The sequence below is a fragment of the Telmatherina bonti genome (genome assembly GCF_933228915.1).
Source record: "Telmatherina bonti genome assembly, chromosome: 2".
NCBI classification, from domain to species: Eukaryota; Metazoa; Chordata; class Actinopteri; order Atheriniformes; family Telmatherinidae; genus Telmatherina; species Telmatherina bonti.
This window is the reverse complement of record NC_136620.1, coordinates 33,892,771-33,964,859: the sequence shown is the minus strand read 5'-3', so window position 1 is coordinate 33,964,859 and position 72,089 is coordinate 33,892,771. Positions and strand designations below refer to the sequence as shown.

The following is a 72,089-nucleotide window of genomic DNA, read 5'->3' as shown; positions in this document are numbered from 1 at the left end:
GTTTCTGCTTTCTCACAACATGCATGAATGATGTTGTATAAAATAATTTCTAAAACTTAAATAAATATGATCAGAGATGTAAACACATAGATATTTAAGTCTCTAAAAACGCAAAAAGTTTTTAAAAAAAGTAAGAAAATACGTGGAAGTGTTTTTTGTTTTTGTTTTTTTAAATCTTGATTGGGTCTATACAGTTTTTCTTTATTTAACCTGTTTTAAACAGGTTCGATTATTTGTTCTTCAGGCAGCTTTTGCTCATGGATCATAATGAGTAAATTACCAGATGACTGCATGATGCTCTGACACCAAGATTGTAATGATCTAATGAAATATTCATGGCTTCGTGGCCACGCTACGTCTTTCTGCGCATATTCTGGTGTCCAGTTGCAACATCAGTTTAATTTGGCTGGTCGGCAGCTCACTAACGCTTATTATGCTTTTAGCATGTGTAATTATGTGCGTGAGTCAGTTTACATTAAAAAGAAGTGGTTATAAAGCTTACCAGCCTTTTTCATCATCATCATCAGTTCTGTTGTCTCAAATCTGATTTCAAGTTTAAAATGGTTTAATATTAGAATATTTTGCAGAGTATAAGAAGTTTAATTTATTATTAAACAGATGCATAAAAACAGCTGAAATGAAAGTAAAGTTATTCCGGAGTAACTGGAGCTGCAGGAGACGCGGAGGGCGCGGAGAGCGATGAGACTGCTGGCCGGCTGCGCCTCCTTCATAATGTATGGAGTGGACAAAGGGAGCGCGGGTGGATTTCACTTTGAAACTTTGAAAGAACCGTAACCCAAACCTCTCCTATCCGACTCCGCTGGATTCACATGAACTGAAAGGATGATGCGTCTTTTTCCACCTGCAATCTGTCTAATAATCACCGACAGCAGGTAAATGAGCTGTGCAGAGATGCTGGTATAAAACAAGGCGCAGAGGAGGCCTGAGCTCGGAGAAACTTCTAAACCTGGGACGAGGATCATGAGGACTGGCCGCACCCGATGGATGCTGGTAGGTCTAACTGGAATCACTGGTGGAAAAAAATTACAGAAGAGCGTTTAGTGAAACGAAGTTTCCAGTTAGAATTTACTTATTTCCTTAACTTACATAACCTAAGTTTTTTTTTCTTTTTTGTCATAAATGTGAAATAATATACTTTTGTTTATCTGTTATTCACGATTTTGCTCGACGCCGACCAAAGTAATGTGGGCAGAATTCAATTACCAATCCTGTGAAGTCATCCTCCACCTTGGTGTGCGTCCTGTGCGCAAAAGGCGCACCGGAAATGTGTTCCAGGCCTGCGTTCGGAGGCGGCAGATAGAGAGGGGGGAGGGCGGCGTGGATTACTATACTGATAGTGGGTTAAGATGCTTACCAAGTAATTACCTGTCCACTAGAAAATCCTCTGCTCTACAGCCCAAACAAGCAGGGAGCCGCGGGAAACGGACAACTGGAGCTATGGAGAGTAAACTGCTTCCCTGTGGACTGAAGAAGCACCAAAAACAGTTTCTACATCCTTGATGTGATTTAAAGGCTGCTTTCTAATGAAGATATTCTCAGCAAGATATGGAGGCTTCTGAAAGTTTGGGTCAGTTAAAAAGCTTCTTGTCTTTTTTTTGTAAAGAGTTGATGAGCCTATGATGATATGGTATCTGGTGGTATGGTATCTATGTAAGGTAGGAAGCTCTACATCTGAGTAAAGAGATATTGGAAACATCCCGCATAAGGTTAAACATGCAGAAAAATAATCAACTGACTTTAAATCAAGACATCATGTTGTGTTCTTAGCTGCACAGATTGTAATAAGGTAAAAAAGGAAACGTAATTATTTTTTCAAAACGCAAATATCTATGAAAATGGCACGATGGAAACTGATTATACAAGGTGCAGTGGTATTAACCTTCACTGCTTTCGGATCAGGATATATTTTCCTCTGATCATAAGTTCCAACTTTCATCAGATTTACTGGAAATGTTTGGCCGAATGATCATCATACAACTTCATGATCAGAAATGAGAGCATCTGAGATATTAGGAGAGACTAAAAACATCCTGATTCCACCAAGCAACTTCAGGGGGTTTTCAATTTATGCTCTCCAACTCTCTCTCACACACACACACGCACACACTCACATGCTTTTTATTCTATTGATCTATCCCGGAAACGGAAAGATGAGCCTTGCTTTGGGACCCATTTGGAGCATCTCAAAAATCACTTAGCGCATCATTCCCTACAGCCAGAATCAATCTGAGCTGCAGACATGCTCCATTGCAGAGCTCAAGACGGCTTGTAATGTTCCAAAATACTCTGAATGGGGACTTTTAGAGCTGAGAGCCTGGTGAGGATTCACTTTAAGACAGGTAAACTGAGATAAGCAGAGCTGCAAGCTTTTCCAGCCAGCAGCAGATAACAGAGCTGGATTTACTCACTTTCCTGTAGAGACGATATGGTAGAGAATAGAGGATATCTGCATTTCCATTTCATACTGCAAAGATTTCTGACCCTACAACTGAAAGCTCCCCAACCCCAAAGGAGGTCATCGGAGGTTTGGACCTTTTCAAGTTCAGTGGAATTGAGAATTGTGGGAAATGATGTTCAGGTTTTACTCCGTTGCAGTAATTCTGGACTACACTTACATCTCCTCCTGTTCTGTGTATGGCACTGGTAGAATTCACTGTCACAACACACAATCAGTGAATTACCATAGGGCCATAAACAGAGCAGAGATAGAACCACGCTGTGTGAGCATAAAATCAGCAGATGAATCCACGTTCAGCGCTTTCTAAAGCATCTCTTATGCTCTTTGCGCATTTTGGCACTAGCACATTTTTGCTTCGTTTCTTGTTATTTGAGCAATCATGTGTAGTGCCAATATGGGACGAGAGAAACACTCAGCTGTGTGTTTTCAGCACAAGGACCTGAGACCCGAGAGTTAATCCACTGCTGTCAGTTATGTGAAACAAACAGAGAAGAGAGAATGGGACGGAGAGGATGAACCACAGATCTTATTGATCATGCTGTCCCTATCAGATGTCAGTAGGAGGCACGCGCTCCATCGTTGAGATGCCGCTCCATGTAACCTGAACTTCAGCCATCAGACATATCAGGTGGCGTTGACCGATAAACTCTCCAACAGTGTTTGGCAATGGTAGAACTCACTCTGGTGGGCTGGAAGGATCCGGTGGTTCTAGACTTGCCAACAACTGACTGAGAGCTTTTACACATGAACCTCCCAATAACACAGGACCCTTCACAAGAAGAGGATTATTGCTTATTTAGAAATTTCCATTTAACCCGCCACCATCTCTGTCTCATTCTGAAGGTGGTGTTTGGAGGTTTGGGAGGGTTTTGGTTGTGTGTGAGTGGCTGCAGGCGGAGCAGTGAGGGGTCAACACTTAGTAATCCCCCCTGAGCGTTCTTGCAGTCTCAAAACACCTCAGAAGTCTTCAAAGAATAACAAGAGAGCAAGTCAAAGACAGAAATGCATCAGCAGTCCAGTCAGTTTGCAGCTGGGGAAAAGAATCCTCCTGTCCAGCGTCCTCCTCTTGGGATTGTCTCAGCTGCAGCTAGCTGATCATGGCATCAAACTCTTGTGTAATCTTAGACTTCAAACAGTAAAGGTTGGAACGAAAGGAGGCTTTGATTATTGGTCCAAAACACGTAAATCCATGTACACGCCATTAAGTGCTAAGTTGATCTTCCCTCATCAATAAATCAATTATGTTTATGTTAGACTGATAGAGGAACAGGCTAAGGTCTGTGCTGGCGTCAGCAGCGGCTACCTGGACTCACCTTAAAGTGCAGCCTGATCGTGTTCAGTCATGATTTATCTGAATGGAAGGAAAATTACATTAATGCTGCGTACAACCTTTAGAGCTCAGACACGTTGAGTCTTTCTTTTAGTATAGTTTATCAAATCAAACATAAGGTCCTACTTCTGCCTTTTACGGGAAAGTTAACAACACACACACACACACACACACACACACACACACACACACACACACACACAGTGATTTTTAATGTAATTTGTTTGTTTCAACTTTGTAAAAATGAAACAATTATTGTGTAGTTTTTGACAGAGTTTTAATGAGAGGTGGAGGAAAGAAGAACATTATTATTTAAAGAGTTATTTACTCATTTATCTGTTGCTAGCTCATCTTTTTATATGGGATCTACTATATATGTTGAGATGCTTTTATCTTCATTAAACATCTAATTTTCCTCATACAACACCTAGATAAAACAGGGGTGTCCAGCTCCAGTTCTCAAGGACCACAATGCTGCAGGTTTTTTATGTATTCCTGCTCAATCACACCTGACTTAAATTAATGAGTCATTGTGCAGTACTTTAACGGCTGTTGGATTTATTTCATCTGTGTCAGGTGTGTTGAAGCAGAACTGTATTGAAAGCCTGCAGGATAGCGGCCCCCAAGGACCCACTTTGGAGACCCCTGATGTAAAAGGGCTTATTTACTTTCTTAAAATGCTGTTTTACTGGACATGCCCCGAATAAAAAGTCCAGCATAATCTTTCCAAATAGAGATTCATAATTTTCTCAGCATCACTTTCATTCAGTCAGCTGCTGTTCTTGTCTGCTCCTCTTCATCCTGATCTTGTTTTCTTGTTTGCTGTTGATTACTAAGTTTTTCCTTCAACTAATTTCTAACATTTCAGTCACAAACATTATTATGGCCTATTTGTTTTTCATGTCCTTGTTATGCATGTTTTATCAAGTCATTTTGCTAAAAGTGGCCCATCCTGGCATTTTGATGTCTTACTTGGTGTTTCGCCTTTCATTGCCATTTTGTTTGTATTTCCTTTAAGTTTTAGACGTTCCTGAAAACAACTATAATATGTTGCAACACTGTGAGGTGATTTACTTTGAAGGAAATTCAAACTTCTTTCCATTGTTTCCACAGGTAGTCATGGGCAGGACCAAATGGAAGGCATATTCGTGTTCAGCTGGTTTACATTTGATGAAGATGCAAATGCCACAATAATCATGATCACATGTGATGACTGTTTAAGTTAAGTTGCCAAGAACGCTGATGACACACTAATAAAACAAAGCGAGTGTTTCTGGTTATGAATAAAAACATTTTTTGTAAAAGTTACACAGTGCAGTAAATGGTAAACAAGTAAACAACTGTTGATAGAAATTATATTATATTAATATATATTATTATATTAAATTATCTTTTGCTTTGCTTTTTACATAAACTAATCCCTTTAGCTGCAATACTGTTAATCTTTTTCTAAAATCCAGACATGTTTTAGTTTAAAAGCTTCATCTACATGCGCTGCCCTTTTCCCCGGTCTGTGGCGGGCCACCAGAAAAAGTTTCCTTAGTTTAGTTTTGGGTCATTTGGGTCATTTGTGAGAATGTTTCTTATTTAATAAAATAGCTGAATTAACATCCCCAGTGAGTGGTTATTTAATATACTTTGCCAGGATATGTATAAAATTTATCCATCTGTGAGCTCATATTGAGTCATTCTGTGTTTGGGGCGAGCTAGTTTATGCCATAGAGCCAGTGTTGAGAAGACAGGCTTCATAATGTAACAGGAACAGAACAAAAAGAGAAAAACTTGTACTACAAACCTCTGTCTTATTTGTGTAGTTTGTTGTTTTGAAGACTTTTAAACTAAATCTAGAACACATTGAAGGAAAAGCAACAACTCAAAAAGCACAATTTGACTTATTTACCATAAAACAGCATCACGCCCCACAGTACTTTAAAAAAAAAAAAAAAAAAAAGGACTAAACGTATTTGTAGGAGCACTGTGAGCAGTCAGAGCAATCAGCAACCATGCCTGTTCATCATATTTCAGTAAGGATGCTGTGAGAGTCCATTATGTCCAAATGCAGAGGATGCGAGGTTAAGTGGTGCCAGTCAAGAGAAGGAGGAGGGAGGCCAACATGCTGACAGCTGGTATGAGTGATTAGACCCTGTAGTGATGCAGAGAAGGCATCAAAGCTCTTTAGGGAGAATCCCTAACTGGGAGGGAAGACAAGGACAAGCACACACAGACCAAATCCTGATACTTCCTGGTTGCTAAAAGTGCGCACAAACTGGGCTTACAGATCCAGAAGCATAGGCTGCACTGACCATCTGTCTTCCTGAGAGGCATCACCAACCAATGGATTATCAGCTGCTGTGCTCATACATACACATACACACCGACCCTCGCTAAATATGGGATACTGGTGATACAAGAGAATGAGTGGTGTCATTTGATTAGATTGGGTGTGGAAGTTAATGCTTCTCCTCATTAATCTCGAGCCCTAATGACCATTTAGTTGCTGTTGTCTCAACCATTTCTATTTAATATCTTTGTGACTGTAAAATAAAGGTATATAACAATGAAGGTGAACAGGATAGAGAGTTTCAGTTCTTTTTGGAGCCTTCTTTAGAACAAGTCAAATAAAGGGGATTTTATCTTTTAAAGAAAAGTGTGGGCAGATTTGGAATAGGGCGTGTGAGTAAATTGGTAAAATAATTCATTATTAGTACAACAAAATAGGAAGAGAAGAAAGACATTCATTTAATTGAGGTGAACTCACTATGTTCCTCTGCTGCATGCATCACTTAGCTGCAGTCTGCTGTGCCCAAGGAACAAATGAACTAGACTCTACTGGGGTCATGCTTTGGTGCAAACACACACACACATGCATCCAGTCCATGGATTACAGTAATCCAGGGGGGTATTTTTAGGACTTCATGACCAGACATAGGCAATCGAGGAAAACAGATAACGGCTCTCATATGACCAGCTGGATTTTCTTGGAACAGTTAATTATATAGCTTCTAACAGGAACTAATGCTGAAGTAATTCCTCATAAAGCAACGTAACGAACGCGTTAGTGTTTTTTTTTTATTTTTATGAATGGATGTAAGTAAATTATGACACACAGTCATGATACAAATATATAAATATGTACATCAACCATTTAATCTGAAGTGGGGAACACTAAGGAGTAAAAGACCAACAATAAACAGTATGCAAGAAATATTTAAAAAAAAGAAAATCATCAAAATAAAGAAAATAAAAATAGAAAAAAAATTGTGCAACAGGTTATGTCGACAATTGTAGCTCAAGGATCCTACATTCTGTTTTGTTTTGATAATGAGGTTAAAGATGGAGGTGGAGAAATACAGATTAATCTTGTGTATAAAAATAAATTTTTAAGCATTAGGTGCATATTTTTAATTGTTCACCAACCAGTTTATCTGATGTTAGTATTGCCAAAAGGACTTCACTGTTGTGCTTTATTTCTGCTCAAAATCAGGCAAATCTGCAGGCTAGAATGTCTTCAGTAATATCAGTGTCATTAAATTATTGTTATGAGGCTGCTATTCACTCTATAATTTACCACTCTGTGTAGGTGGAAGTAATTTTTCCACATCACATACTATGATAAAACAGAGACTTCCTGTATTTCAGTCTTTCTGATGCATTTGGTTTGGCCAAACATCCTGACCTTACAGAGCACATCTTAAATCAAAGCAAAGAAAAAATATTAGAGTTCAATCATATTCAATAGATTACAGAAGTTTATGATGAAATGTATCTCTAAATTTTAACAGTGAACAATTAAAATGTTACCTAGAAACAGATTACACTTACACAAAAACAACTGAAGACAGATGTGGTCAACATACTAAATAAAAACATCTTGATCACATATCATATAATCCTATATAATTTGACCCTCTTACATCACAACAGTAACAGATTTGATTTGGGCCTTGGGATCTCTATTGTGATTTTGGTGCATCTTGTATTTCAGAACATAACCCCACTGAAATGCTTGGACCCAGGAGTGTGTAATGTCATTTGTGTTCATGCAACAGTTTGCCTTTGTTTCAGCACTATTTCTGCAATGTGCATAGTGATTTTTTAATTTACAAAATAATGCTTGTACACAATGCACAGTAACAGAAACAACCACATCTCTGCATCCATGCAGCAGATACATGCCTATCAGCCAGGAAGCTGAGGTCACATGACCCAGTCACCCCATACATAAAGTAAGACACACGCACACAGTTTTTCACTTCAGAGGACATTTTTGACTTGTATTGATTTTCAGAACGCATTTTTAACAGTATTGGTGAAATAATAATTAAAATCACTAATCCTGAACTTTATCCTAAAATGAGTCAGTGGTGCCAAAACAGAAAGCTGGGTGGGTTGAGGGTTGCGATAAAAAGGGGACCTTGCAGAAAAAGTATTGGAGCCACTGTCTCAGGATTGAATTTAAGGATTCTTTCGTTCTTAAAAGGAGTCATATCCACACAGAGGGATTTTGTGAAGAAGTTTATGTCCCAGTGTTATAAACACAGATGCACAAACACACAAATGATAATTACTGCTGTTGTATTCTTACAGTAAGATAGAAAGACTAATGCCTTTAGTAGGGAAAGGATAAGTATTCGGACCAATACTAATATCTTCCAAAGATGATAGTCTCATGCCCTCTAGTGGGTAAAAGTAGTGAGGCTCAGGTATTTACTGAGGTTCAGACCGAGCTGCTTCCAGTTTTTTCTTTATTTAAAACCTTTCATATCTCATTTAAAACTCAAGATGTGATCTATTTGTGACATTAATAATAATCATAACTTGTAACAGAGATAAAACAAAAGATGCAACGACTCATAAAAGCAGAAAAGTAAAACGGACGTGCTCATCAGACTGACAGTAGAGGGCATCGGAGCTCCATCTCCAGGACTGATGGGTTTTCAGTCGCATCAGCTCATCTAGGCAGCTTAGTACCTGTTTTAAAATGATTTTTTTGTTACATACACCAAATTAACATCTGTATGTGTCATCAGTGTTTGTGAAAAGTTCCGTTTTTACCTGTAGTAATTATGTTTGAAGGGTCCGTGTTTGCTGATGCCCAGGTACTTTGCCTGATCATTAGTCAGCTCGGTGAGGTGAGCATCAAATATTGGCAGATGAAGACTTGCAACATATTCATCTAAAAATACAAATGCACACATTTAAATTGTTTTTGTTATTATATTGGCTATGAGTTATATAGATGTGTTTTAGTGTATTTAAGGTGAGAACTTGCCCATCTTCTTCGGCAGCAGGTAGACATCCTGTTTGTAACGCCCCTGTGGAGCGCTGTGCAGCTCTATTAGAGCCAAGGCCTGAAACACATCAGTGAGAATGCTCTCCAGCCAGACTATCCACAGTGACGTCCGCAGTGATTTTAAAGTCAGATGAAAATAACTTTTTTACCTGAGTTGTGGCTGTGATTGAGACGACAAATGAAGGCACGGTGGAACAGCTCAGATTCAGCAAACGACCCTAATCATAAATAAATAGGTTAAAAAAAAAAAACTCAAAACAATATATTTTCACATTGCTGTTAGTATCCTCTTCACACGACCTCTCATAAACAACTGGAGGGAATTTCTTGACCTTACAAAATCTTTTTTAGCTAATATTACAAGAACAACTTTTTGCTAAATGTGACCTTTAACCTTTAAAGGATAACAAGGGCTACAGTGATGTTTCAAAGCCAAAAAGCTAAAAATCAGTTAACAGTGACATAACAATGTCACCCCCCACTGTGTGAAGATAGAAACAAGTGTCCCAGCAAGTCATTTCTTTTTTAATTTTATCTATGGTTTTCTGTTTTGACACATCAACATGCTTCCAGCAGAAATGCTCTATTAAACGTAACCCTGGCCCGATTTTTCAAGACATTTTGACATTGTGATTAAGGATATTTGCATGAATCTAATTACTCATGTAGATTTTCTGGAAACAAAAGCAGGATCTTGCTTGCATTTTTTTTTACTGGAAGGGAATAAAGAACTCAGTCTTCACTTGAAATCCCTGTGAATTTATTTCTGCTACCAAATGAAATGTGGTGTTTAAGAGTTTTTGTCAGGAAGCCCGTTAGTGTTTGATCGCAGTGTACAATAATGTTCTTCCCATGGTTGTTAATGTTGTTTTAGATTCATACCTGGCCATTATAATGTAATTGCTAACTTTCCTTCCTGAATTTTTTTGCTGTCTATTTTCCTGCTGCATGAACCGTCAGCTCAAACCCAATTATATTTAGCATTCTAAGTTCACTTTCATCACTGTCTTACCTTTTGCCATCATTGCATTTCAGATTTTCATATTATTTCAGGACAGCTTTGTTGTCTTGCAGAGAAATCTGCTTCGAGGTTATTTCAAGTGCTAACAAGCATCTCACAGACCGTACAAAACTCCCAAAGTGCACCCTCATGATCGAGCCAGAGTTTTGTCACATGGACTGCAGGTCTGGTTACCATCTCACTGCAGCAGGTCACTGATCAAATCAAATCTGATCTGCCTGTCAAGGCCTGTGTAATGGCTATTTGTCTCTGTAAATTCAAGAAGGCTTCTGTCCGAACGGCAGACTCACAATGACACCATCTTTACATACAAAACTACTCATGTTACATTCTTAAAAAAATACCATACCAAAAAACAACATATAGTTATCATGTGAGTGATAATCAATTATTAATTGGCATGTGATACACAGGTATCATTACCTCAGCCAGCAGGACAACTCTCTTGCCATCCGGCCAGCTGACCTGATCTACGTGAGGCCTCACTTGCTCCCACTTCAGCTCTGCAGTCCGCAGACTCGCCTGAAAATAGGAGTTTGTTGTTAAAACACCCAGGCATACCCAAACACAAACGTCGACATGAAGACACACCAAGTCTTTACCAAGTCCATCTCAGTGTTTGAGTGTCCCATGTTGCAGACTAAACAACCACTTTTCATTCTGTCAAAATGTTCCCTCATGACCACATTCTTATTTCCTGCACAGAAACAGAGATCATCTAAAATCAGATCAAAACAGCCAACGTTGTGGGATCTATTCTTAATCTGAGGGCATCAGTTGCAGTACCTGTGCAGGTGATGACAATGTCTACCTGTCTGATGACTTCACTGAGTGTTGCCACTCTGAAGCCATCCATGCTGAAAGGAGGAGGGGACGAGAGAATTGGGTTAAAACAGCAGTTCTCATCATGCTTTGTTACACTGTGGCTTTGAAAAGAAGGAACACTTTACATCTGAGCTGATAAAAGCTTCCTCTTTTCATACCAGGCCTGAAGGGCACAAATAGGATCCACTTCTGTGACGTATACGACGGCACACAGCGCTTTCAGGGCAGCACAGCAGCCTTTACCAACCTGCAAGGGAAAAGAAAGGAGAATGGTCCACTTGCTCAAAAATGAGCGACTTTTAAAACATGTTATGTTTTTTGCTGCACTGACCTCACCATATCCACACACCACCACCTGTTTTCCTCCAAACATGATGTCAGTAGTTCGCTTTAACCTGGGAAAGGAGTTCAACACAGTCAGGCTATTGTTGGAAAAATATTCTTACCTGTTTGTGGTCTCAACATGAGTCATTACCCATCTAATATGGACTCCTTGCAGCAGTAGAGGTTGTCAAATTTCTGCTTGGTCACGGAGTCGTTAACATTCATGGCAGGAACCCACAGTTTGCCAACCTGTGACAGCTGGTACAACCTGAAACATAAAGGTACATACAGTCAGCAAGACAATGATTTATGACATGATGTGAAGCTCTGTGACAAACTTACCGATAAACACCTGTCACGCTTTCCTCCACAATGCCTCTGATCTCTGTGAACAAGCTTGGATATTTCTTAGAGATCCAATGTGTCATGTCACCACCATCATCCAGAATCTTAATAAAAAAAACCAAAAAAAACCAAACCAAAGCCCTGTTTGGTACAACTGAGGCTGATAAACAAACTGAACTGTAGGTAAGCCTAAGTTGACATTAAACTCAAAAAATGGAAATACAGCAATCTTAATAATGCCTCTCCTGAAGGAATAACAGATAATTATCACAGCTATAATCTGGACACAACAATATTTAACTTAAATCTAATATTATTATCAGACATCTAAATCAAGTTGCTTTATTGTTGATTATGTTGTTGCTGTTGTTTGTACTCACGTGAAAGCTCCACATTAGTGTTTTTCTGATATACGTTTCAAAACTTTGTTTGCAGTTGTGTAACTTATGTCAGAGTTCAACCACTGAAAATGAGTCAGTTGGCTTAAGGGTTATATTGTGTGAGTAGACACATTTTCCTGTGTTGCTTTAGAAAAAAACCACCTGGCATGGTGGGTGGTCAACTTTTCCAACTCATTCAGTTGTTAGTCACACCTGAGCTCTGAGTGTTGCTCATTCATTTCAATAAATAGGCAGGCTGAACGAAAAGACTTTTGGCTATATATCTCAGTTTCACAAATTATTTAAGCTTGATTTGCTGATGTCTTAGTAAAATGTTACTGACAATTTAACTTAATTTTAGTCATTGAAAGCTTTTCTTAGAACTTCAGGCCTCTATTTACAATATAGGAGAGAAAAGCTGAAGATTTCAAGAAAATAATTTTAATAATTCATTTCGTCTGGTGCATTTGATCTTATCCTCACATGGCAGACTTAGACAGGTTTATCTGTTTTGCAGGCTGCTGTGTTGGGAAGGAACAAGACTTCTTTTTTGCTAGTCTAAGCTGAACCTCTGTGGAAACACCGAGACTAAGCGCTGGACAATCTTTCAGATCTTTGAAAAAAGCCGCAGGCTGTTTAGGTGTGATTGATGTTTTTCAAAATGCGGCATATTTATGAAAAAATATAAACTGAAAAATCATAAGAACACAGTTAGTGTGTTACACACACACAATGAAAGAAACATTTGGGCCTAATTTGGACCATTTTAGTCCATGACTTGGCTAAGGCATCACCAAGCTTCATAAACCAATATGCTGAACTCATGATTTGCCTGGCTTATAACATGTGAACAATATGTCATAAGCTGTTGAAATAATGGGTTATGGCAAATTTTGTGAGGCCAAACATGGCCAAGAACTAAAGATCATGCAGCCAGCTGTCATCTCCTGTTAAGAAAACAGCTGATTAGGACCATATTTAGACCAATATTCTTTGAAGAACCATTCTACCAAATGACCATATTTTCATATTTCAAGTTTCCTCGAGCTACCAAGCAACACAATCAAAGGCCAATAAACTAGTTTAAATAATTTATATCATATATTTAATCAGCATACCAAGTTGGGCTGCCAAGAATCAGCAGCAACACATCTGTCAATACACCACCAGAAATCATCCTCTGATTCTCCTCCCCATGCAAACACTGGGATCCCTGGAAGACAATGTGGCATAATGTGTGAATGGTGTTCAAATGAAAAAGTGGAAGAGCGTGCCCTCTTGTCAGTCACATGGTGGCACTGGTACAGGGATGTACCTCCTTCAGCCAGCGCAGCAGCCACGGGGTTCTGGGTGGAGAAGATGTTACAGGCTGCCCATCGACATTGTGCTCCCAGTGCAACTAGAGTCTCAATCAGCACCTGCAAAAGCCCCCAAAACTCACATCAAATAAATTAAAATATCTAATTGTCTAAATTAGGGATAGGCAACGCCGGTCCTCGAGTGCCACGATCCAGCAAATGTTAGGAGTTTCTCTGCTGCAACACACCTGAAACACAATAGACCTAATTAGCAGACTAGTGAAGAGTTTAATGTTGAGCTCTGCACTAGTCTGCTAATTAGTCATTGTTTTGAATCAGGTGTGTTGCAGCAGGGAAACTCCTAACATTTGCAGGACCGTGGCATTCGAGGACCGGAGTTGCCTACCCCTGGTCTAAATATAATTGAAAAACAACAGTGTAGTAATAATATAAATGATATGACATTGCTTAAAGATCACAAATGTTAGACTAAAGGACCTTTTCACTTCATCTAAGCATGGCAAGCAAACATATGTAGGTGCAGAGGAGGAAGGAAGCCATTCATATAAAACAGGAAAATGCAATTTTATGTATTTCTCATAAATTAATGTTTTCTTCACAGCAGAACAGGATAGAACAAGTGCTGCTCGAAATATTTTAGTTTCATCAAAAAAAAGTAGTTACTATATCTTTAATTTGAAGGCAGCAGCCTGTCTCAAGATAGTTAGCATGTTTAGCATTAGCTGGTTTAGCATCGGCTTGCTGAAATACTGTATGAAAGGCCATTCCTGAACGATTCTCCCAAGACAGGAGCATGAATTGCTCTAGTTTACACATTTATACATTTATTATTGTGTTTTCTGTCAACACTTGACTCTTGTGTTCTGTTTAGTTCTGCTCCATTTGCTGTTTGGTTGGGTTAAGTTAAATCAGATAATTTGTAAGATTTAAGTACAGAAGGAGTAAACTGATCAGCCAGATTAAATTTTGGAGAATGTGTGTGTGTGTGTGTGTGTGTGTGTGTGTGTGTGTGTGTGTGTGCTGAACTGACCGCTGTCTGAGCAGTGATGTGTGTACAGCCCACAATTTTGGCTCCAACCAGAGGTTTCTCCCCTCCTGCTCTTTTCCTCAGAATCATCAGTGCAGGCATTTCTAAATATAATGAACAATGACCAGAAAACATGACTGAACGTATTCCAGATTTTACTGCGTTTCTTTCTCTTCCCCTTGTGCAGATGCTACATTCATATAATGATTCTGTCATTAACAAACCCTGGTTGAAACTGTGTGTCAGACCTTGCTGTGCAATCTCTATTTCTCTGCGTCCAAAATCAGCCTGTTTGATGTTTTTGACGCAGAAGTCAGACAAGCCTTTAGATGTCTTCTGTAGCTTGTCCTGGGGAGATGACTCATCCTCAGAGCTCTTGCTGCTCACCGCTATGTAGAAATAAGATCAAGTTGTGTAAGAATATTCAGCCTGTGCTTAATAGAGCAATACAATTTAGATGTTTTTGGAAGCTTAAGACATTTTCCAGCCTCCATCGTAGATTCTAACTCAGATCCCACTGAGGTGAAGACTTTGAAGTCTCTATAAACTCTGACAGTGACTGGCATGTTTAAGAAAGGCGATTAGCACCAAACTTCAGAAGCTCAATTCTTTAGAGGACTTTTCCTTTTAATTAAGGTTTAGCAGAAGAAGAAAGCTCAGGATCTCAAGGGCTCGGGGTCAGTTTGTGTATCAAAGACATGTGATCAGACTGACTAACATGTTTTTAGGTTTCCATACCTGAACTGATGCTATCTGTAGATGAATGTGACATGGATTGAGACAGAGAGTGAGGACTGGCCTTGGTGAGACGTTTGTTGAATTCTTGTTTCTGGTCATTTAACTGTATTTTCTAGGGAAAAAGGAAGAGAAAAGACATAAACAGAGAGAAATAAACTTGCTTAATAAAAGAAAAGTGCTAAATTCATCCATTTGAAGATCAAAAATATAAAAAATGTTTTGAATAAAACAGAAATAATAAAAATGTTAATTGTTAGATTTTCTTTTACTTTTCCTGCACATAGTCCATGAGAGATTTATTTCTCTCTTTTCTCTCTCATTCGTTGCTGGCTCACCATCCAGTGCGGCTGCTGGAAGGCCGAGCTGTTGCTGCAGGAATGCTGCTTGGCCATATCTGGGATGCTTACCCTGCTGCTCAGGCTTCCAGAGATCTGACCGACTCCGACTCCGTTCCCCAGCTTGGTCTGATTAGCTTTTACTTTTCTCCCCCACTTATATTCACACCCCAAACACAGACACACCCACAAGCTGACATCACCTCCAAATCTGAAGCCAGGGTACCATGTTCGAGAGGATTATTGCAAAGCTGAGCTGGAAGCTCTGCTGTCTCAAAGTATTTGCATAGTTTGCAGCTGACATGAAAACACATTCAGGTTTGCTAAAATATGAAGCTCAGTTTGCATGACAGAGACTATGATAACAAGGTGGTATTGATCAAATATTAGCAAGATGTGAATTAAAAATCACATGGAGAGTGAAATATTGAAATGATTTCATTCTCCCTGGAGGTGATTGAGTTGCAGATGCTCTGAGAGGTCATCCCAGCAACAGAAAGCAAAACAAACAACAACGTTGAGTTTCTGATGGTTTTGGATTTTGTTTTTCCTGTTTTGTGTTATCCTCATACACCTTGTGTTTGTTTTCCTTCACACCCGTTCTCCTCGATCATCATTCATCTCACATGTTAACTTTTTGTTACTATTTGTTCTTTGTTTCAGTGTTTGGAAAATGTTTTCACTTTTTGGATTCCCTTCATGGCGTTTTCCAGCTCAGAGTTGTCTGCTTTGCTCTGTTTCCTCGAAATCTTTGTAGTGTTCCTCACATAAGGTTTTTGCCTCAAGCTTATTCCTTGTCTGCTTCTCTGGCTGCCTCTCTGTACTCAGTCTCTGACATTTTAAAATCTGGATTTAAAAAAAAAAAAAAATTTTGGATGAACTTTTTGGATTACAGTCTGCTTGTATCCTCCACTGGCAACTTTGCAAAATAGATTTAGCAGAAAATCTTACTTTTATTTTGTTATAATGTTTAAGTTTGTATTGTTGAAAATAATTTCATAAAGTTTTACAAAAAGGCGTCGAAGATAAGATTCTCATCTATTACACAGCCCATCTCAATGTTGTTTCTTTATATTCCAACAGAAGACATCATACTGACGACATCGCAGAAACATGGCTTCATACAGATCTCACAAGTGGAAGACATGACATCACATGACATCACATGACATCACATGACATCACAAATGCAAACCTGAGAATTTTCTCAAACATTTCTGTCGATACACTCCTGAAAAAAATCTGCTGGCTCTGTGTGCATTGTGAAATATTTTGTTGATTACAGAAATAATAGTAACCTTGGATGTAATGGATTTTAGTGTATACTCATGGCATCTTACCACACACACACACACACACACACACACACACACACACACACACACACACACACACACACACACATACACACACACACATACACACACACAAACACACGCACACACAAAGTGATATTGAAACAAAACAAAGCACCTGTTTCACCCGCAAAAGTCTGTAGCTTGAGTTTCACTATTGTTTGTTTTTATTGTAAACATCTGCAAATGCTTTATTCTACATTTTATAAACAATTTTATTTATTTAATGGCACCTGACAGAATTTGTGCTGCCAGCTCTCTTATTGTTCCCAAATAACTATAATTAAATTGTGGACATTAACTTTTATATTTTAGAAATTTATTTAAATGTATACTAAATTTTCTTGCATGACAAGTTCAAATGCTTACTATTGAAAAAGACATGTTTCTGAAAGCTTTTCTCTGATCTGTATATGCATATTTTCTAAATCATATAAGGTCAAAATAGGACGTCTAGTTAAAGGGTTCAAAACACTCACTGTGTAATCATTAGGATCCCTGTATGGTCAATGGATCCCTGTCTCGTTTAATCTTTATCTTTTTCACAGCTAGTTTGTCTTTAAATGATCAGTCTCTTCCCTGTAAAATAGTTTAACCAGCCGTTATGGCTAAAAACCTATGTTAAATGTCAACCCAGCATTGTTGTCTTATTATATCCTGTTTTAAAGTAGAATATATTCATATATCTGGAGATTAATTAAAGCAGCTTTGTGAGGCATTGCTGCCTGTTCAAATACCTACTACTGCAAAAGATTTGTTCCAGTGAATGACAACTTGAATTCAATCTTTTGAAAATGAAGGGCACTTACTCAAGCAGCAGCTTAATCTTTAGCACAGAAAGACCATAAGCAGCGGCTTGGAGAAGTCTGAAAGTTAACTTCATGATCGCTCAGAAAAAAAAAAAAGTAGAATCCAAGCCAACAGCTGTGAACATGGTGTGACAAAATCTCATATTTATTTTAGTCAAAATGGCTGTGTGTCCTAATGTATAAAACAAAGTTGACTTGGTAGATTCTTTTACTAATTTTCCCCTCAAAAATATTCATACTTTGTTTGCATTTTTTAGTTTTCCGTAAAGGTTAAGAAAATTCAAAAGTGTACTGATTTAAAAAAAGACCTATTTAAACAGCTTACTCATACAAGCTCTACAGGAAATAGAGTTGCCCCATATAAGAAAAGAAAAGATCTAATACCTTCAAAGTGATGGACTGCACTGTCTCCTGGTCCTTAGATTTGGAAATATTCACTAGACTGTAAATTTTCTTCATCCTGGTAGCGCAGTCCTGTAACAACCCTGCAGAGTTGCAAACTGCTGCAGTTCCACTGCTGACACGCCTTCGCCCCACAGGTGTCAGAGGTGAGTGGGAATAAATAAAGGAGTCTTTGTTGGGCTTAGCTGAGAACTTCAAATGGGTTTGCAAGATGACACACAAGGAAGTTCATATTCAGCAAGGGGGACTTTGCTTTTAGACTGTATTTAAAGAAACAAGAACGTACATTAATGACAGGGTGTGTTTGTGAGAGAGAAATTGCATTCAGGGACACAGATGGCAGCTTAAGTTTCTTCAGGACATCAGAGAGTATAGCTTGAATTCATTGATTTCTCTCCACTATGACTAACATGGATATATGGGCGTGTCTTTAATTTACTTAACTCTGACGGTTTGTGTTGTGCGCATGCACAGAAGTCATAGGTAGGGTTAAAGGTTAGAACACTTGTATTAAAAAAAATCTGGGATTTTGCTCTACTCAGCCTCGAAATTAGTTACATGAACCAGCGTTATTTCATTTCCCATACTCGCTTTGTGTTCGCTCTATCCCCACATACACGTAAACAGGACAATAACTGGGTATTTGTGCAAAACTGCTTATAAGGTGTGGTGTATTTATACAGCAGCCATCTGTGTTCTAGCTGACCTTACTGACTTGCTGTATACTCAGTTACTGGAGCCTCTGCACATGTTCCCAGAGAAACCCCAAAAGAAAGGAAGTGACTGTCTTCTGTTCTGTGGTTATGCTGTCTTATCCCTCTGTGATATATATATAAAGTGGTGAAACGTGTGCATTGCCTCGTTATTCAAGTACACCACATAAAGAGTGAGTGACTCTCCCTTCATGTGAAAAATGTGGGAGGGTTCAGCATCTTAATGAGCCGAGAATAGGATGGGTAGGCTGTACGTTTAACTTAAACACTATGTTACAACTAAATTCAGGTGTGAAGTCAAGTTATCAGACTTAACCATGGCTTAATTTTCATTAAATTAAAAAAAAAACAAAAAAAAAACAAAAAACACAACAAGACATTGTGAAGGGTTAATGTGATATTTAAAATTTCCCAGTGAAAGAATAAAAATGGCTTTACAAAGTGGAGTTGCCTTAAATATTTCTGAAGTTATTTAAATGATCAAAATAACACAAGTGTTTCTTTAAAAAAAAAAAAAAAAAAAAAAAAATCATGATTTTTGTCTGACGGAGGAAGCGACACATTTTCCCGCATTCGTTTCCGGGTGTAGCGTGCCTTTCCGCGTGTGTACAGAATGTGTACGCCATGTAGAGAAATCAGGTGTTTTGGTGTAAATACGATAAATGACATTAAACTTTAGTTTTCACAACAAGGATGAAATATTAACTTTGAGGAAATGAAATGTAACTAAGGGTTAAGCAACCTGTCGTAAAAACCACAAAAATAAAATAAAACTTAAATAAATAAGACAGAGGTCAGCTTTTTTACTTTAAAGCCAGAAAGCGCCAAGGTTTCATTCCCATAAATAGGGCTGCAGTGAGACTAAGCTGGTTATTTATCCTTTTTTTTTAATGTTTAGAATGATGTTGCACCCATGACTTTAAGACTGGAGTCAAATCAACAGAATCAAGTCAGATCATGAGGGTGCAGCGTGTTTTTAGTTGTCCTCATGTCACCTTTTGAACGTGTATAATTAGTCCTTTTCATTCAGAGATACACAGACTGCAGCGTTTGGTCGAACATTTATGGAGGCTTTGCTGCTTGTCTCTAAAATCATTAACAGCTTAAGCAGATGCAGATTCATGCCTCCTGTGAATGTCAAGAGTGTGTGCCATCTATAACGCTGTAATCTATGCAGGCTCACCATGTTAGTCTTCAGAGCCTCAGTAATCAGCTCTCTTGTCCCAGACTCTGATGCTTCTGACTTGTCTCTGCCTTGACCGTGAGGTGGCCACCTGCTCTCCGCTGCTTTCAGCATCTGCAGCAGTTTTGGGCTGCATTTCACTGACTTATCTTTGTGGTTTTCCTCCATGGCTGTGGCAATATCCTTTCCTGTACTCCCATTCAGCTCAGCTTTGTCATCTGCATAAGGCTCTGCATACTCATCAGGTATAGTCAGGTCCTCCCAGGATGCTCCTATTGGCTTCTTTTCCTCTGCCATTACGCCGTTGTTTGTCTGCAATGAAATGAATTAGATCCCCGTCTAGGTGTGTCTGCCCTCCATCCTTTACCCACATACATGTGATATTTCCTCCTGCAAGGTGTGTGTTAACTCCAAACAGCAGCAGTTTGAGGTTACTTTGACTAAATGTAAAACAGATAATTACCTCCGGATGCAGTGTGTACAGGGTAAATACTGATATGAGCACTGCTTTTAGTCACATAGTGTAACTTGTAAAGGTGTAATTTTATTTTATTTGCAGTGAAACTAAACAGAAATATGTATGTACATGTTCACTACAAAGGATCACGTTCATGTAATGAACAATGTAAATGAATAAGTAATGTTCTATTGCCTCATGAAGCTTTTTTTTTTTTATATCTGTTTTGTGTTGTTATTGATAACAACAAAAACAGAAGAGCAACACATAATAAACAACCTTGACAAGTTGCTTACATTAAACCCCACCAGTATCAGTAGTGGCCCCCTGTTTACTGTCTGAACAATTTAATCTGAAACCCTGATCTGAATGTGTGCTAATAAATCATTACCAGGTTGACTGGAAGGACTGGGATTTCTCAATTAGTTTATGTCAGTTGTCGACTTTTGCAACTTTGCTGAAAGTTTACTTTTTCTGTTAAACTGCAAACAAAGTATAGTTGCACAAAAAGTTAATGTAACGTTTACACTCAAGCAGTTTCTAATCCCCTAAATCAGGGAAGTTAAACTCCAGTCCTCTACTTCAAATTTGTTGTCAAAATATTTTTGACAATTTCTGTCCAATGATCGTTAATTTGAGTCAGGTGTGTTGAAGCAGGGATTCATCTAAAACCTGCAAGACTGCAGTTTTCAAGGACTCGAGTTTCACACTTCTGCCCTAAAATACTCACCTGTGTTCCTCAAGACATCAAATGATCTGTGCGTGACTCTGGATGCTGCAGCTATATTAGCACTTTCAATCCTTCATTTGTTTTTAACCCTATCAACAAGAGATGCAAGATATTATTGGCATGGTATCGTCCAATATTGGCTTTAAAAGGAAATATTGGACATCAGCCATTCCACTGATATGATTAACCAATAAAATAATAGCAGCTGTTTTATGACGAACTTGTGGGAACATCATCATGTCATACAGCAGGTGCATTACCTTCAACTACCTGATAAAATGTCAGCAGTGTGGAAGTTTTTAAGAGTCAGGCAGGGATAACAAAAATCTGTTTTTTTTTCTTCTTTTTTGTTACATCTGCATTTGCTAAAATGCTATCATGACAAAGAGAACACAGACTAATACTGTATTTTAATGCAGATAAACTTTGAAATTATGGTGTGTGTGTGTATTGGAGGGATAATGGTTATTGACCAAATGAGTTGTAAAATATCAGCTATTGCATATTATGCATTCCTAATTTGAACCCTAATGCTAATTTGGCATTTTTAATTGATGATAAGAAGACATTATGGATGTTTAAGGAAGTTTTTTGTTTTTCTTACATCGCCATGAATTTAATGTGTCACTGTGGTTTGGATAAATAAGATCCTTTGTGCAGTAAAGCAAACCTTATGAAAGAACATCAATCGGTTCAGCGTTTCACAAACCAGCCCGCTGTTGTAGAGTGACCACAAAGAAGACCCTACTCAGGCACTTTACTGCCTGGTTGGCAAAAATGCCGCTGGAGGACTCAGACAATGAAAACCTTCATGATCAACCAAACAAAGAGAATTAGTTTGTTTATATTGTCAAGTGTCATTGTTTTCTGTCTATTCTCCTTTCTATTTATATTTTACTCAGGGCCAGATTTCCATTTGGGGTATCAAATTAGGGGGTAGTGTCTGTTTTAGAGGCATGTAAGCTGTTTTAGGTTTCTCTGTTGTCTGTAGCTTAATCATTTTCTTTTTCACAGCCAAGATGGCCTTTAAATGATCAGTCTCTTCACTGTAAAATGGTTTAATAGCATGTCCCTCACTTGTTCTTACTTTGTCCAAACTCATTCGTGGCAGTGGGTATTTCATATCAGAGCTTATGCAAACAAAACTGAAGACAAACAATGCATCCAGTCAACTTTTTATTTACAGAAAACACGTAGAAACAGGAGACAGTTTGGACAAATGTCACATTTAGATTCATTTCACAAAATCACAGATTACAGATGGCGTTAATGTCTGATATCAGTTGAATATGACTAAGTAAATCTAGCTAGGAAACATGCCCACACACAAACAGTCACAACACAGAGTTATCAGTTTACATCTGCTAATCCACTTTCCTCCTCTTAATTCAGTTTGAAAACAAGGTTTCATTCAGACGGGCATAGCAAATTTGTCCTCTTACAGCTTGGTGTTGGCTCTAATGCTGCAGTAATTTGTTACTCATTATACAGTGTACTTTTCTGAAGCATTTCACCTCATTTTCATTGTAGAGTTAAACTTTTACAATATATTTACAGTCTTAAACAACACACTGCACAAGTTTGCATGTTGTAGCAGGGGCAAAAATAAAAAAGGAAAACATCCCAAATAAGCAAAAAATCCAAACAACACTCTTTGAAATACACTTATTCCACAATAAACAGCAATGCTCAATTTATGTGTTGAGATTTATGATACAGTGCAAGGTCTTTATTCATCACAGATTAATATTATGGTACAAATATGAAACAAAGCATCTTTCAGTGGAAGAGAGAATAAGTTCTTACATTGTCAAAGAAATGGAATAAGTCCACAACAAGAACACACCTAGTCTACTTTTTCACGTTTTCAATATTTGTCATCTCTCTTCACAAGATATATCACTTTTTTTTTTTAACTCTGTCACAAGAGTAAGTGCATATTTGCTCTCTCATCGTGGCCGAATGTTCTTGTACTGGCACAGAAGCAAGTGCTTGAAGGTGTTCTTGAAGGTGGTGTTGCAGAGGGCGTAGCAGGCAGGGTTAACGGTGCTGTTGATGTAGCAGAGCCAGTAGCCGATGGTCCAAAGCGTGTTGGGAATGCAGATGGAGCAGAAGGTGTTGATCAGAACCATCACATTGTAGGGCGTCCACGTAGCAACGAAGGCAACGAGGATGGCCATGATAGTGCGCGTCACCTTTCTCTCCCTGGAAGAATTGCCTTTTCGTCTCCATTTCGCCACAACGTTCTCACTGACCGCTCGCTTTGTCACCTGGAAAATGATGGAAGAAGGAGAGGAAAGCTTCTACCATTGTTTTAAACTGCACTTTGAAAAAAATTCATAGCTGGTTTCCAGTTTAGTGTTGGAAAACCTGATGGCTGAAGTTATTACAAGAAAAAAGGAATAGAATAAAAGATTTATGTGTGAAATAAATGAATAACAATAAAATGAAAATATATATTAAACAATTAAAATAAATACATATTTGTCTGAATAGAAGCACAGAAAAGAAATCAGCTGGGCATCAAGGATTTAAGTCCATAATAATAGAAATGCAATGACATTACCCTCAAATACCCTCAGTGTTTATTGGAATAAAAACATGAACTTGTATTTTCATCTTCTTAGACAAGCTGTGAAGTACTCTACCTTTTTCACCAGTCAGCACACTGCTGCACCAAAACAACTAGCTTGGTTCATATTTACTTTGTTCAAGTTTTTTTTTCTTATTTCTGAGGATCAGGGCCGGATTAAAAGTGCACAGGCCCCTGGGCCCAGAGTGTCCCAGGAGCTCCCTTCCCCACCGCAACTTTGTGAAAATTGTGAATACTCTCACTCAACCAGTGGTACTGATAGCAATACATTAGACACTGTTGTACAACTATGTGGTTTTCATGTGCATTTTGTTTCATGTCCAAACTGCTGCTGTATGCCCTACGTTGGCCCCACATGGGCCCCACATAGGCAGGCCCCTGGGCCTGCACCCATAATGCCCATTGGATAATCCAGCCTTGCTGAGGATGCTTCCTAGTCTATTAGTTTATTCAATACACACACACACACACACACACTCACACACACACACACACACACACACACACACACACATATATATATATATATATATATATATATATATATATATATATATATATATATATATATATATATATATATATATATATATATATATATATATATATATATATATATATATGTCTGTATAGACAGACAGATAGACAGACAGAAAGATAGATAGATAGATAGATAGATAGATAGATAGATAGATAGATAGATAGATAGATAGATAGATAGATAGATAGATAGATAGATAGATAGATAGATAGAGAGATAGATAGATAGAGAGATAGATAGATAGATATGTTTTATGGAAACATGATATTTTATGGAGTACAGATATGATGGCAATTTAGAAATTTTTGCTTTATAGCTTTAAAGTTAAAAGGTATTGCGTTAAACATCTAAGCTCTTCTCATTCTCCATAGTGCTCTTAATTAGCAGATATGTTGTTGAAAAAACAGTCAGACTAATTTAACTCTTTTTTAAATAGGAATTAGAGTTAATATTGTGATGACTGCAACTGTTATAAAAATTAGAGTTTTGAGATGGACATATGTGACGTATTTTCGAGCACTTATTGGCTTACCTGTGGTAGACAAGGGTCAGAGTGCTATGAGTTTGAAAAAAAGGGAGGAAATTTGAACTAATGTGAACAGAAGCACAATTTAGCCATAAAAAAGCTTTGTGAAGATGGAAGTGAGATGCCACATGTGGTGAATTTTTCAACTAACTAATTTTGCATTGAAAAGTTGCAAAAAGTTGTTTTTGTTGTCATTTAATTTTATCTTTTGCAAACTGGTGATACAGGAGCTCTGCACTACAGATGCAACACAAGCATTCAGATTGAGCCAGTGGAACCCCTTTCTGAGACCAGGAGAAAATGGAGTTATTCTTCCCACTTCAATCCAGCTTAAAAAAAAACCCTCAAATTGCTCTCATAGTTCAAAGGAGGTCACACATGTCTCTTCCAAGTTTCTCATCAGTGCCCCAATGGTGAATATATTAATTCAAAATAGAGACACTCATTGTGTGGATGGAGCGATACAGGTCATTAAAAATTGGGATTTTTGTCTTGGAGATAATATCACACAAAACGTCAGGGTGGTTGTTCCCACAGTGGGTGAATTATTTTTTCTCTCTACGGTGGTCCCACTGAAAGACTGGCATCTTCACACCTTCATCACTGCAGCTTAAAATACTTGAAGCTTAAATTTGATCTGTGTAAATGTTTGATAGCTATATGTTTATTTGTCCTCTCCACCAATCAGAGACTTTTTAGAAGATATTGAAGGGATTTTTGTGTTGAGTCGAGTTAAATTTATTACATCTTTTTATTTGTGTTAGTATATCTTGGAACATGCTACTCTGCTGCAGTCTCCTCTCCCATGGATACTGTGATCGGTGAGTAGAAATATTTTTTTCAAACAGTGAATTAGAGCTTTTTGTACATGAGGAATACTATAAATAGAATCCCTAATGGGTCTATGTGCTAATCATCATACACTGAATGGTACTGCTTAGGTCAGGAAGTAAGGTGTGACTTCAATATGATCATTCCCAAAACATCTGATCGTGACCTCAATGCACATGAAATCATGTTGGAATCCTAAGATGTAAAATAAAATGTGTCTTTTTTATTTTTTAATTTTTTTTTAACAATAATCAAACTTACCATCAACAGCGTCCTTGCAACCATACTTTGTCGGTCAACTGCGGAGGCCTGTGGAGAGGGTGGCTGTGTTGGATCTTTTCCATTTGAGCTCTTCCTTGATGAAGCAGGAGCTGTGGTGTCTTTAGACGTTGATGCATGTACAATGTCTGCTGTGGAGTTCACTTGCTCCTCTTGCTCTTCCTTGCAGGGACCACTTCCATTTTGCTGCTGAGGCGGTTTTTTCTTCTTCCCACCTCTAGCCTCTGCTTGGGCTTGTTTTGATGGGATGCAGTTGTTCTCGCATCCTTCTTCCTGGCTGTTAGAGGGAGCTTCTGCCAGACTGGTACCTGAGGTCTTCCTGCTGTCCCTCCTCACACGGCTGCGGCTGGCCTTGGAGATGCGCCAGTACAGGTGGATCATGATGGCCACTGGTAGGTAAAAAGCTGCAATGGCTGTCCCAAAGGTCACCACTGGGTTGGAGAAGAACTGGATGTAGCATTCATTTGGTGGTACGGTTCTCCCACCCACAATGAATTGCCAGAACAGAATGGCAGGAGCCCACAGGATGAAGGATAAGACCCAGGCGGCTGCGATCATCAGGCCAGCCATCTTGGTGCTGCGGTGTGCTGGGTAGCTGAGTGGCTTGGTGACACAGAAGTAACGGTCAAAACTAATGATGAGTAGGTTCATGACCGAGGCGTTGCTGACAACATAATCGACGGCTAACCATAGGTCACACACCACTGCTCCCAAGGGCCAGTAGCCAATCACAATGTAGACGGTGTAGAGGTTCATGGAGCAGATGCCAATAATAAGGTCTGCACACGCGAGGCTGAACAGGAAGTAGTTGTTGACCGTCTGAAGGTTCCGGTTTACCTTTGGAGAAACCAAACAGCAAAATGTCAGATCCCAAACTTTTTGTGATATGTGTGCTCTCATCTCTATCAGATTACATTTCTGTGTGTGTCGGAGTGTGCATGTTCTTTCTTTGCGTTTTTAAGTGTGGATGTGCTTTGGAAGGTGCCCAAAGATGGACACTTGGATTACACTTGTTCATGATGAATGATTAAAAAGAAAACCCAAACCTTAATGGAGAGCATGACCAGAATGTTCCCAATGACAGTGATCAGACTCAAAGATCCAGCCACCACGATGATTATAACAATCTCCACTGTTGTGTAGGGGCTTCCAGAGAAGAGGCCAGTGGTAGCGTTATCGCTGATGTTGGTGGTGTGGGATGAGTTTAGAGAATCCATACTGTCTGATGTTCCTCTCACACAGGCCTTAGGCTTGAGTCACATCTGCACAACCTTTGGTGACAATAAACATTGAGAAAACATTAGTGTCTTTATGCCTGGTTTTTTCTTTCTGTCTTTAATGACATGTTTGAGTTCCCAGGTGAATGAATGGACAGGTGTGAAGGCTGCAGCAGGTGTGTTTACTGCAGCATAACATACACACACAGAAATAACTCGTTTTAAAGTGAGTTATAAAACAGTGACATTCATTACTTAAAATAAAAAGTTTCATTAGATGCTTTGTTGGAATGATTAAACCAAAACTAGCAGACATTTTATTGCTGGTGCTAAATGGTATCTTAAGAAAGCTGCTGTATTTTCTATTCACCTGATTAACCAGGTTTATATTACCTCAGGTGTTAAATAAGACTATTATGAAGATTTCTAAAATCTATCAAAATGTCACAAAATGGTCTTTAAGAGCTCAGACAAGCCAGTTAAAAAAAAAAAAAAAGAACAAAAACAGATTTTTATTTGGCAGCCTATTTAATATGATGCTTTTGTGTATGGTCTAAACAAACCTTAATAGAATTTATGGTTTTAATGTTAAGTCAGGACACGTTCTCTGAGGCTACATGAGAGCCATCCACAGAATAAGGTCTGTGATGAAAAAAAAAAAAAAGAAACGCGAGTGGGTTTTTTTTTCTTTGGCACTAGAACTGCTTGTTCTGTGGACTATGAAAGACTATTTCATATAAAGGACAAACAGATTTCCACTGGGGCCACCCACACTCAAAATCCAGGCACTTATGATGCCGTTAGGTGCTATGGGTAAAAGCATTTGCTAAACAACATATGGCCATACCTGCTCTTTCTAATAGCTTGTGTGTTCAAAATGACCCCAACCCATCAAACTAACAGCAATAAGCTGTTTTCTGTATTGTAAAGTGTCATTACAGCTTCTATTTTAGTAAAAAAACAAAACATCGAGACTAGAGTTGGAGCATAACAATGTGATTTTTTGATGCATTCTGATCAGAAAATCAATGTTAGTTGAGATCATGTGGGTTGTTGCTTACTGCTAAAACCCTGTAAGTGACTCCATTAGGCCACATGATAATATCATTCTGTACCTGAGAGATGGTTGCTTCCTGCTCTTGCAGTCATATGAAACTTCATTACAGCATCTCTTTCTCTAATTACTCACTCACTCCGCAAATATCCATTCTGGGCCTTTTCTGTCACAGATGTTTTTTTTTTTTTTTTTTAAGAGCTGTGTGTGTAATGCTTAAGCTCAATGTCCCAAAAACTTCAACAAAATATGGTAACAGTAGGACTTGTTGAAATATAGCAATATAGGTTAGGTTAAATATTGATAATGCATGGGGTTTTCTTATAATTCATTAGAGACACATTAAAGGGACACATTTTCTATCTTTGGACCAAAATCAAGTCATGTCAGATAGAAAATTTCAGCCGTTCCTCTTAAGGGTCACAGTAAGACATACATTAATACTGGTTAATATCAGATGAGGCTTTAGGAAATTATCGTTTGTATCAGCAAAAACAAAGAAATGTCCCATAAAGTTAAGGGAGCAATATCACAAAAAAGACTAATTCACAGGAAAACATTTGCCAAAAATAATCCCGGAATTGATCTTAAAATGTAGGTAGCTGTGCTCGTTCTGGCCTTTGCAGAACATGTTATGTTTTTGTTGATGATAGTTGAGGCAAACCTGAAATAAATAAATTTTAAATGTAACATTATGTAAATTGATTATTTGTAATTACATAAAGATACTTTATTGATTTAATTGATATGCATATGTGTAAAAGGTCAAATATAAAGCCAACATGAAATGATTGAGGAAGACTTGGATCCCAGTAAATGACCATTTTCACTTTTAAAGACTCTTAATAGACAGAAACATTTGTTTGATGCTTTGTTTGTAGGAAGCAGACATAAAAACAGCTGATCAAATTCTTTAAATGCCTATGAAAGATGCTACAGAAGTCGCCATCCCCCCCCCCCCCTTTTTTAAACTCTTTTAGTATATGATCACTAGACTGTCCCTTACAAAAGAAATGAGATAAATCCATTTCACACTTAATTGTAGCAGCAACACAGAAAACAACATTTTATGGGTTTTAATAAGATTAGAATAAACATACCAGCCATAAAACACCAGTTTTTTAAAAACGTTACAGAAAATATAAATGTGACACGTGCAAAAATGTATGTGGATCATATAGTGCTTGCAGAATTAAAGTCTGAATATTCAGGTTTTCTGAGAAAAAGTGGTACTGGACACGTCGGTGAGTCAAGTAAGGTTGGAGGAGCACTTGAAGTCCCTCAATACAGTGATCATTGGTGCCCAAGAGCTTATTTATTCCACCTCATGTCATGATTTCAGCTAATAATACTTTTAATTATGTTTCTTAAACTTCCAGCTCTAACCACACTCCAGTAACTCCACCCTGAGTCTATACCCAAAACCTTGATCTCTAACTAATCTTAAAAATGTCTATAATTTGAAATATAATGATGTACACACATAGTTTGTGTCATGTTTGTACTGTGTTGGACTTGTTGCACATATAGACTTACAGTACTTCAAATAAACTAAAACTGGGTTATGTTTCTGACCATTTTAGACAAGAATGCCTAACAAGTGCTAGAACTTGTTTTAAAGAGTTATCAGGACAGACATTTAAATTCTGATCTAGTTTGATTTTAGTGTAGTGTCCCAGTATGCACCACACACAGTCTAGCTGTCCAACAGGCACGTGTGATGTAGCATATAGATGAGAAACACACCATGAGATTGATGCCCACTCACAAGCTTGTCCTCACTTTTTCTCTCCATTCACACTAATAGGATCTACATTACTGGACCTCCCTAATTGATATGCAGGGCTACTGGAGAGAGTCACGCAAGCAAAACAGTATTTCTTTGACAGGCGCAGAAACATAGTAATTAGATCCAGCAGATGCTGTCTGCAACAGCTGTACCAGTAATATGCCTCTAGGATATAAGGGGACTCGCCTGGCTGGGTGAGCTTGGCTTTAAAAAGTCGGTATTGACTATATTATGGTGAATGACACAGCAGTCAGTGGTAACAAGCAGATGGGAAGGCTTGTTTGCAGAGACAGCAGCAGGTGTGGAAACACATCCATGACTGCAGATGTTACACAGAGCAGACAGCTCCATCAAATCGAGGATTTAACAAGAACACAGATCAAAGTGTGGCAGTTTCTAATTCAACAATCTTTACCTCATATAAAAGGCTTTTACCGGGTACCTTATTTCTGCAGAACAAACATCCTGACAATCTGGAACATCATTTCAGATGTTTGAACAGATGAGCTGTAACTGCAGTACATGTAAATGTACTATAAACTCCTTAATTACACACATGCAGCTTTAACTGTGGAGAGATGGTTCATCATGGCAGCATTTTGTGGCAGAGGCTCTTGATATTATTGAGCTGGTTACTGGCATCAGATATGCTGTCATTTCAGAGAAGTGTGTCCTGACTGTGAAGAGTGGGAAATTTCGCATCAGCCTGAGCTTTGGCTTCACACAGCAATGTAACAAATAGAGAGAAATAAGGGCTTAATAACCAATGCTGCGCTGCAGAGGAGTCACACAGGAAAAGTACAGATTAATAGCGGCACATTGCTGCAAATGACTATAAGATAAAGCCAAAAAATGATAAGTTACATTATAAACTGAAAATAAAATATAAAGAATGCCTCATTTGTACAAGATTTCTGAAAAGAGCCAAATGTTTGCCATTTTTCTGGTGATGACACACTGTGTTTTACATTATGAGGGGGATTCCTTATGAGCAGGGAAACTGGGAAATCCGGGGTCAGTATCTGGTGCTGGAGGTTTACTCACCCATTCAGCTCAGGACAGAAATGAAGATTTACATCTGCAGAACAGCCTCATGGGAACAATAAAACTCAGCTTTAGCTCATAATGAATCTAAACGTCTTCAGGAAGTTCAGCGAGCATGTGGAAGGTAAAATTTCAGTCAATATATTGATGTTTCTCATTCTCCTTCATTCTTTCCCTTGGTGCATAAGTTAATGCTCCAATGTTCCTTGGTCTTTTCTAATGTATCATATTGACCCACATTTAGTTGACTTTTGTTTGTTATTCAAGTTGCTTAGTTCACAGAATTATTATGAGAATCAAATAATAAGTCTCACAGTACGTCAAAGAAAGTCTTCAGTGTGTTGAGATCTAATTGACTATCTAAGCAAGCAGACAACCCGTTAATACAGTTGTTCTATTAGTTTGGGCAAATATAAAAGTGCTCTTACCTGCATCAGTTCGGCAGGAATCCATAGAGAAATGATATTTTACTTTGTCCCCAGGGAATGACAGTGATAAGCTGTTTTAGTCGTGTCCATGTTTCTCTCACCTCACATTGGTGAGGAGAGAAAAGCAGAAACTAACCAGACGTTGATGCCGCTCCTTCTCTGACAAGAACCAGTGTGTGTGTTTGTGTTTTAGAGAGACTGACAGGCAAAGCAGGGAGGGGTTGTGGGGGCTATTAGGGACTCATGTGCTGAATCCCTTAAGCTAAGGTTGCAGGTTTGAATAAAGAGACTAAAACAGACACAGACAGTGCGAGATAGATGTTTGTTTCAGGACGCTGGAGAGCACTGGTCTCTGTAGCATAAATATGCCATATTCTTTTGCATTGCAAAGCTGCAGGCAATCGAGGGAAGAAAAGTATGAATGGCTATTGGATGAAAAAAATGGTAAAACACTAAAAAAGAGGACAAAAGTAAATGGTCGCTCTGTTTCTATGTTGCTGCAGGACATTAACCTTTAAGAGTCTGTTGTTTTGACCTTTTAACCAAACTGGTGACGCAGACTGCCCCAGTTGGTGAATGACCTTACTTTGATGGAGTTACTACTGAGGATAACCTCTCACAAAACAGTATAGGAAAGGATGTAAAAGGCCTGAGATGGCAATGTAGGTAACATGAATGCAATGAGAACTTCTGAAATTTTTCTTTTTTTCTTTTTGCTTGTCTTGGCACGGATCTGAAGTAGAACAAATTTATCACGTTTGCTCGTTGGCTTCTCTGTGTTTTAAATTCAGTCTAATCACCATGTTTCAACATCATGGAAGTACTACTTCACTGTGTTTTTAATTTTCTATCGTCAAAGTTTTGAGAAAAATGCACAGCTGCCTCTGCAGCCTTCACAACCAGCTTTTCATAATTTGTCATGCAGACAAATCGATGTGATATTGATCTGTATATGTACATGACTTTGTAAACCCTCTTCAACGGCTTTGATGTTGCTGAAGGAGATCTGCTTTGCCCAGATCACTATCCACACTTTAGCCTGGAGTTTAAACACTACTGTCATAAAAACAAACATAATACATTAAATAAATGATAGATTGTGTGGAAGAATTAGAGAATGGAGATATTTTTCTGCGGATGACATAAAATCCAGGTTGTAAAAACGCCAAGAATTACAATCAAATGCAGTCACATAGTTCTGCTTCAGAGAAAATACCTCTCATCAATTTTCACACAGTCTGCACTCACAAAACTGAAAAACAGCATTTCTCCTTGTAGGTTTAAGATCGCTCCCCTTTAATACACATCCAAAATATATCACAATACCATGCACCATCAGCTAAAAGTTGATTACAATGTATTGTAGTTTTGTTCTTAGATTAGAGCTTTTCTAAAGGTAAATAATTTAAGAACTATTGTAAATGTTACTAACAGATTAATATGACATAAATCCAATATGGATTTGTGTCTGGCAAATTCTTAATTAAAATGCACTTTTTTGGGAAATAATTTAGTTTCTGACTGTTGGATTGTGTGACTTTAACATAAACATGATAATAATAATAATAATAATAATAATAATAATAATAATAATAATAATAATAATAATAATAATAATAATAATAATAATAATAATACTGCGATGGACTGGCGAGCTGTCCAGGGTGTACCCTGCCTGTCGCCCAAAGCCAGCTGGGATAGGCTCCAGCTTCCCCGCGACCCTGAATTGGAATAAGCGGTTTGGAAAATGAATGAATGAATGAATAATAATAATAATAATAATAATAATAATAATAATAATAATAATAATAATAATAATAATAATAATCATCATCATCATCATCATCATCATCATAATAATAATAATAATAATAATAATAATAATAATAAAGAAGTGGAAGTACTTCATGGCTTTTGTGTAATGCTGTGTAACATGCACACTATGTTGTAGTTAATGTATTTTTTAGCATCTTTAATGACATGTCATCTTTTGTATCACATGTGAAAACAGGTAGACGTGTTAAGACATGTTTACTTAACATGATTTCTTGTATATTTAATTGTAAATACTGACAAGCTAACATGGTAAGGCTGTAGTTTCTACAGACACTTCACAAACAGCAGCTCAGAAAACTGTTGTGGTGATGCTTCCCATGGCCGGTGGCCCAGCACTGACTGCAAAAAGTACTTCATTATATCTATGTTGAGGTCAGGCCTACTGTTGGTGATTTCTCTTCATGGTAACATATAAATGGTGAATCTGCATATGAGAATTAACCGATTAAAGTTTGATTTTTCCTTTTTGGTTATTATGTGTCAGATGGAAAATATTTTTTCATGCATGTTACCTCTAAGCTGAGCATCATTCAAAAGCCCAACACTAGACCACCATGCATTCATGAAAGTGTTCAGATTAAAAAGATGACAGAAAGAAACCATGGAAGATGTGCTGCTTGAGGGCTTATTGCACAACACCATGGCTGAAAAGCGCTGTGTTGCACATGCAAACTCTCCCTATACATAATGTTTATTTTTACTCATAAAAATCATGTTTGTGATGTCACTGTTCTCGCTGCATTGCTTCAAATTTGATTTATGTCCCTTGTTTTAACATAAAAAGTAACCTTTTTAGGAGGTCACTCGCTGCCATTCACATGGGGAATGAAAACACAGCAAACAATGACGCTTTCTCCTCTGCACTATATGAGGAAAAGACCCAATGGTTGCAAGAAAAATGGGTCATCTCATTGGAGCCCCTGCAGCGGTTTGAATAAAGAAGGGTCACACACACAATACCAACATTTCAGACCAGACAGCCACGCTTTCTTTGCTTTAATTTACTGTTTCATTCAGTTAATGAAGAGGATGCGTGATTTGTAAAACCAAATGTAGATGGATTAGAGAAAAAGTTATTTACCTGCAGACTGTATCGTGTGCTGATAACTTAATGTTATCATACCAAGAGGGTTTACTGTAAGTCTCCCATGAGCCTGAAGCAAATCGTGACATTCTAATCTCTTCTAAAGTCTTATCAAAGACTTGCTATAATTCATCAACGTGTCCAGGCGCAGTTGGAATTTGGGCCAGATGGACTGTGGTAAAGTAGCTGTAAGCAGTAAACAGACTAGACCTAGTTTGTGTATCATGTGCATCTTGATTCAATTCTAAAGGCAGCAAAAGGAAAAAAAAAAAAAAAAGGTAATTATTAGATATACAGTTTATTAATGTAAATTTTAAAATATGTTTGAGCACTATTTTGCTTTGTCTCATATCATACGCATCATTTGCCTCTTTGCATTTCAAGTCAGCAAAACATTTGAAAAAAAAGTTAAAAAGGTTCAAGCGTTTACCTCTACAACGCTGCTATTACTTCACACGACACTGACATTCTGACATTGAAGAAAAAAACAATGAAGATTTCTGTTTTTAATTTGTCCCAATCCTCCTGTGGACAGGAATTAAGGTTTCAAAACTCTCAGTCTATCTTGGAGGCAGAGTCTGATTTTCACACACTGCAAAACTACACTACTGTGTACCATTATGCATAATGATCTGTGTTTACATGTGTGGTCTGAGCTCTGTATACCACATTAATTTACCAGCTGAGAAATTAAAAACACCATTAAAAGCCCTGTTTAATGTCCAACTCCGTGGAAAGTATATAGTTAAGTAGGTAGTGTAAACTAGCCTCATTCCCTCTGGGATGTCCTTTTTATAACCAATTATGCAGATATACAGCATCGTCAGAAAATCTATTTATATAATCTCCCTAAAGGGCTGCTCCCAGCAGAGCTGATTATCCACTGACCCACAACAAAGCTCATCTTTGTGCCACATCTGGTCATAAGAAATATAGAATTTTTTTCTTTTATGCAACAAATAACTGAGTATAATCATATTCATATTTATACCTATTTATACATGTAATCACACTGTCATTTTGTATTGCCTTTTTACAGTATTTATAACAACTTTTTTTTTCTTTTTTGCATTTTTCTGTGTTTTCATTTTTGTGTATCACTCTTGAACATGTACTAGTGGTTATACCAAATTCGTAGCTGTCTTCTGAAAACTAGAATAAATTTATTTATATGAACCAGGGGGTGAATAAAGTTACCAACATGCCTGATGTAAGGGTCCAGCGTCAACATTATCACTGTCCCCGTTTTCTTCTCGCCCAGGGAATCTATGTAAACCAGAAGGTATCCGACATTGGCGATCTTCATGAATTAACAGTTTGTTCTTCAGCTTCTTTCTGCAGCTGAAGTTTACAGCTGCTGCCAGAACAACCAAGACCAGCACATGTCCTCCCAGATTTCCTTGACCTTACCAGCCAATAAGCAGAAACAAGCAAAAAATGGTACAATTCTCATCAGAATTACATGTTACAGACACACAAGCACCACCACAAATACGGTGGACAGACTTCCTCGGGTATTGGCTCAGATTAGTCTGTACCAAATCAAATTAAATTTTAATTATAAAGTACTTTTCATACATGAGTATTGATTTACATAATAAAAACTGCAGAGTTTGCATGATGTAAGAAATATTAAACAACAATTGAAACACACCTGCTCTTTCTCTCTCTTATATACACACATCCTGTCTCTTACTTTGATGTAGAATATATAGTCTGGCTTGATGCTATATGTACCATATACAGTGGGAATGGACATTTTAGATGATTTTTCATGTTGACTAGTCAGGCCACTCAAAGTCAATTAGTCATGATATCATCAAGAATGAATAAAACAATTCTTTATTTCTTAATACTAAGTGTCAAACAGATGAGATGTTGTTTGTATGTTCAAGACATAAGCATTTTCTTTTTTATTGTGTGTTTTATTTTAATATTTTGTTGTGTATTGTCCTTTTTTGTTCAGAAAAAAAACAGCAATGGTAAAAATATCCTCTCACCAGACATCCGTAAAACCGACTGTTTAAATCTACCCTTAAAACACACCTGTTCAAGAAAACATACTCTCTAATCACTCTGTCCCACAGTTTTTATGTTGTGGTTTGCTTCTTACTGTTGTTTTAATGCCTGTTACTGTTGTACAGTGTCCTTCAGTGACTTGAAAGGTGCTTTTAAATAAAATGTATTATTATTATTAACATGGCAGATTCAAGTTATGATACTAACAAAAAAACTGAACAGAATAGTTTCAGACAGCTAGCCAACTTTCTCTTCTTCACATCCCTGCAGTGACCTGCCTGTGGATCGACCTAGTGCTGTGTATTTCTCTCCTCTGCTGCAGCTCGACCTTAAAGGGGCATTGTGTGTTTTTAACACAGCACAAACGGCACCATGTCTCAGGAAGTCAGTAGGTATTACAATACAACATATTTATAGCCAAAACTTCTCATTAAAGTGAAATTCAAGGTCTTGGTGTTTTCTCCCTTACGAAAACTAGAGCAACAAATCTTGCTTAATCCTTTCTATTTGTACTTTAGGGCAAAAAACATGGTTTAATCCGGTTGAGGGGAAATAGTTAAGTTTGCCTGCTCCAGTTTGCATTGCAGAAATTCTCATGCTCTTGACAGCCATGTGACTGGCTGACACAACACAGAGCAACAACACTCAGATGACAACACAAACACAGAGGAAGTTATGTTTTTAGGCAAGAATGCCAGCACTCCATTACTAATGTGTAATAGATTCTATATTGAACCTCTAAAGGACAGTAATTTGGTGCAACACATATTTTTATACGTGTATCATGACATCAATAACCAGAGAAAGACAATAAATGTTCCTTGTTTGGATGGAAGGATGGAAACCAACTCTGAGAAGTTCTTACTCCTCAAATCCAGTCAGATGGCATCCAAGTAGAGGAAACACTGAAATGTTGCTGAATTAAATCCTCTCCAGTAATTCTGAGGGTAAAACATGTAATCATCTACAAAGTCTCTCAGAAATTCAAGGTAACTTGTGTGCTTAATACAAGGTTTCTAATGTCAATGTGAATGCTCCCACATCAGGAGAACAGCACAATAGCACACACTGCAAGGCTGCTTCTCAAAAAGAACATTGCCTCTTTTCAAAGATCACATGGACGAGCCTGAAGGCTGATAAAGAATCATCTTGTGCTGGATAATGAAGATCTTTATCCATATTTTCAGAGATATGGTGGCACATGAGACACAGTGGTGGTAGTGTTATGGTTTAGTTCAGTGTTTGACAACAGCCATGCCAGGATGACTTGGAACAACGAATCCTCAATATTACCTTAGATTCAGAAAGAACATGGCAACACATGTCCATGAACAGGGTTGGTAGCAAAACAACAACCATAAGCACAAATTAAATCTTTCATGGTGAAGAAATCCAATTCAATTCAATTCAATTCAACTTTATTTATATTGTGTCAAATCACGACAATGCCATCTCAAGACACTTTACAGATAGAAATGTAAGTAATGTTTGATCAAGTCATATCCTCGACTTTATCAAATGGAAATGTAATTCATTAAACTTTATTGAAAAAGCTGGGGGATTTAAAATAGCAGAGGTTATCCAAAATTATATGCAATGGTACAAAAATGTTTAATTCTTTAAATTCTTTAAATGTTGCAACTTTCTGATATATTTCAAGACAACATGCAATTTTCTGTTAAAATGTAAGATTTAAAGTCAAAATGTAAGATTTATACAACAGTTTTCACTGTTTAATGATCCAAATAGCTGTCAGCTCCACCAACATTGACTTTGGGACTCAGAAAAGGGATAAACTTCTCTTTAATGGCCTCTCAGTCAGTTGTTACCTGCTCTCCTGTTTTCTGCTGTTTCATGACTGTGCTGCCACCTGGAGGACTGACAGCTGTCTCTCCATCAGTTGGATATACCTCACAGGCGTAAAATAGTCAGTAATTAAAAATGTTTAGTAGCTCAAGTCCCAAGAGGCCAGTTGGTTTTTCAAGGTCAGATGTTGACATGTTTACATGTCATTAATACTGAAGTGTTTCCTTTGGTTACTATTGATATATGTCAGTTCTAAAGCATTGTATTTTTGTTTTAAAACCTCTTCAGTATAACAGGTGAGATATTTAATATTTTAAATGCAAATATTGTTTTTTGCTTGAAGAGAAATATTTTTAAACTATTTATTTCAAGAAGTCAAGAAATTCATTTGAATAAATCCATCTAAACAGCTACCGGTGTGTCGAAACATGGTGGCACACTGCGCTCTACTAAAGCTAAAGATTAGTTACATGCAGATGTCAATTTCCCAATCAAGATTAATAAAGTAAATGTTCCTATTGTTGTTGTTGTTTTAATGAAAGTTAACAACTCCCATGCATACATTTTCAGACTTACATTCATGCAGACACATCCAACCCAAACTAACTCAGAAACACTGAAACTTGTGATTTAAATTAAATCACCAGGATGTAGGACAAGAGTGTTTAATGCTCATTGTTTATTGATAAAGCACTCTCAGATCTCCAGCAGATCAGCCCTACAAAGATTATGATTCATATCATGTGTATTTGTATTGTTCTGGACTATTTAATCAGGAATCTTAAAACACAGTTTGATATTGCTGTAATCCAAACTCATCCAGTTACCTTAGTGTAGAATAAAGGATTTACACACACACACACTAATTGGCCTCTGATCTCTGAAGAGTGAAGGGATCATCAGAGTGCTGATGAGCTGCTCTATCATCCCACTGTTCTTCAACACACTCGTGAGGACCCATCACTTAGAAGAGTCAAAACATTTCCTGCTGCCCGGGGTTTCACTGACATGGTGGTGCCATGGCAACAATGATACATATCCCTCCCCAGTCAGAAATAACCCAACACACCTTCCTTTGAAGCCCTGACTTATATTTCACCGATGATTACTAACAAGGTCGTGTGCTGTTTGCGTCGGTGCTGTACATGCAAAGAGAAATCTTTCCATGTTCATTTAGAGTGGAAAAATGATGGCACTACTTTGCATCATGTTGGAGCCATCTGCAAAGGAAATCATATGTAAAGTAAGGAGATGAATTCTGACCACATCGCAACCCTTTCCCATCCTGTATTCACATAAAACAACTGAGAACATGATGGTTCACTGGCGGTTAAACTGATTCTGATGATTGAATGAGAACATGAAGAGTTACTGATTTTTCTCCGTGTTTTTACCATACACAGACGCAATCAGCATCATTTAAATAACTGGCCGAAAAAATAAACTCATGTGTGCTCAATCACATCATTTGAAATCGAAATTTTCATACCCTGTTTATTTTAGCTGTGTAGATTTCAGGCGCTTTGGACCCAGAGCTCATTTGAATTCATGGATGTGGTCACGGCAAAGCTGAACCACAGGGTGTAGCCCTCATTTGGGAGCTTTAGTTTATCCCTCCACCACCTGACAGCAGCACAGCAGGTCTTTCCCATCAGAGCAACCACTCCTTGGATTCAGTGTTTTTCATTTCTCTTTTAAATAATTGATAAGCGAAATTCATTTTATTGTGGTTTGTTTCAGTCCATGCCTTATTAATGTGTAATGTTTGTTGTTGGAGGAAACAATCTTGTCATGTATATATATATATATATATATATATATATATATATATATATATATATATATATATATATATATATATATATATATATATATATGTGTGTGTATCATGGTGCTTCTATCTTTTTTGTCAGCTTTTTCTGTTATGGCCCTTGAGATAGGATTCTTAAAACTGACACTGTATTTTTTAAATCAGAGTATGAATACACACTGTATAGTTCATGTTATAAAATAAAAAAATAAAATGGGTTTTCCATTATAACTAAATTGCATGTTATTTTCTTCTTAAAGTAGTGCTGTCCAGTTTGTTTTTTCATTCTAACATATTGCAGCACTCTTGCAGATAATTACAGACTTGCATTCCAAATTAGCCCCGACAGCACAAGTGTACTGTGAATTATATTAATTGTGTTTCATTGTCTCATAAAATCAACATGAGCCATTTAATTTCAGCTGAATCATGTTCTTGCCTGCACAACATAATATTTACAACATGCCTGAAAAAAGCTTCAGTAGCTTCATTAATTTTTGTCTAACATTAAAATTATGATTAATACTATTTAGAAAAACAAGGAGTTTACAAATTTGTGAACTTAATAGCTTAACAGTTGAATAATTCACTGTGTTAAAAATAAAAACTACTGTAAGGATTTTATGAAAGATTGTTTTGATTCAGAAACCAAAGAATTCTAGATATCTTTGCAAGAAAAACAGTACCGAACCGGTGGTTTTTGGGGTCTCAGGCAATAATCCTTACATTTTACTTATGTAAGCCATTTTAAGTGAACAGTTTGTCAGTGGATCCACAAATGCAACTTAAAATGACTATAAAACAACAAACAATGACAACACAACTAAAAAGTAGTGTTAGTTCTCCGGGTTCAGACTCATTAATCGACCGAGATAAAGTGGAAAACTATTGTGGTTTAATGAATCAAACCTCTTTTCAGAAAAGGTGGATGCAGTTTCTGTCAATACATGTTTCTAAATCTATCATCTGTGATGGGGCTCCGTTAATGGACAGGGAATTGTTAACCTGTCTCTAAGGGTACCTTTACTGCAAAGTAGTTTTACTCTGAAGCAGCCAGCATCCAGATGAATCTTTCAGCAAAACATTTGCACATTTGATCATATGTCAAGCATATAATAATGTTTATTCCAGAAGCTGAAATGATTTGACTACAGTCCAGACCTGTCCAATCCCGGAAACATGTGGAGCATTGTCAAACAAAAATAAAAGAATCTGTGCTTTCTGTCAACAAAAGATTTGATATTGAGAAAAAATAGGAACAATTTAAAAGGGAAAACTAAAGTGGATGGTCTCCTTGGTTTAGAAATGTTTGTACAGTGTATTTGAAAGGGAAGATAAAGTAACACAGTGGTGTAATTTAATTTTTCAGATTCAGTAAATCAAGTTCAAATGATAAGATTCATTCATTTTCCTAACCGCTGAATCCAATTCAGGGTCGCGTGGATCTGGAGCCTACCCCAGCAGTCTTTGGGTGAAAGGCAGGGTACACCCTGGACAGCTTGCCAGGTCATTGCAGGGCCACAAGTACACAAACAACCACTCACATTTTCTCCTAGGGGCAATTACCCCTACCCAATCAACCTAACATGCCTGTCCTTGGACAGTGGGAAGAAGCCGGAGTACCCAGACAGGGCGGCTGTAGCTCAGGAGAAAGAGCAGTTGTCCTTCAACTGGTAAGTTGGGGGATCGATTCCAGGCTTCCCTTGAAATGTGTCCTAGGGCAAGACACTGAACCCCAAACTGCCCCCTGATGTGTATGGTGTGACTGTGTGTGAATGGGTGAATGTGACAAGTAGTGTAAAGCACTTTGAGTGGTCTGTATGACTAGAAAAGCGCTATAGAAGTACAAGTCCATTTACCAGAGAGAAACCATGCATACATGGGGAGAACATGCAAACTCCACACAGTGACCAAAACTCAGCCCAGCCAAGTGACCTTTTTGCTGTGAGGCCACAGTGCTAACCACTATTCCCCCAACTGTGAACATGTGAAAACTTTTAGTGTATTTCCATTTTTAAAAATGGAAGTTTAAAACCAGTATATATATATATATATATATATATATATATATATATATATATATATATATATATATATATATATATATATATATATATATATATACCAGTATATATATACATATATATATATATATATATATATATATATATATATATATATATATATATATATATATATATATATATATATATATATATATACTGGTATATATATACCAGTATATATATACATATATATATATATATATATATATATATATATATATATATATATATATATTTTCACCTAACATGCTTTTTTATATATGTTCTGAATTAAATCAAAGCAATTAAAGATTTTTATGATTACTGACTGTTGATTTGTGAAATTCACGAGAAATTTTAAATCAAGATCTGAATCAAAAGAACAAACTAATGATATAATACTGTTTTCTGTGAATAGGAATATAAACATTTAATTCTTGAGCAATTTTTGTCTAGCAATTGGTTTTTTTGGTCTGATTTTATAAAAATCTTAGGTTTTGTTTTTTTTTGTTGTTTTTTTTTTAAGCTTGTTGCTTTGTCACGCATGCGCAGTTGACGTGTAGATGAGAAGAACAGGAAGCGAACATTTTTTAAGACCCCGTCACAGATGCAACAATTTCTGCTTCGTTTCTGTGTGAACGACTCCACCCGCCCGACCTGCTGGAAGACTGTACCGTTTTTAGGACAGGCTGATATTATTAAACCCAGGCATTGTGGCTTACAAACAATAAAGAGGTCTTTGCTTTAACCAGTCGTAAAATTTTGAGTGCGAGGTTAGGGCGTGTTGGAGAGACAGACTGCCCCCCCCCCCTCCTCCTCCTCCTCCTCACTGGATGCTAGCTCGGTAGCCTTTGCATGTCGTTGCTCTCTTAGTCAAAGTTGTGTTTTAGTCTGCGTTTATTTTATTTATTTGGAGGTCAGGAGAGAAGAAGATGGGATGTACTCTGAGCACGGACGACAAGGCGGCGCAGGAGCGGAGCAAGATGATCGACAGGAACCTCCGGGACGACGGAGAAAAAGCTGCTCGGGAGGTCAAGCTGCTCCTGCTCGGTGAGAGAAAGATGGATGGGCGAGGGACATGAGTGTCTGTGGGTTTGCTGGGAAGCGACTTTAAATCTTCCTAGTAGCTGTTACAAATTTTATACAGGTCTTCATATGTTAGCAGATCCTTGTTTATGAGTTAAAGTTGTGAATAACGGGGTGAAGCTGGTGGAACTAGCGGGCGACGCAGCTCGAGACATTTCAGGCTTTTTCTGAATGGCAAGGCGGCGGTGCGGCTAGCGAAAAAAAAAAAAAGTTTCAGCTGCTGTTCCTCTGCTGTTTTCTTCTTGCTCGACGGATTTAAAGCAGATATAGTCTATTAGTCAGTACTGGCTATCATGATCTGTGGTTACTTTTGGCTCCGGTCGCTTTTATCTTGCAGTAAGTCTGTAAGCTAATTTAACTAAGGCAATTAGCTACTTAGCTAGTGTGCTAGCCTCGATGCTAGCTAGGATTAGTTAGCCAACAAGGCTTAAAATGTCCGAGCTGCTAATTGAATAAGTCTGCCTGTGCGATTTATGTCCGTATATGCTGAGCTTTATGTGCCAGGTTTTTTATATTTGTATTTTTAGGAATAAAAAGGGTGATTATGATGACTAGTTAGCTGCCCATCTCACATTAAAGACAGAGTAAATGACAACATTTCAGACTTGTGAACTTAATATTGTGATTTGCAGGATAAGAGTAAATCCACAAACACTTAATTCATATGGTCACTATAGGGGATAAATGAGGATTGAAAGCTGACATCTAGAGTAATACCATCGACTTTCAGGCATGTCAAGTGTTGCTCAACAAGTCTGAAAGCTTTTTCATTACTTGGACGAAATGGCTTTTATTTGTAGTTTGATTTGCTTTATATAATGTATTTCTGTTCCTTAAATATATAAATAAGAATCCTCAAATGGACTGATGTATTAGTAATTTAATTTGATGTATCATAAATAGATGATTTATGCTTGTTTCTATTAAAGAAAAAAAAAAACCTTAATAGTTTGTGTTCTTAGGGTGCAAAACATTTAGAAAATTATATATTTAATATAGAAAACATCTTTTAATAGTTCCCGTTATCAGTCTTGTGAATAATTGTCTTTAAAGAAAGCTGCCCCACCCTCTCCAGTAGAGCAGGTTCACTTTTTTCCTTCTACATATGAATAGATGGGGTAATAGTTGCATAGCAACTTCAGCAGCCCAGTGACAGCAGTATGAGTTTGTGGCACCTTTAAGGACAAAGTAGACATGACTTGGTGGATTTCTAGCTGTTTGGCTGTCTGCAACCCTCTATGACAATGCAAGTGTTCTTTGTCTTATATTTAGTCTCATGTATGTCGCTGACGCCACTTTTTTTTCCTGAATATGCAACTGCAGGCACTGCAGGTTGTTCAGTTGTGGTCACTTTGTGTGCCTATGTGCATCATTTCAGATGATGATTTGAATGTTCACGGCTTTTTTCTCCTATAGTGCTTCCCACAGTCACCTGTATGAGGTAGGGGGAATGGCTTCATGATTTATAACCCGATCAGGGTATTGCACATAAATATAAACTTAATTCCCATATTTGCTGTGTTGGTTGTCTGTCACATTATCTGTATTTAAAAGGGAGGCACATGCTTTATGTGATGCACACAAACATTTGAAAAAGGCTAACAAAGCGTTTTGTATGTCATCTTTGTGGAAGATGAAGCTAAGATAGAGGGGACACATTTTGCTGCTGACATCTACTTTCAATATTTTGTTTTTTTGTTTTTTTATCAGACCGTCTTGTAAAACCACTTAACTCTGAACAAACATGAAACACTAAATTTTTCAGATTTTTTATTAATTAATTGTGCCATTCAAATCTAGCAATTTAATGAACTGCAAGTGTGGAATCACATTAGAAATCTAAGCAGTGTGTTTGGTAATATTCCCTCTGTTGTATGTGGTGTTTGTCATGTGGGACAGTGAATTGATGCACATTGTTGCTCACCTGAGAGCTTATGGTCCCACTGGAGGCAATATAATTAAAATGTTATGTGCTCAGCTCAAAACACTCCTGGATCTCAGAGGGACCTGTACAGCTTTATGTGAGGCACTGTACAAAACACTTTTTATAGGTAAATCAAGTGGATGTCTGAGCTACACATTAGTATGCAGCTTAGCGCTTACATGTTGATGTTTATAGTCAATAAACCTGTAGCGATTGTAATGTTTAATCTATTTCAGTGCCATGCAAATCAGAAGGCCTATATGGGATACATGCTGTATGACCCCTCAGAGCCCAGCCTTGCTGATAAAACCCCAGTTTGTATCCCAGGGAAATGTAAGCCGTGTATAATCTCATTGACAAGAGGATCCAGTTGATTAATCCAATTGCTGTAAGACTCTACTAAATCAACCTTAGTCACCTCTTTACGGCTTTCAGATAAATCTAGGTTAAGGGGTGTAAAACCCCATTATATTGAAACAGAGAGATGCAGCCTCTTGCAGTAATCAACTGAACTGATAAGCCTGCTTGGGAAAAACATTAAACTGAAGATTTTACTTTGGATGCTGGGCATTAAGTTTTTTAATTTTAGGTTGAGATATTTGTTTTAGAAATGCTTCTAGTTTTATACTGTATGTTTAGCATCTTTTACTCAACACTTAATTTCACACTTCACTGCATTTTGTGGTTTTTATTTATTGATTTTTGTGTGTGTGTGTGTTTTCCTGAAGAAAAAAATTAAGCTTAAAATGTAACAATTTATTAAAAGAAGTTCAAAATATGACCCTGCAACAGCAAGAACTTGGTGTCATGCAGAGCCTTTTCTCAGTAAATGAGCTCTTTGTACTTGCATACCGATGTCCTTGTGGTTTAGTACCTAGATAGAGTATGCTTTCAAGCTCTGAGTGTTAAAATTGAACCATTTAGCAATAAATCTGATGTTTTTGTCGCTTAAAATAACTTTAACTCAGTGATTCAACTGTAATTTAATTTCTTTTTTATCTGTTATTCTTTTGTTTTCCTTTTCAGGTGCTGGAGAATCTGGAAAAAGTACAATTGTGAAACAGATGAAGTAAGTCTGAACAGTCGGTAAAACCATTTAACAACACAGAAAGCTCTGCTCAGTTAAAAAACCAGCTAAAGACCGTTTTAACACCAGTTCACCTGAAACAACTGTGATTATTGGAAATCAGCAGGTCATGCTCCATTGATGTTTGTGACAAAAATTATACTAATTCTTTGAATCATCGACATTCACCACATTACTGTGAAGGGTTGTAATGAGATGCCTGGTATCCTCTGTAAGCGCTGGCAGTTTTATTGAAGCTGTAATTTTCAGTTCTCTCTTAAAGGTGGGACAATATATTGTTAGATTTCCAGTAAGAAGCAGTACATCCTTGATGGGTAGAAAACATGTGTCTGAGTACTTGGACACAAAACAATCATTATTTAATCATAGGCCACTAAAAGCATTAAAATTAGGTCCGTAATTGAGGATTTTAATCTTGTTTTGGACAAGTTATTTTAAGGAACCACAAAAAATCAATGTACAGATGTTTTATAAAAAAAAATAAATAAAAAAAAAGTTTTATTGCAAATTATTAACAATGTTAAAGAATGCAGAAGATAAAACTAGTAGGGTAGACTAAGGGGTCCAGCTCTAATTCTGCAGGTTTTCCATGTATCCCAGCTCCAACACACGTGAATCAAACTAATCAGTCATTGTGCAGAACTTCATTGGCTGTTGGATCCATTTAATAGAAGCCAGGTGGGTTAGAACAGGGATACATGGAAAACCTGCAGGACAGTGGCCGTTTGGGCACCCCTGATCTAGACCGTCTATGGGTGGGCACATAATAAACAAGTTAGCAGAGTGTGAAATTTGACTGGCACTGCCACATATAAAGCTAGCTTGTGGAAATACTTCAGCTTCTATGGCTGGCTTCATTTTTTCTGAAGGTCTGGTGTGTTTGGGGAGATGTGAATGAACAAACAACATAATCTAACTGTGAGATTCCCACCCATGCTTGACCTTTGAAAAAGCAGAATTTTTTTTTCTCAATGGTGAAACATCTTTGGCTGAATTCATTTGCCTTACTTTCACTTTTCATCTGAACCCTCCCCCTAATTTAGTGTCTAGCCAACCATAAATGAATTATACAATCATCTAAAATTAACATCCAACAAGGGCCAATGTGGGTTCATTTTGGGTTTGCTGGATAAATAGATTGAGTAATCAGCCAGGTGGTTGGTAAATCATTTTAAACTGCAGTGTTTTCATGCTAGTCAGCTGACACAAATGTGCTCCTGATTATTCACATACTTGAGAATGAAATCGGGACAACCTTGATGCCTTCTACTCAACAGTGTGGCTCATTGTTTTTAGGATAGGAACAATATCACTGGAGTGCTGTAATTTATTAAACATTTGCTCAGTTTTATGTGTTTTTGCTTCACATTTGTTTCTTAATTTTTTTCTTTTGTAAATAAAATGGCTAAATGAAATTTATTTTTGGTCAAATAAGGCCTGATGTTGCTTTACAGTTAAAGTTAGTATGGCGCATTTATGCACACGTACCTGAAATCCTAACCCAGTACCTGTAACATTTTATAAAAAAAAAAAAAAAAAAAATTTCTAATCATGTTAGAACTATTTGGAGACAACTGCCAATATCTTCTCCTTGTTTTCAAGGATTATCCATGAAGCCGGCTACTCAGAGGAGGAGTGCAAGCAGTACAAGGCCGTGGTCTACAGTAACACCATCCAGTCCATCATTGCCATCATCAGAGCTATGGGACGCCTTAAGATTGACTTTGCTGTTAAAGGCAGAGAAGTGAGTTCAGGAAAACAAACTTTACCAGTACACTGTGGGACTTTTACATGTGATGAGTGTTTATGTCAGTGCCATAAAGGTAATGGGTACTAATAGTTGTTGATTTGTGTCGTGCTTCTTAGGATGATGTGTGATTAAGTTGCTTTGGGTTTAATGTCACATTTTAAACATGTAATTAAAACTTAATACTGTGAGCTATTGCTTTGAGATTCATGGACAGAAGTATTTCCTGTGCAGGAGGATGAGTTTAAACTGAAATAAGAAGAAACAGTTGTGCTTTTCTTGGATTTAAGAGACCTTTTTACCCTTTTGTTTCCTTTTTTTTTTTTTTTTTTGACCTCTGGCATGGTAAAAGACTTACTTGCCTTAGCATGACTAGCCTAGCGCCGTCTTTGAGACATAACAAACCGACAGACTTTCCTTCATTGTATTTATATTCTTACTAGCATGGTTTTATTGTTTATCTTCATAAGCTGTATCATTTAAAAACTCTATTATGCAAATATATCACGCAAAGGATGCTTGTTGTTGGCTACCCTCATTTTGTTAAGAATTGTTCAATAGATGGACTTCTTCTAAAGTTTAGATAAATTTAAGAGAAACAGATAAGTTTGTTTTAACTGGACTTCTCTGTAGGATGATGCTCGGCAGCTGTTTGCCCTCGCGGGTTCAGCAGAAGAAGGCTTCATGACAAGCGAACTGGCTGGAGTGATTCAGCGGCTGTGGAAGGACGGGGGCGTTCAAGCCTGCTTCAGCCGATCCCGGGAGTACCAGCTCAATGACTCTGCAGCTTAGTGAGTCCAACACATTGACACACACAAACCACAACCTGTTCACTTGGCAGAGTCACTCTTTCTTAACTTTAATGTTTTTAATTTTTTTTTTTCTTTCTTTCAATAGTTACCTAAATGACCTGGACAGGATATCCCACGCTGCTTATGTTCCCACCCAGCAGGATGTGTTGAGAACCAGAGTCAAAACTACTGGTATTGTGGAAACACACTTTACTTTCAAAGATCTGCACTTCAAGTGAGTATAATTACCAAAACCTTTCAGTCTTATGTTGGTTTAAAACCTTCAGTAGCCCAACCACATTATTTAATTATTTGTAAACATTTTCTAAACACAATACAAGTATAAATTGGGCCTTGTATATTTATTATATCTTGTGTTCTGTTGTTTCACACCAGAAAGTTGTGCCTCTGTCATGATGTAATGTCTGACTGTGTTGTATTAAACAAAGCTGCTTTAAATAGTCACACCACAAATAATCCCTGACTTGCCATTTTAAATGTGCACATTGTAGTTTGCTCCTGACAGCAGCTGAAAATCATGTCACACCGATGGATACATGTTTGCGTGGTGCAGTTTTTCAACTGTGTTTCTGTGGTCTCAGAATGTTTGATGTAGGTGGACAGAGATCAGAGAGGAAGAAGTGGATCCATTGTTTTGAGGGAGTCACTGCCATCATCTTCTGTGTGGCTCTGAGCGACTACGACTTGGTGCTGGCTGAGGATGAGGAGATGGTAAGCATTGTCAGACTTCGCTACATTCAACCCCCCCAAGGCTAGATTTTTCCTACCGTTGTGCATCTCTTTGCTGCTTCAGAATCGAATGCATGAGAGCATGAAGCTGTTCGACTCCATTTGCAACAACAAGTGGTTCACAGACACCTCCATCATCCTCTTCCTCAACAAAAAAGACCTGTTTGACGAGAAGATCAAAAAGAGCCCACTCACTATCTGCTACCCAGAATATGCAGGTGAGTCACAAACACAAACATATGCAATGCAGAGCAAGTGATCTGTACATGCAAATGCTGTATTTTCTATGCGGCTACTGCAAATGACCAAACCATAAACTGAGAACAAGGCGTAGATTTTAAACATTAACATTTAAAGATTTCTATGAATAGTCGAACAAAATCATTTGAGAACTTACCAAAAAACATACTATTGTTTTTAGTGATATTACCATAAAGTTGCTGAGTTTTTAGAAACACATTCTGTCTTCCTTTGAGTGACTCGGAGGTGTGGTAGTCTCTCCGATCCTTCTCTCTGCTCTGTGTGGGTTGCATCACATTGAAACAATACAGCTTTGTCAGGTCCTCCAACAACTCCTCATGTTTGTATTTAACAGATGTTTCAGTATGATCGATTTCTATCTTTTTGTGTGGTTTTGTTTTTATGTTTTTTTTTTTTGTTTTACTCCCTTCCCACCCCATAATATCACCTATGTTAAAATACAAAGAATTATTACCATAAAGTTTGTTGCAAAGAACTGGGCTAAGTTCTCCAACTTTCTACTAAATATAGCTATACTAAGTGTTGAAGTGCTATTTGAAGAGCTGAGTGTTCAGCTTGCTCCTAAACGTAGACAGGGACTCTGCAGAGCGGACAGAGTTTAATACTTTAAAATTTTTAGTGGTGTTTCATGGTATATTTTCTTTTATGTCAAGTATTCCAGTTGCCAGGTCCTTTTTAGGTAATGTGAATATTTTGATTTTATTTAATTTATTTTCTTACTTTTACATTTATGGACAATTTAGTTTTAAACTCTTAGTACATGGGCATAGACAGCATAAACATGACTAACATTTCCCTTTCATTCTGCATGAAACAAAAAATAAAGAATTGTCACCTAAATTATAAGACACATGTAGACGATCAATAACCTAATCATGACTTATAAGAACTAAAGATTTTGTATAATAGTTACCATCGATCACCAATAATCTTTACATCTTTTACAGGTAAAATATTTAAGGACTACGATTGTGTATTGGCAAAAATTTAGCAATAAGATATGTATCACAGTACCAGGGCAACTATGAGGGGTGGGTAATTGAATTAAAAAAAAAAATCAAATAACGATTTTTTTGCTTCACAAATTTCAAATTGATTTTTTTTTTTGTTAAATCTTTTTTCCCAAATAAAAAAAGTACTTTTTTTTTCTTTCTTTTTTTTTTTTTTCTTAAAGCATTTTTATTGTTTTTATTGATCTTTTTACTTGTCGTCTTGGGCATTATAGCAGCAGAATGACGTCTGGCTACTGTGTTGTTTTTTCCTAAATGAAATGAAGATGATGAGCAAAAACAGTTTTGTACGTTTTCTTTATTTTGTTTGGTTTTTAGTCTACAAAAATCAGCAATATTGAAGAATCAAGAAAATCTCAATTTAAATCAAATTGGCACCCAAAAAATTGGAATCGAATCAGGACAAAAGCATATTGTCACAGCCCCAGTAACTATACACTGTAGTGCGATATATTGTGATACAATAAGCAAGACGATATATTGTGATTTTTCTTCACTAGAATTTACTGGTATGAAAAAAGTCACAATATACAAGCTTGATACCAACTTACTGAATAAGAACAGAGGATCAAGATGTTACTATAGAATAAATAAAAATACTTGCTCTTTATGTACAAGATTACTAAAAAATTAAAATCTGCCTCAGTGAGCTCTGCTGTTCATAAAATACTGATACAGTGATATGTTGATATTTTCTTACACTCCTCTTAAGGACCAGTTTTAACAGACATGATGTGGGCAAAAGGCCCAGGCAATATGTTTATATGACCATAAACACACGTGAAACTCAGTCAAGATTCTCTAAATAACAGACGTAAAATCAATAAACATAAAAATGGCAAGAGTAAGATTAAAATGTGTCAAGGTAGTATAAAGAGCATAAAAGAGGGAAGAAATTGTTATGTATGTGTGTGTGTTTGTGTTTGCATGAATGTATAAGCGGAAGAAGAAAAGGTGTGTGTGTGTGTGTGTGTGTGCGCACGCACACGTGCGTGCATTACAGGTCAAACGTTTGGACACATTTTGGCATCAGGGTGGGAAAGTGCTGTATCCATACAGGGAGGATGATTAACAAGAGCAGTGATCAGTAGTAATCTGTTGCAGTTTCAACTTACAAGTGGTGAAAGATGTCCAAGTTCTGAGTTTGTAGATACTTTAATTATTCCAGTCCTTTGCTGCTGTCAAACAAAACAGTTTGTGGCCAAATAAAAGTCAAACTTTCTAGAACAAAGAACTTGATAAACTCTGTTGACCTGGTATGTACTGCAGATATGTAGTACGTGTGTACTAAAGATATGAATGATGCTAAAGTTTACCAGAGTTTGTCATAAAACAGGTAAAGAATATCATCCTAGACTTAGAGCCTCGTGTCATGTCTCTAGTATGCACCTTCTCATCTTTCTCCAACCTCCTGCCTGAAACCCAGACTTGATTGCAAATAAACACTTTTGATGGATGATTTAGGATGCCTATAATCTATATGGAGAGGAGATAAGTGAGGATATAGGAGTTTTACTGGAGGACCTACAACTAAAGTTGCACACGTGTCCTTTTGTAGACATTTCTTCATCATTTGTGGGATCTAAAACGGGTGAGACACATTAATGCACCTGATGCAGCTGTATCTCAGCCAGCAACACCCCGCATCAAGAATGCACTTGTTACCTCCACTCCTCTGTTTTCGGATCTATCTCAGCCTTCCACGAATGCTTCAGGACTGTTAATATAAGCATAAAAGAATCACAAATTAGCTAATAAAGTAGGTAGATCATCGCACAAATTTCCAAAATAAAAAGGGAATTAATTGCTTCCAGAATCGAAATATATCTCTGATTTGAGGAATGGAGAAACTGTTTAACAGCCACATGGACTAATTTGTGTGTTGTCTGTGAATCTGTGTTTGTTATTGTTGTCTCTTTTATCTATATGGACCATTGTGTCCGTAAAAAATAAATAAAATAAATAAATATTTAGCTGCTCTCAGAGGTATCACTCGCTCACCTCCGGCTCTTACATGTATCATAGATGGGTATGATCATTAATATAGTTAACACATCTGAAACTAAAGATGCTCCATATGTCTCTGCACTTGAGCCCAACCCGTACAGGTTGAAGCTGTCATGATTATTACATTCCAGTCATTCTTCATTTATCATGCGAATAATTTCAATTGTTGATTTGTCTCTGTTATGTTGATGTCGCTGCCATTTTTTTTAAAACATTGTAAAATTATCATATATTGATCCTTATGTTAAAAATAAGCAACAGTTGTATTGAAACTAAAATCAGAACATACGTGCATGTCTGTTTGTCTTTTACACTTTGTATGTTATTAAAAATGCCTTCAGCTCTGCACTCAGTCTGTTGGCTGGAATTGATAATGGGGAAAATGTCACTTTTTGTGATGTGATCTTGATTCAGTTAAATAATTGCAATTGGTAGTTTATTTCTTTATGATAGGCCCTGTAGAGTTTGGAAAGGAAGATGTTTTCCAGCTGAGTTGTTTCTCAAAGAAAGACTCCCAGCAAATTTTAGATTATCATTATTCTTTCAGCAGTTTGCAGAAGAGCAACTCTGAAAAAAGAAATGTGTTGCAGACTGAAATGTGAAAGACTGTAGAAATAATACAGGCCTTCAGTCTTCATCCAGTCTCTGTTTTGCTCATTGCAGGGGCTGATAGTTAAGATCTTTCGATTTTATCTGTCATTTTTATTGTAAAATAGATCCCCTAATGAGTCTTGTGTCACTTATCTCTGTTTTCAGGCGCTAACACCTATGAGGAGGCTGCAGCTTACATTCAGTGTCAGTTTGAGGACCTGAACAAGAGAAAGGACACCAAGGAGATCTACACCCATTTCACATGTGCCACAGACACCAAGAACGTGCAGTTTGTGTTTGATGCCGTCACCGACGTCATCATCAAGAACAACCTGAAGGACTGTGGCCTTTTCTAAAGGTGCGTCCTGCTGCTCTGTAGATGAGCTGGACGACTCATCTGTCATATTTCTCTCTAATAATGTTTCCTTATTTCTGTTCAGGCAGCTGCGTGGTCAGCTTACCAAGTGACTTTCTTCAAGCGGAGTCTGACTGGAGGAAACTTCCTGGGTCCTGCTGAGAATGTCACTTTTAACCTCTTATTAACTTATGTTCATCTCTAAAAGTTTTAAAGACAGTGTGTAGAGAAAACATTTTGTGTAAAATATTTGTACAACAGTCTATGGCCAGGATTTGTTTTTTTTTCTTTCTTTTTTCTTCAGTTTTTAAAATGTGCTTGTTTTACCTTATTTTTTATATATATACATAATTATATATATATATATATATAAAAGGGGGGCTTTTTTTCTTTTGTCCATAAATGAACACTTTATTTTGTGTGTAGTTGCTTGTGCCTTGCATGCCTTAGTTACAGTGTCTTTTTGTTTGTTTAGGTTTATGTAGTTGCTGCCATCCAATTCCTCTAAAGTCCCCTGATTCCATTTTTTTTTTTTTTTTTCTGGCTTCTTCATTGCAACAATTTTTGCCTCCTTGTACAAAAGAAATCAAATGAGACCAAGTCACTCTGCAGACCAATTCACTCTGATGCTGACATACTGTGAGAGCTGTGCGGTTTGCATGTGTGCCGTGAGTGAGAGCTTTGTTTTGATTAAAGCCAAATGTCTGTGAATGATGTGAGTGATGGTGTGCGAGTGGATGTGTGCACAATATAAAACAAAGGGACTTTTATTCCTCTACTTGTCATCCTCTTTCAAAGTTTTATTTTTCTAAGCGACCAAAACGAAGCCACTCGGACACATTGTGCACATTATTGGCGTGTTGTTCCAAACATTCCTGAGTGAAACATGAAGGACGGACGAGCTTTGAAAAGAGGATGGCAATGGTGGCCTTGTAGCAGACGGTAGGACCTTAAGTCAATCTGTGTTCAGTGCGTTGACAGTCGGCTGGGTACATGTGCACTGTAATTAGGATCTGTTATGGTTTCAAGTTGCATATCACCCCCACAGAACCCCCTTTACCCCAGCCCTCTGTTTCCATTGGATGGGGACATTAGTCGACTAATCTCCATTATTTTGCTAATAAAACAGTTGTTATGGTGTACCCATAGCAACTTGTCCAACTTATGTGCTTTCTATCATTTTGTGGAAATTTTTTTTTTTTTTTTTTAAAGAAAACAGCATTGAACATTCAGTCTTGTAACAAACAAAGCAAAAAACTGTCAGGTAACCCATATGTCAGAATATCCTTTTTCTTTGTTTTCATTTGTTTAAAAAGGACTGTAAAACATTCAGCTTCCCAAATGTATTTGTTCTCCTCTGCTTACATGATTGTAAATCTTTTAGTTTATATTTAGGTATAAAAAATAATAAATGTGAATATTCATTTTTGGGCTCTTAGAAATTTTATTTACAAGACAAACGAGTATAATGGACAGAAATGCAGCACAAATTGGAAAAGTGTGACTCATTAATTGTAACAGAACAAAGAAACCAAAGTATTTTGTATAAAACTTGTATAACTCAAAATGTGTTTAAAGATGAGCAGAACAAGTCCACAAAGAATTTAAAAGGAAATCCGACTTTTAAACACAGTTGTAGACTTACTTTTAACCCTCTGTGCTTGAATCGCTTCCACAATTGTTCTGAATATGTTTAACTTACTAATATTACATTCAATGAGCTTCCATAATATAAAGTTTTATCTAGCATTTGTCTCCCTCTAGCGGCTTGAATGTGCGACTACATGTGATGGCTACTTCTGTCTTAAAGGAGACAGCTGAGGAAAATCTAATCAACTATTTATATATAATTAACGTAGATTGATTTCCACCTTTCATACTAGAAAAACATTAAGCTTATAGCTATTTAGTGATGAAGTGAAACGAGAAAAAGATTATTGTGATGTGCTTGATTCAAGCAAGTGTCCTTTTCTACATTTATGCATTAAACAAAGGAATGATCTAAGAGATGATAGTATTATGAGAACAACATTCATACCCAGTGTTTAATTTTTTTATTTTTTTTTTAATTAATTTTTTTTTTTTAAATTTAGATTTGAAAGACAGAAATGAGTCAAAGTAGTGGTAAGATTGACTTCTGTCTCACAACCCTCGTGAAGCCATCACTGCTCAAGCACAATGATTAGACTTGAGCTGAGAGGACACTATTTTTGGGAGGCATTGAATGATTTAAAAGCTAATTGCCGTCATGTAGCTAATCCCCAAAGCGCCTCCAGCATGATCAAATGATGTGAATACAAAGCATCTTTAGGCTGAAGGTGTGAGTTTGAGGAAAGAAAAGGAAGATAAGTAATTAAGTTTCTGGTGGAAATCAAACAGGAAGTTGATGCTAAAGAAGCAAAGCAAGCCAACCATTTAAATGAATTAAGATGATTAAGCAAAGAGGATGGGATGAACATACAGCAGTTACAAATACTTATATTTTAACTAGACCTGAACACAACAGAAAGGTTGATGTGAGTTAAAAAATGTTTTTTAAAAAAGCAAGAAAACAACAGCACCATTAATAACAGGGAAACTGGGGTTTTTTTCCCACCTGTTTTTCTTTTTTCTTTAATGACTGATTTTCAACACTTTTCAAAAAAAGTATTTGAAATCTTTTACTATACAAAAACACTCTTATAAAAACGCAGAACCAGACTGGAAAGTGTTTATTTGGTTTTTTTTTATATATATATACAAACTAATGTAAAACCAAAAATACAACCGCATCGTCTTAAATGAGTAAGATTCAGTCATGATTAATCATCCCTGGCTGGACTGGACTCACGCACTGTTATATGTTCTCTAGTTAAGCTAATTGCACATGTTTCTGAATGTCAACTTTATTGTTTTAGCAAACATGTTTTCAATCAGTCCAAACTGTTGCTGGAAGGTCATTTTAGTCTTTTCAAGTGGATAATGCAAAGTTATTAGACAGGTGTAAGTGTGCAAAATAAAGTATAAAAAGATTATCCCACCTAATCACAGTTTTAACTGTATTTAACAAATAAGTAATAGCAAACAAATATAGATTAAAATGTTGTAGTTTATAAAAAGATTTTGTTCCTAATAAGTCAAGGTAATTTGTCAGTGTGATATGTCATGAATTCTTCACTCAAGATTGTATTTTGCTTATTTTCAGACCTACTGGGCCAGGTTGATTGTTTCATAATTACCATACACATAAAACCTTAAATAAGAGAGGTGTGCTCTCTTTTTGTATTTCTTATTGTGATTATTATTATTATCTTGTAAAAAAATGTTGTTAAAAAGTGTAGGTTAACCTGGTCATGATGATCTCTTAAAGCAAACCAAGTGCCTAAACCCCATCAAACAGACACTGCAGGCTAAACACAAAGTGATCATCTGACATTGCCACAGTGCCAGTTTGTGACAACCTGGCACTGGAAGTGTTGAAGTGGCACATATTCAAGTGATCATTCATTATTTTCAGCACATTATCATGTTATTTTTTAGTCAGTCATTAATTATAGCTTCTCAAATATGAAAAAAAGATCAGTACAGTTTTAAATAGTTACATGGGAAGCAGCATTTCTGAGCTCGAATAAAATATTCAGCCCAGTTTCACTCCAGAGTATGTCTCAGCTACATCTGTTCACGGCACCAAAGCTTTGTAGTGACAGCACAGGCTAAAAAATGATGAGACGCTGATGTTTTATTTTGCCTCATGTCTTCAAACTCAGTTGTTTTTTAAATTTCCAACCATGTTAGTATATGAGTCAGGAAGGGTTTCGTGACAGCCCTTACAAGTGTTTTTTGTGGATGCTAGAATAGGAAAGCATGAGTTTTATGGCAGTTTCAAGAAATTAAAGCTGTGTTCATGCTGTGAATTTTAAAGTTAGTCTCTTTTTGAATCCTGGAAATATACTTTTACCATTTTTGAGCTTTTCTTTGTGTAACTGCTTCATTTTATTGTGGGGGACCATTGTGTTTTCCCATGTTTTGGAATGAAGCAGCATACAGTCATGCAGACACTGATGCCTCCACAGATCTGTGAAAGTTAACATCAGCTGTGTTGGCTTCCTGGTCTCCTTAAAGTGAGGAAGTGTATCTGGATTTTGAAAAAGTGAACTCTGCCATCATAAGTTCCACTTTATAATTAATCTCATTGTGAGCTCTGAGAAAAAGCCAGTGTGATTTACATGCCAATTCCCTGAAGCCATTCGGTCTAATTAACGTACTCTCTGTGTGAGCGAAGCTGCCTCGGTCCCTCACACCTCTCTGTTTCTCTCAGATGCAACCGAGTTGTGTCTTTGATGGTGACATTTTGGAAACATTGCAAACATGGATATGATATAACCCTTTTTCAGCTCTCACATATCTCTGGATGACACAAAAAGAGATAAATATAGGAGGGTAAGTTCATTCACCTTGTCGAGAGGGCGTGATCATCTGATTCAAGGTGACCCCGCCCCCTTCCTACTCCTGTTGGGCAATAAAAACAACTTACTGTGCATTTCTTCCCTGACAACAAAACTTGGAAGCAGAGAGGCAATGAGGGAACTAAATCCATATAAGCTCTATTGAAATTCCCCGTCTGAGTGCACAGACTGTTTTGTGTTATTGTATTTTTGCCTCCTGTTGTTTGGCAGCGTGCTTTCGGATGCTCATTACTTTCTGTCTATAATGATGATATAAAGTAATATCCTTATCTTTTCTTTTTCCTGCTCCAGCTGGTGTGTGAAAACACATGCATTAACAGTCTCAGGAAGCCTCTGTGGGTAGTTTTCATGTGCAAAATAACAGCAGATTCTATTAAAACTTCGGCAGAAAGGGAAAGATTTTACATTGTATCTGATCAAATTGATTTTTAGCTGTTTATTTGTTTTCACCATCCAATGACAAAAAAAAAGGAGTCGATTCCACCATTTATGTTGTTGTTTCTGCCCGTATATCCACAAACACATCCACCACGTACTACTTAAGTATTCTGTCAAGAGAAAACCTTGAAGTGGCAATGAGTTGCTTAAAGTGACTCTAAATTTAGATTTTTCCAGCTCGTGCTTTGACAGCTGTTGGCTTTTCTCTTTGTTTTTCTGTCTTCCTAAGGTCCAAAATAGTCAAATACTCTGATCCAAATATGGATACATGAGACCTGGTCTAAAGTTTAGCATTTAATTGATCCTTCCTACACAGACACACACCAAAAAATCAGCTTATGTAACAAGAAGAAAGTACAGTGTGCCAGATTTATTTTCCCTTTGAAGGCAGCATGGGCAGATTTAATAATTTAGGAAACCAGTCATTTAAATGTTTAGCTATTGGCGTGTAAACCCGCTGATTCTGAGGATGCTACTATGCTTAAACCCTGAGATACAGCACGCTCCAGTTTGGGCTGCATGCCTCATCATTCTGCAGTTCTGACATCTACCAGCAGAGTAATAAACAGAGCAGGGATTCATTTTTCCTCTGGGAGTATAATCTCATAATCCGGCCAGTTTTCTGGTTTATGCAGTTTGTTTCTCTACTGCTGTGGTTAAACTTTCAGATTAATCTATCATCATCTGCTTAGAATTAGTGTCAAACACATTTGCTGTAGTCCATACACGATGACCTACATGGCCAAGATACTTCAGTAAGTAAAATGACAGTCAAAGGGGATCTGCTGCTCTTCATGGATTATTCACTGGGTCTAGAGACTCGTGGACCTGCGTACAATAATGTTGTGTTATGGGGAGGACATCAGAGTTTCAAAAACACACATGTTCATAAAAACATTCACACACATAAACAAATTCAAAAGCCTGAGCGTGACAGTGAGGGGGATTGTCTCCCTCAGAAGATCTGAAGGATCCGCACTTGACTTTTATATTAAATATTGAAGGAAACTTTACTTCACCCACTTCAAAAAGCCACGCAGCCATGAAAAAGTAATGGCAACAAAAGGATTTGTCATTTTCCAACGGACTTCATAGCCGTTTTGTAACTGTGACCATCTTAAAACTGGGAGAAATTTAAAGACCAGGAGCGAAAATCTTGCATGTAAATATATTTTCTTTGCTTTACAATGCTGTAAAGAGAAATAGCTCAGTGTTTTTTATTTGTTTTTACAAGGAAACTGACATTTAGAAAGTCTTTATATATGTAAAAAAGACCAAGAGAATAACTTAAAACTGAGTATTTGGGCAGAATGTGTGCAGTGAGCCCCCCCAGTCTCCCCATGTCCCATAAAATCTGCAGCTCTGACTCCACTGCAGGACTACAGACTGTATTTATACTATTTTTGATTTATCTCAAACGTAAACTTTAAATTTCAATGCAAGATTTAAGCTGCCTCAAATAAACTTGGTCAAACAACTTTAACACCTGTTACAACAGTCTGAAACCTAGTTTTTAAATTTAACTATCAGAAACTTTATATCTGATTTTCTTCTTTAGCCTTTACTGAAGTCATTGCATATTTATAAATGTAATAACTTATATAACAGTTATACCACAACCATGTCTCCAAAAAGTTGGGTAGCTGTACAACAAAGAGAATATAGTGACATAAAAAAACACTCAAATAATCTAGGGAAATTAGTAAGAGGCTGCAACCAAGTGTTGAAACAAGCAAGTGTTCAAATCATCTTCTGAAATGTGCTCATTTTCATTTTGGTGCCCACCACAAATGACTAACAAGCTTCCTTGGCTGTGCCTGTGATGATGTGCATGAAACATGCATGGTGTGGTTTTCATAAAATCATCACACTTGCTGTTGGTTTCAATCCTCCCCACGGCACTGCTTTTACATTATAGAGGATATTAGAACAGTTCCACCCATGGACTTCCACTGCGAGGCCTGGCAGAGCGCAGTGGGGCATTGGCCTGATTATAGGCAGCTGTAGCTCAAGACAAAGTGTGTTAGCTGCTCGTGCAAAAGTTTGTGGTTTGATGCCTGGCAAGACACGGACTTCTCAGATGCATGTGATTGATTGTGTGAAAGAAAGAAAAAAGGCAGAGTTCTAAGAGCTTGAAGGTTTGTCGGAGTATCCTAGCTGGACTGCAAACTTCTGGATGGAGATGTCTGAGGATTCTCCTGGTATCTGTCGGAGCCCCTTCTTCAGCATGGGGACATGGCTCCCAGTGTCTCCCAGTGCCTTCACCTTTCAGACTTTCTTTAGTTTTTCTTTCTCCAGTTTGTTGTGTTCCTTTTTCCCCGATATTGCCATTGTTGGGGATGGCTACATCGGTCACCATGGCTTTCCTTTGTTGCTTATCCATCATCACTACATCCTGTTAGGTGGCATTTTGTTCATCTTTAGCTGGAAGTCTCACAGGCTCTTCAGCCTCTTCTTCTCCACCACCTTAGGAGGTGTTTTCCATTGAGACTTAAGGATCTTCAGTCTATATTCTGCACAGATGTTTGTCTACACAATGCCAGCTGCTTGGTTATGGCGTTCCATGTCTTCTTTGCCTGCCAGCATTTTGCATTTTTATGTGTACATTGTTTGTGTAATGGTCTAATCCTCATAATACATTTATGGAATACAAATTTTAAGGAAAATGAAGAAGAAAAACATGGCAAAAACTAAAGATATATGCGTTACCATAAGGCACATCGCTGCTTTGACCAAAGAAACTTACAACTCTTCCACGCTAAAACAAAACAAACTCCAGAAAGGCTGCTGCCTTTCCTGAGAAATCATTTCATTTTCATAGATGGACTGGGAATATCATTTAATATAACATTCTATTTTATATGTTTTTGTACGGGGATGCATCATGCACTTGGCACATCAGTGAAGGGACTATTAATATCCCAGTGTATAATATTTATTGGAAGAAATGCAATATAACATTTCTAATCACGACTTTTATTGATATAAAAATTGCTTTAAATGAGTTTGTTATTGTGTTCCCATTAGATTAGAATAAGCAACATTTCTAAGAAAACGCCACAGGACATATCCCCTGCTTCTGTCATGTAACTACAGCAGACTATCAGAAAAACAGACACTATACATTTGTTGATCGTATGCTTTTAGTATGATATGTTTGTAGTTATATTTAGGTTTAGGAGGTCTTGCAAAGCATTCTGCTTTTCATCTGTAATTTCCTCCGCATCTCAACAATCCAGGTAACAGGAATAGTTTTGTCCAATGCTGCATCAACACCAGAGTTTCTGTGGAGGGGGTTGTGTATATACAAGCCTAATTTTCGTGTATAATGTGACATTGTGTCCATGCAGGTTTCACATAATACATTGAATTTAGTTCAATTACTTCAACCTGGGGAAGCTGCAGTCTTCGGGGCCCCTGGGGATCTGTGGTGCTCAGAGCAGTTGGGAATCCACTTATAGGCACATAAAATATTTAAAGCATACAGCATGTTTTTGGTAGGAAGTATTACCACATAGGCTGCATCGCTTGTTAGACCGTTTTTGTGATTAAAAGGAGTCTGCAAAGTCAAATAAAATTTTGTTTTTAAATCTCCAAAACATTTTAAACAGTCACAGGACGAAGTTTTTTTTTTTTTTTTTCATTATGCAGAGTAAACCAGTGCTAGGTGAAGTTTTATATCCTGCAGTGTAAACTGTTGCTCTTCCTACATGTCATCTCGTGTGTAAGATCAGAAGAGCCGGAGGAAGTGCCCCTGGCAGTGTAGTAAAAAAGAAGCGCCTCCCGTGTTTTTTCCCCCCTCCTCTCCATCGCTTTACGCCGAACCAGAACCATTCATCTCTCCCCTCCTTCAGGCTTCACATCCGGGTCATCCGCCAGGATCTGTCTTTTTGCGTCTGTGTGTCTGACAGAGTAATAATTATTTCATCCGTCGCCGTGCTGTGCTGCGGCTCTCTGCCCGACTGCGCGGCTCGCCGAGCGGACACTGCGCTTTAGCGTGCACCGGTGATGATGGAGCTGCAGCCGGTCGCACAAAGGCTGGCATGAGACGGTAGGAGGCTTCTTGTATGGGCTAGCCCGTGGTGATTAACTCGCCTTAACGATGTCGAAGAGCCTCAAGAAGAAGAACCACTGGACCAACAAAGTCCACGAAGCGGTGATAAGCCGGGGGAAGGAAGGGGAGCTGGGGTTCGAGCTGAAGGGGGGCGCGGAAAACGGGCAGTTCCCCTACTTTGGCGAGGTGAAGCAGGGGAAGGGACTGATCCAGAGCGGAAAACTGGCCCAGGATGAGCTGCTGCTGGAGGTCAACGACATGCCAGTGGCCGGGCTCACCACCCGGGACGTGCTGGCCGTGGTTAAACACTGCAAAGACCCGGTCCGCTTCAAATGTGTCAAGCAAGGTGAGATATGCTGCACGTGAGAGGGGGGGGCACTCCAATAGGAGTGCAACGGAGCGCGTGAGCTGCGTGTGTATTCACTGCTTTGATGAAGATGTGAGCTAATTTGTGCAGTCGTCTGTCAGTCTGCTCCACGCGCGTGGACAAACGCAGACATTTGCATCAGGCCTGTATGTTGCTGAAGTGTTACTACAAGCTGCAATGATGGGTTCAGTCCAGCAGGATCAGAAACTGTACCGGGTTTTATCGGAGCCGTGTTTACCACTGTGTCGCTGGTTCGATGCCACAGCCGTGGAGGGGGTGTGTCCGTTCGGCGTGATGCTTCAGCCTGCAGTTTTCTCCTAATATTAGTGGAGTACAGACAGGGCCGTATTAAAAGTGCACAGGCCCCTAGGCCCAGAGTGTTCCAGGGGACCCCTTTCCCATCCCAACATAGGGAAAATTGTGAATGATACACTGTGAAATGACATTTCTAACATCTGTGGTACCAATAGCAACACACTGGAGATTGTGATGTAACTATTTGGCTTTTATATACATTTTGTGTTATGTCCAAACTGCTGGTGTTTTCCCTACGTGTGCCCCACATGGGCCCCAAGTGGGCATGGGCGCCTGGGCCATTGGATAATCCAGCCTTGAGTACAGGGCTCCTCTCACCTAACAGGCCTGTGCTGTGGATCAGATGTTTTCCTATTTGCCGCTGTCTTCTTTGGACTCCACATCCCACCCAACCTACAGCCTGTCAGTCCAATCCAGGCTGCTGTTATTGTGTCATAGCTGATAAGAGGCTCCACGCTGATCTTCTGTGAGATCTTTGCATGCTTGAAATGCCTCTGTGTTCAGTCATGTTGCGGCTCCTTTGCAGTCATAATTTAGCATGTTGTGGCCTCTCAAGCTAGAAGGTTGTAATGTTTCTGAGCACAGAAGTGGGTTTAGGCCAACAGAGCTGACTGAGCGACCTGCTTCTGTCAGCCAGTGTAAAAGCCAACCAGGTCTCTATACAACTAGAACATAAAAGCAACAGTGCAATAGATATTTATCATTCATCCTGCCATCTGAAACTTAGTTTAAAAGTGCAAATAAGTTGATGAAAGGGCTGCGTGTTGCGTATGCGCGCTGTGCAGCTGCTTGTTTCTGGGACAGGAGTAAAGCAAGAGATCAAGCCAGTTTTTATTTTTGGACGTTGCAGAGTTTGCCCACAAAGGATTTGCCTTCACACGTCTTCGCCTGACTGCCGGGTCTCAATCTCTGTGTTTCATTGGGTTGCATCAATGTGATTGATTACCAAAATGGAGCTGCTGACAGAGTAGGAATATGGTCTTCTGATGTGCAAGGGGTTAGATGCTAATGTATATGTAACAGACAGGTCTGTTCCATTCCTCCCCTCCTCTCTTATCCATTTAAACATGAGTCTATCTGTGGACTGAACCACCCACATCGCTGCTCTCCAGATGAACGAGCTCTTTGCTAAGACCGTCCTTGAGCACTCTGCTGTTTGTGCACAGCTTGCTGGGACCTTCACAGCATATTTTTCTGTTCTCCTTTCCCCTTCGCTCACTGTCATATTACTATTTGACTTCCATCCAGTGGATAGTGGAGTGTATTTATGGGAGACAGCTGCCGACACACTCACGGCCCACTGAGGAATCATCGAGAAGCAGTCCAGTCAAACGGCTCAGAAGCCTCATGCAGCTGAAAAAAGAAATTGCACGAATGTCATGAGAGTGAGTACACAATCCCCCTCTTACTGCCCATACAAGCACATGCACACTTGCACATTTTACCAGGCTATTTTCAGTCAGGTAGATTGTTGAAACCCAACTTCTGTCCCCTAAGGGAGCATAGTAGTCTGACGGATCTCCAAAGTGAGGTCACAGCCTCAAACTCCTCTCACACACCATTTGATCTGCCCTCATCTCAGGTTTTTCAAAATGCAACACCATGTTTTTTGCTGTGCGGCGATCCAAGCAGACAGAGCAGAATGCTGCTTTGAAAACACGGGAACCCCGTGCACCGGTTTTCTGGAACAAATCTGTTTATCTGTAGTCAGAGCTCTGATCACAGACGGTATTGTTTTCACAAGTCCTGGGTTGGCGACTCGTCTCCTCCACAATGTGCAGGTGTGAGTTGGTGTGTGGACGTATCAAGTCAGCCTCCAAGTCCACAGACATCATGAGCTATATAACCAGCTATTAAAGCAATTAGTCCATCAGTCAGCCATGCAGACAGTTCAGTTTTAACACAGGATTATTTAAATGTGAGAGAGGAATTGCCAGAAAAGAAACCGGGTTTGAGTGCAGCTCTCTAGAGGGCTGTTATTTATCCCCCTGCTGCGTGCACATGAGTGTGTGTGTCTAGCTGCTTCAAAGGTTTCACTTCTCAGTCTTGTAAATGGATTTGCTCCAAATATATCTCAACTAATGGCAGCAACGTCACCAGATAATCAAAACAAAAAAAAAACCATGTCTTCGCTGTGACGCTCAACCTTTACAGTCCCTGCATGTATTTGCAAGAGATGTTAAAGGCCTTTTTCGCTGAAGATGTTTTGAGATGTCACAGCGAGCAGGAAAATTAGAGGTGGCTGAGTTTCATTTAGCTGCTTACGTTTCAGGCTCTGAAAAAGGTCCCAGTTAATTGTTTGTTGTTTGTTTGCATATAACATTATTCAATTACAGATTTTCTTTGAAATGCTGTTTTAATGATGAGTGTTTGTTGTCCGTCTGTATTTATTTATTACCCAGCTGATCTCTCAGCAGTGTTCGTCTCTTCATCAGCAGCGAGTTTGAGTGAAGTGAAAACGGCTGCTCGGCTCAGTGAAGCAGATTTATAGAAGTGCCATGAAGATCATAACCGCAGAGAGGCGTTAGAAGAGTAAGGAGAGAGGTGTGAATAAATGTGTGCGTGGCAAAGTGAGAAAGAGAGATGGAGTTTAAGGAGAAGAGTATGGTGAAGGTGGGAGAACAGACACTTTTCTGAAATGAAGTTCCATCTTGTGATTTTTTTTTTTCTTCAGATCATCTCTAGTAGATTCTTCATTCTTAAAAAGCTTTTAGGCTGTAAAATTCAAAGAACAAAAATGGCAAAACAGACTTGGATTAAAGTCAACTTATCCTAAAAGTACAGATCTTAGATTGCAGGAGACGCTACAAACATTTAGGTGCTTTTTATGCATTTTTATTTTCTGATATTGATTTTAAGCAAACAAATTAAAATGCATCTGCAGTGGAAAACCCAGCATCTTTTTCCTTCACATTTTCCTTCATTTAACATTTATCACAAATGGCACTGACATTTACATCCAATTAGGGTCATCATTTCAGGCTCAGTCCACAGCAAATGTGGCTGGGCTTTGGTTTAACAATCAACAAAGTATTAGAGAAACTATTTTCCGATCTGGGACGTTTATTTCTTGATAATAAAAAATGCAGGGAAAGTTATATAAATACCACAAATCGTCTTTTTTTTTTCCTCATTCAAAAATAAGCTTTTGCGTTTTAGAGTTGAGCGTAGAGGTTGAAGACCCCAGGATGTTTTATCTGCCCGGGTTAATGATAAAAAGATGTGATGTTTTTTCAGGCAAAACAACACAAATTCAAAAAGTTAAACATGCCCTTTCACATCTGAAGTGGTGCGGAGTCACCCACAGTCACACCATTCAGCAGCTCTCGCCTGCAGCGTATATGGGGCAAGCCGGGAAGCGAAGCTCTCTTCAGCCACGGACACTCTGAGCCGAAGCTGTCTCTGTTTTACTCTCACTCTCCTCTTACATTAAATTTAAACACATACACCACCTGCATCTTTTAGTGGATGATTTGACTCTCAGTTCTTAGTTAATTATTTAGGTGATGACTTTAAAGTTTAAAGTAAACTGGCTTCTTTTTTTCCTGCCAAATGCCAGCTGGCATGACATCCAAATGTCAGCACATTTTATGACATGTATCAGTCACATAGATGCTTTATTTTAAGGCTTTTTCACTAAGAGTCAGTAATGGGTAAAATAGCCCTTAGCACTCCTTTTTAGATGCTTATCATTGATTTGTCAGCGAGTTTATAGATGGGGTCAGGAGGGGGCTTCATGAACACATTAAGATTCTGAATCATTTATAAACATATGTAACTTTAAGAAGAGGTGTTTTATCATTTATCATTATGTCATCATAAATCAATTAACCCATGTAAGTTTATATACCTGTGTGTGTTATATACCTGTGTCTTTATTTTAGATATAAAGAACCGCAAGAAGACTGAACAAGAAGATATAAATATTCCTAATAAAACAAAGTAAACCATAAAAATGCATAACACTAACAGCTTCTTGGTATAAGCATAAGAAGTCAATGCCCTGGGTTAAACGTGTGTGTAGGCAGCTGACCAGAACAGCAGCCCTGACCCTTCAGTCAAGACTGACTTCTACACATCCACTGATTTAATGTGCGCATCTACTCAGTGAGAATAAAAAAAACCCCAAAACTTTAAGGCCCTTAAAAAGGGCTGAAATAATCTTTTGCTCCTTGCAAAAATAATAAGGGCTACTTAAGTTTCTAGGGGCATTTTAGTGTCAAAATTTTTCCTGAGTTCTAATCTTCTAATAGTTATGAATAAATATGAAAAACTCAAATAAGAAATTTGGTAAGCAGTTTATAACATAAAAATTTGTTCCAGTGCAATGTTCACGTTCATCCGTTGCTTGTTTTTGTACGTATTTGTCGGCTCGGTGGGCTCCACAGATACCACACACTTAATATTTATTTACATAATTTTTATTTTTACCATCTTTATCTGGATTTATTGGCTTTAGAGGTAAAAAAAAAAAACCAAAAACAAAAAACTAATGCTGGCATGTCTGGGTTCACAACATCGCTGATTTCCTCTATACTTGTTCCTTTTTTTGATCATGTCTCAGTTTCAAAAAGTCACTGAATAGTAGAGCACAGGATACCCACAAACAGCTCTGATCAATCATGACTATGTTCTGCCTCTGGTGACGTCAGCATAATCTCAAAGCTGATAAGCTCTCGCAGAATGAGTCTTTCATTAGACTTAAAATCTAATTGCATCGCACGGTTTGCTTAATTCACTGTTGGTGTGAAAATAACACAAATGCTCAAGTGCATTATGATATATCTGTAAACATGTAAAGATGTAAGGGCTTTATTAATTATTAACTAATCTTTATCATGAATAAGATCATAAATTATTATCATAAATTAACCAAGTGGATTAAGCTTTAATGTTTCTGTAGAAAAAGCAGAGCTTGATGAACATGAAGAGCCAGTTCACAGTTTGTATACGGCAGCACGGCAGTGTTAGCAGTGTAGAGCAGTGCTGTTATCATTTCTCTGAAATATTGACTTCTTTCCCACCTTTAGTTTTTTTGTCTAGGAACATACACACAAAAAGCTGGTTTGGCATGCTAATGTTTCCAATTTAGTCAATTTGCACATTTGTATCTGTGATTTTGAAAAGCTCAACGCGCAGTCCTTTAAACTCTTGAGGCATCATTACCAACAGTACGGTGTTTCGGTATGTGGAGAAGTCTAAGGCTTGGCAGATCCTCCATGCAGAGCTGTGGTTGCTTAGATGGGATTATCTCGGTTTGGAGGCGTTAAACTAATGGTCAAGCACCTATTTCAAAGCTGCTGTCCAATTAAAATATGATACGCAATGAAGAAACGGCCATGTTGCTGTATTCATTGGTGTACAATTAAAAGGTTTACTGTCTGAAAACATTGACCTTCAGGAGGTATTCTTTAAAGTTGTCAAGTTTTCTGATGCTGCTGTCCAAGTCCTGGCAGTCTTCTTAATAAAACTACAGCACGGAGGGACAGATGGAGCTGAGGGAGAAAAGGCGACCTTCTTCTCCTGTCTTGTCGCTTTGTTGATGAGAGGCTTGAAGAATCAGTGCATAACATCCTGTCTGCTCTGTTGGTATTAATAACTCACCAAGAGATGAGTTCTGTCAGAGGCAGAGGAGGATTTTATTGAGGCTAGAAGCTGCTGGAACTCGGCTCAGAGGATCAAACTTGGGCTCAGCCAGCCAATGACCAAAAATCTAACTGGTCCAGTTAAGTGAATTAGGTCAATGTAATTCTCCCCACCATGGACACACTGCATGGGACAATCTGTGATTGTGTTCGAGCATGTGTGTGTGTGTGTGTGTGTGTGTGTGTGTGTGTGTGTGTGTGTGTGTGTGTGTGTGTGTGTGTGAGATGTAGTTCGAATGCTTGTTTCTCAGTGTCAGACAGAACTGAAAGGAGGGATTGTCGGATCATTTTTGCTTGAACACATCACTGTTCTCCATCTATAACAGGATTAGAGTCTAACCATCTATTTTCCAAGGCATCTCAGTATTTCAGCGGTGACACATGTCTTGCTGTGATGCACTGTGATCAGGATGTGATTAAAATGGGGACTTTTGATGCAAAAAAAAAAAAAAAAAAAAGTTCTATCACAGGAAATTGGTCAGTTTTCATTAGATCTTCAAGAAGAAGTAACAGCACAGAGCTTTTAGTGATGGATCGCCATGGTGATGTGAGATGATGTAGTAACTGCGATCATATTTTGACGTACTGATGTATTTCGTGTCTGGCTGTGATAAACACCATATTTATATTACTATTCATGATGTGTGTGTGTGTGTGTGTGTTGGTGTGTGTTTTTGTGGAATATGCAGAGGAAGGAAATGAAAATAAATATGTGTGCAATGTTAACGCACGCACATCTTAATGGGAACAATAGGAAATTGTCTTTGTTTGCAACATTTCAGTGCTGAATCATCTAAAATAACATCGACGTAACTAGGCAGGATAAAAATAGGTTGCAGTCATGTAGTGCAAAACATGTCTGTTCTTGCTGGCATTCGTTTTGTTCGCACACATATGTTCTGTATTTTTTCTTTTTCTTTTATTTAGAAATCTCGCCCTTTTTGGGTTTATGCATCTTTCACACTTGCCTTTTTGCACATAGTGTAAAATATTCATAGTTTCCCTTTTAGCCTATCATTACAGCTGCGCTGAAAGATACATGAGTTCTGTATGTTAATGTTGCAAAATGGGAAATATGAACGCACATGAACACATGAATAGTTATTTTACTAAGATGTGTTTGCATTTATTTGTATTTATTCCTCTAAGTGGTCAAGCAATATAACCTTATGGTAATTACATCCTTGACTTAAATTTAAGTAAGTTAAAGTCCTCTGAATAAGATTGTACAGTTTGATAAGCTTGTTTTACAAACAGATACGAACAGCTGCAATGCTCGATTCAACCCTTTCTACTGTTTTGCATCCCTTCTGCTCAAATCTTTAAGTCATGGGAAAAAATTGCCTAAGACAACCAAAACATACAGGATGATTTAAAATGGTTGTCAAGGAATTGACAAACTAAAATTTGATCAGGAATAGTGGATGTGAAAATGAAGCCATGTCAGCTTGTTTAGATGCCATATTTAAGTCTTTTGACCCTGAATTTGAACTTCATCGAGCATTTCTATGCTTAAATTCTGAAACAAAATCTCAGTCTGTTTCTTATTCTTGTAACTAATGTTTGAAATGTCTGACCAGTGTTACAAAACTAAAAAAATTGTTGAATTTTCTGTAAATATAGTGCAGCTGAAAGCCAACTGATTGTAATTCTATTCTGAGGTATTAAATAAAATTATTATAAAAGTGGTGTAATTTTATTTCCAGGAGATTTAAACTTTGCACAATAGCAGCTAGTTAATTAGCAGTTCTTGCATTCAGCAGCGTGTTTCAGTTTCTGCTGGCAAGGTCCCTTTTCTTTATGTCATCCTTTCTCTTTCTACTAGACTTGACCATTTTCATCTAAACTGAAAAAACTAGTGAGGGAACAGTCGCAGCCAGCAGATGTGGAGGAAAATCTTTAAAAGTTCTCGCTCCTGCTAATGAGCAACACAGTGTACCTTCACGTTCTGTATACCAACAAAACTGCTTTTTACTTCTTTTTCTTTCAGCTGTTGTATCATTCATGCATTGGTCGTCTCGCATGAATAGTTGTTTGACCCTCTCTGTTGACTACGTGATGGACCTTTCTAGGGTGTAGTCTGCCTCTTGCCTGATGATTTCTGGCATAGGCTACAGCTTCCCTGCAACCCTTAACTGGACTAAGCGGTAAAGAAAATGAATGAGAAAAAGTGATGATATATAACACAGATATCAGTTTTTCAATTATCACATGGAGGTTGTGATTCTCTTTAGTACCTCAAATACATTATTAAAGTGTTGCCATTTCTCTCTGTGAGTGACAGAGAAACTGATGTAAGCTTATAAAATCAAGCCGGCTTCACTGCGTTAAGGCTGTGGTGTCTGCTCTCCTCATGGCAATTATAAATCAGCTACAGAGAATGTGAAGTTGATGCATTGCAGTATTGAATTTGGGGTAATTAAGTTTGTTTATGTGCTATATTGAAAAGATTCTACCAGCAGATGCTGTCCTGATGCTGAAAGCGTGCATCCCAACCTTCAGGATGATGTGTTTGTGCACATTTTTCAAAGATTAGATCTTAAAAATAATGTTTTTGTTCATTTCTGCTCAACAGACAATAAAACCATTGTCACTGTTAAAACCACTGTTAAAAATAAAGTTTTTAGAAATTTAAAGATTATTGCAACTCTTCATCAATAGTGAGTGATTAACATTGCATACTTTGAACTCACTTTCAACTGTATTTGCAGGTTTTGCAACCAAAAAAGGGGATCAGACTGTGAAGGAGATTAGATTTTGAAACAAAACTGGCTTGTTGATTCGCAGATCTTACAGACCTCCTTGTATTTATAACTTTCAAACTTAGTTAAAGTGCATTTACTCTCAAAATGAGCAAATAAGTCATCCTGATGAATGAAATTCTTAACATCTGGTTTGTGGTTAATTTTATACCTTGGTTTTATTATAAATGGTGGTCATGTTGCTGATCTTTAATTAAAGGTACCCGTTTTTGCATTTGCACATTGGTACTGGGTAGTTGCTTTAAGCCCTAGCTTCTACAAGCCCTACACGCTTTTGGTTCTCCATTTGTTTCCTCTGTATTTCTTATTTTACCTCTTCAAAGCGGGTCATGTATTCTACAGGATTAGTTTGTCTGTCTGTTTGCAATATAACTCAAAAAGTTATGGGTAGTTTTTGATGACATTTTAAAGAAAATTCTGAATAAGGAAAATGTTAATCAATGTTTGGGATGACCTGGATCACCACCTGGATTTAATTATTTTTTAA

General features: G+C 37.8%; 4 protein-coding genes across 5 annotated transcripts in view; 2 read left to right on the top strand and 2 right to left on the bottom strand.

Moving 5' to 3' along the window:
• Positions 1 to 8,860: 8,860 nt before the first annotated feature.
• On the bottom strand, positions 8,861 to 15,486 carry LOC306760862 (S-adenosylhomocysteine hydrolase-like protein 1; the record flags this gene model as incomplete). The annotated part of the gene is made up of 16 exons (XM_079246889.1): positions 15,417 to 15,486; positions 15,082 to 15,193; positions 14,592 to 14,732; positions 14,347 to 14,447; positions 13,313 to 13,415; positions 13,116 to 13,210; positions 11,615 to 11,721; positions 11,424 to 11,540; positions 11,280 to 11,343; positions 11,107 to 11,195; positions 10,910 to 10,980; positions 10,726 to 10,820; positions 10,547 to 10,645; positions 9,252 to 9,320; positions 9,082 to 9,160; positions 8,861 to 8,985 (listed from the first exon to the last, which is right to left on the bottom strand). The coding sequence occupies exons 1-16, from the start codon at positions 15,471 to 15,473 to the stop codon at positions 8,861 to 8,863; spliced, it is 1,524 nt and encodes a 507-aa protein (XP_079103015.1). The 5' UTR covers positions 15,474 to 15,486.
• Positions 15,487 to 23,014: 7,528 nt separating this feature from the next.
• On the bottom strand, positions 23,015 to 27,052 carry LOC306769398 (muscarinic acetylcholine receptor M2-like; the record flags this gene model as incomplete). Its single annotated transcript, XM_079257982.1, has 3 exons — positions 23,015 to 23,335; positions 25,818 to 26,672; positions 26,882 to 27,052. 3 exons carry the CDS (start codon positions 27,050 to 27,052, stop codon positions 23,015 to 23,017), a joined length of 1,347 nt encoding a protein of 448 aa, XP_079114108.1.
• Positions 27,053 to 42,546: 15,494 nt separating this feature from the next.
• Positions 42,547 to 54,931, top strand: LOC306766220 (guanine nucleotide-binding protein G(i) subunit alpha-1). Its single transcript, XM_079253858.1, has 9 exons — positions 42,547 to 43,017; positions 46,004 to 46,046; positions 47,667 to 47,808; positions 48,445 to 48,602; positions 48,709 to 48,837; positions 49,205 to 49,334; positions 49,417 to 49,570; positions 53,387 to 53,579; positions 53,662 to 54,931. The coding sequence occupies exons 1-8, from the start codon at positions 42,900 to 42,902 to the stop codon at positions 53,575 to 53,577; spliced, it is 1,065 nt and encodes a 354-aa protein (XP_079109984.1). The 5' UTR covers positions 42,547 to 42,899; the 3' UTR covers positions 53,578 to 53,579; positions 53,662 to 54,931.
• A 7,374-nt stretch (positions 54,932 to 62,305) lies between these two features.
• Positions 62,306 to 72,089, top strand: part of magi2b (membrane associated guanylate kinase, WW and PDZ domain containing 2b) — a 93,456-nt gene continuing 83,672 nt past the window's right edge. For both annotated transcript variants that reach the window (XM_079247622.1, XM_079247621.1), the window contains exon 1: positions 62,306 to 62,859. In XM_079247622.1, the coding sequence (XP_079103748.1) occupies positions 62,562 to 62,859 (298 nt within the window). In that variant the 5' untranslated portion in view covers positions 62,306 to 62,561. The remainder of the gene's footprint in view (positions 62,860 to 72,089) is intronic.

Coding starts and splice junctions, on each gene's coding strand:
- LOC306766220 (XM_079253858.1), top strand. CDS start 42,900: ATGGGATGTACTCTGAGCACGGACGACAAGGCGGCGCAGGAGCGGAGC. Junction 43,018..46,003: donor GGTCAAGCTGCTCCTGCTCG/GTGAGAGAAAGA, acceptor TTTCCTTTTCAG/GTGCTGGAGAATCTGGAAAA. Junction 49,571..53,386: donor CTGCTACCCAGAATATGCAG/GTGAGTCACAAA, acceptor CTCTGTTTTCAG/GCGCTAACACCTATGAGGAG.